The sequence below is a fragment of the Arachis hypogaea genome, chromosome 9 (assembly GCF_003086295.3).
Source record: "Arachis hypogaea cultivar Tifrunner chromosome 9, arahy.Tifrunner.gnm2.J5K5, whole genome shotgun sequence".
Classification (NCBI taxonomy): domain Eukaryota; kingdom Viridiplantae; phylum Streptophyta; class Magnoliopsida; order Fabales; family Fabaceae; genus Arachis; species Arachis hypogaea.
The window spans coordinates 27,618,320-27,690,408 of NC_092044.1; the positions used below are offsets into that span (position 1 = coordinate 27,618,320).

Consider the following 72,089-nt stretch of genomic DNA (forward strand, 5'->3'; position numbering starts at 1 on the left):
TACTAGCAAAAATCCTAACGTCAAACGTCTCGAGGGTTGTCTCGACAAAAAGGAAAAACCTAGCCCCGTCACCTAATAAGACCAGGAGCTCAAGCAAGTCCTCAACTCCAAAGTCATTTACACCCCGAATAGGCAAGGTCTCAACATATACGCCCCTGGTGGCATTATTATCAGAGGTGTATCAGCAAGTATCACACTGGGATATCCTTCCAAAAGCGACCAAATTCGACTTTAAATAAGTCACGATACTGTGACTATCATAATTCTTATGGTAATAGGATTGAAGATTGTATTGATTTGAAGGATGCGTCGGAGCAGGCGATTCAATATGGAAAGCTCCTTGAGTTTGTTCAACATGTCGACTGCCCAGACAGCATAATGACAATAAAGATTGGGAGACCAGGAATCCCATAAATACTAAGACTATAGAAGTCCAGGATGATACTGCTCAAGCCATTGTGAACGTAGTTGTAGGCAAAAATGGATTTCCAAAGTCTAGGAATGCCATTAAGAAAGACGTTAAAGCTACAAATTCGGAACTTGTAAACGTAACCAACATCCCAACTATGTAGTTCACAGTTGATGATTTCCAATACGCCACATCGGAAGATGATGAGCCACTAGTAATCACACCATGTTGAAAAATGGGATTGTAAAGAGAATCTTGGTTGACACTGGAGCATATTCATATCTGCGTTCCAGAAATGCTTTTGGTGCACTAGGATTAAAAGATCAGCAACTAAAACCACATCTTTCTGGTGTCGTGGGCTTGGGAGATCGCCATATTAAGCCTGATGGAGCTGTTGAGCTCCTATTTACAGTTGGAGAAGGTAACGACGTACGGGTGTTACAAGCTGAGTTTGTCGTCCCAAAGGATACAACGGCTTATAATGTGATCCTTAGAAGGAAGACGATAAACGATCTCTATGCGTTCATCTCAACCAAATTTTTAGTTATGAAATTTCTTACCTTTAAAGGTCGGGTTGCTACTATCTGAGGAGATCGGATAGCTGTCGTAAAGCACAACAAAGCAAGTTTAACTTTAAGGGATAAAGTCAAAGATTCTACCGGCATATTTTTGGTCGACTTGGACTTTCGAGTTCAAGAAAATCTAAGGTCGAAACCTAATGAAAATTTGGAAAAATTTTAAATTGGTGACAATGCAGAAAAGTACACTATAATTAACAAAGATTTGCCTTATTCCCTAAAGTTGGAACTCCAGGACTTCTTAAAAGGTAACAAGGATTTTTTTTTCTTTGAAACCCTCCGTTATGCTCGGAATTGACCCCACATTCATGTCTCACCAACTTGCTAATGATCCTACCTCTAAGCCGGTTACGCAGCAATATTGGAAGATGTTCTCTGACCGAATTGCCGAAGTCAAGAAGCAAGTACAAGGGTTATTGGATGTTGGGTTCATTAGGGAACTAACATATTCGACATGGTTATCTAATGTCGTGATGGCAAAAAAATCTAATGGGAAGTGGCGTATGTATGTGAATTACACAGATTTAAATAAAGTCTACTCAAAAGATTGATTTTCCTTACCCAACATTGATAACATGATTGATTCAGCCTCGAAATATCGGATTCTATATTCTTTAGATGCTTATAGTGGGTATAGCCAAATACCCATGCATAAGCCCGATGAGGATAAAACTGCTTTTTTTATCCTTGAAGGGATTTATTATTATATTGTAATATCTTTTGGTTTGAAAAATGCAAGGGCCACTTACCAAAAATTGATGGCCAAAGTATTTAAGCAACGAATTAGAAAGAATATGAAAGTCTACATTGATGATATGTTGATAAAGACTAAAAGAGACTCTGACTTGAATGCTAATCTAAAGGAGATCTTGAACTACCTCTGACTTCACAAGATGATGTTAAATCCAGCAAAATATGCTTTTGGAGTCTGGAGAGGTAAATTTCTAGGCTTTATGGTAACCCAAAGGGGTATAGAAGCTAATATTGAAAAATGTCAAGTTATACTAGACATGTCAAGTCCTCAAAACTTTAAAAAGGTGCAGAGGCTCACAGGTCAGTTAGTTGCGTTGTAGAACTTTTTGGTAGCTTCAGTTGAAAAAGCGAGGCCGTTTTTAATTTTATGAGAAAAAGTGTGGATTTTGTATGGATAGAGAAGTGTGAGATGACTTTTAAACATTTTAAAAAATTTTTGTCATCACCTCTTATACTAGTAAAACCAGAACTTGAAAAGACCTACTTATATTTGTTTGTAAGTGAAGGAATTGTAGCTTCAGCTTCAATTCTGGAGGACGAATGTAAACGTCAATGACCTGTCTATTTTGTTAATAAGGTCCTTCAAGGTAGGGCTGTCAAATGGGCTAGTCCAGCCCATTTAGGCCCAGACCGTTTAGCCCACGGGTTACACAAACTAGCCCATTTAAATCCACTTTGTTTGCAGGCCAAGATTTTATAGTCCGGACTGTTTATGGCTAGGCCGATGGATTAAATAGACTAGCCCGTTTATTTGTTGTTTTTTTTTTTGAAAAAAAAAATAAAAAAAGTCTAATTTTGAAGAGAAAAATTGTTGTATATTTTTGGACAAAAAAAGTTTGTTTGGCAAAAAAAAAGTTAAAGTTCCAGCAAACAACTAAACACATTTGCAGTAGTTTTTTTTTTACACATTGCACATTTTATTTGACTAACTGTTATGTTCTAATTTTTTCTTTTTAACTCAAAACAGAAATTCATTCGCATCCAATTAGTAATTTCATATTTCTAATTCTAATATTTCTAATTAAAGGAGTATTCCTAATTTTCCTCACACAGTTAACAAAGTATTATAAACCAACATAGAAACATCACAATTCTATCAAAAAGTCACACAAAAGTGAAAAAAAGTGCTTAACAGATTACATGGCATGCAAATATATCACAAAAATAGCAAATAATGTAATCCCAAAATCTTTTATCTAATCCACCAAATTAGTCAACACCTGCAATGAAAAGAAGAATAAATTATCAAATAAAAGTTAGTGACTTAGTGATAGAAAAAGAATTTCAATAGAATTGAATTAAAAAAGTGCATAGTTTGAAACAATTAGACAATACTAATAAAATATCAGGCATTATATTAATTGAATCTACTTTATCTTTATAATATTCTTTGTCACTCTCATTTTCACACTCAAATTTACCATCTACAATTTAAAATTAGTTAGTAGAAAACTAAACAAATGTAATATGCAAGTCACTCATTATTTATTGCTAATAAAAGTTAACAAAATAAATTTAAAAAGTGAATTATCATCGTCTTCAAATCCACGTATCCAAGTACGAGCACAAATAAGATCGTGCACATTCTTATCTAAAATAGAATTTCTATACTTATTTAGGATATGCACACCTGTAGAAAGGACCGATTTCGAGGCTACTATAATTATTGGAATACTAAGCACATCACAAGCCATGAAAGCTGAATCAGAAAAGCGATGGACTTGAGATCTTGAATATTGCAAGACATCTATTTTAGAATTCATATCAAGAATTAACTCATCCAAATAGATATCTAAAGAAGACTTTCTTTGTGAAGCATTAGTTTGAAATTTTATATTTCTCAACTCCTACAATATTCAAGAAAATAATAAAATAGTTAAAAAAATAACATATTGACAGAAACATATAAAAAAATTATATTAACATAATACACAACAGAAATAAAACTTACATCAGGCACATCAAATAAAAGTGGATCATCTTTTTTAGAAGTTGTAATTCTTATTTGACCACTAGAGACATTAGAAGAGGCATTAGGTGACAAAATTTCTGAATATGCTCCAAACAACAAATACAACTTCTTCTTGATGGTGGTCATTTTCTCAATAGCAGTACATGGATCCACTTTATTTAAATAATATCCCAAAATATAAAATTTCATTCGAGGATCGAGAATAGCTCCTAAAGAGAGAATCATGGAATAATCGCTCCAATACTTATCAAATTTTGCTTTCATTGGTTGCACCATTTTTCTTATGACCTCATCTTCACTAATGGAATATTCTTTCAGCAAGCATTCAATCCTCTAAATTTACATAAAATATAAGTTTGAAGTAAGATAAGATTGACCATACTTCAAGGTAGTAATTTTGTAAAATGGATTCAGGAATTTACAGATTTCTCTTCCTCTTTTCCACTCTTCTTTGGATAGACAATATTTGAAATTGTTATCCTTCAAAGAGAGTCTAACAAAATCACGCTCACATCTCAAAGCACTCTCCAACATTAAAAAAAATAGAATTTCATCTAGTAGGTATATCTAAGTCCACTCTAATGTCAGAAATTTCAAGTGACTTAAGAACATCTCTAAATTAGATAGCTCATGCCTCCGATGCTCTCATATACTTGATATTCTCTTTGATATTATGAAAAGTAGAAATAGAAACTTCAACCCATCTTAAACTATCAAGTCTAAAATATGAGCACAACACCTTACATTAAAATAGTTCCCATTACACAATAACCTATCACTTAAAAGGAGGTTTTGCTTGAATAAAGTTTGCATGCTATCATTAGATGAAGCATTGTATAAGGCTATGAAAAATATTTTTTTCTCTATTCTCCATCAAATAACCACTCAATCACTTTATTTGCTAATTGATGTCCCATATGTGGAGTGGGCATGTGAGAAAATGAGAGTATCTTAGAATTTAATTTTCACCTAAAATCAACATAATGTGCAGTCAAAGTCATACAACCCTTTATTATGCATGAAGTCTAAAGATCAGTAATTAAACATATCCTACTTCAATTTTTTTCTAATTGGCAGTTTAACTTTTCTTTTTTAGCAATATAAAATTTTCAAATATCAGCTACATAAATGTTTTGAGAAAACATCTTAACATCAAGATTCAAGTACTCAAAAACATCCCTAATTCTTCTATAGTCAACAAATGAGAAAGAAAAATCATGTTCTATGATTGCTATTATAATTAATTCAGGAAAAAATCACAGGATCAACTTGCCTAGCCCTTAACCTCTTAGCTTTATCAAGTATCATTTTTCTCAAATTATGAAATTTGGAGAGTTCACGACACACAGGAATATATCATTTCAATGTAGAGGTGCCATGAGTACTATCCTAATCTTTGTATTTTTTTTCACACCTTTTACATTTGCACTTTACTTTGTCGTCTTCCACAATTATTTTTTTAAAACTATCCCAGACACTAGATATAGTTAACCTTTTTCTCTTTTTAGAATTTGACCCACTAATAGCAGCAATAGAAGTAGGTAGAATACTTACAAAAGGCGTCACTTAGTTACTTCCGATGAGATTTTGTCGTCAACAAGATCATCAAAGTCATCATCAGAGTCTGAGTCCAAGAAAATGTGTTCTACCTCAGCATTTTGATTAACAAGATCTCTTGCACAGTCATCCATAATTCCAAAATAAATCACTAACCAAAAATAAAAACACATAATTAGATTACTCTTTACCATTTATAAAAAATATTATTACAAAATAACCCAGAACAAAATAGAATAGATAAATAATAGATGTTAGTGTCATACTGTTCATCTAAACATTGAGAACCTAAGATTTATGAGAAAAGAAATAACATGTATATTTTATTGTTAAGACAAGAAAGTAATCTTACAATAATTGGCTGAAGACTGATGAGTGATGACCGAAGACTACGAAAACTGAAAAAGAGTAGAAGCTAAACCAAGAACGAATGAAGTAAAAAAGACTAAGGGACTAACAGTGATGAGAGCCACGCAAGGCTCTAATGGTGGGGACACTCATCGATGATACCGACGAAGAAGTTACCATCACCGGAAGAGGGGTAGACACACGCATAAATTTGTGCGGCTGCGGCGTTGTGCAGAAGAATTAGGGATTTAAGGCTACTCCAGTCTCCGGAGAGCTTTTTTTTTTCCTTTTTAAGTTCAAATTTTTAGTGAGTGGCTGAGAAAGAGAGAGTTTTCAGTTTTATACTTTTGTATTGTATTTGGGTTGGGTTATTTTTTTGGTCGAGTTTTTTTTCAGCTTGCATAGTATTGGTCAATTGGGCTTATGGTCCATGGCTTATTGGCTTAACAATTCTCTAAATCTGTTATTTTTGTACGGGTCGAGTCAGATTTTTTTTATTCTGTCTTTGACCAATCTGCTGCTTGAAAAGAGGCTGCACATGAAAGAGAGGTAGCATCATGATATCATTAATACGATTTTCTTCCAAGGGATTTAGGCCTTCGAAGATAATGGACAATTTACTCTTTCTAATCTAATGGCATAAGTATCAAAGGAAAAATTGATTGACCTATTACTAGGTTATGTTTTTTCATGCAGTGCAAGTTAGGTTGAATTTATCCTTGAGATTGGACGCAAGAAGGAATAGAACTCCGAAGCTTTGGTAGCGAAAGAATATTTTAGTGCGGAGCTTTACCTTTTTGGCCAAAATATGAAATTCCAGTTAAAAACAAACCAAAATTTGTGCAGGTTCCTGTTTAGCCCGAAATTTAAATGGGTCTAAATTAGAGGCAAAAATCTATCCATTTAAACGGGTAAACAGGCCGGGCCGATGGGCTTAGTCCATTTTGACATCTCTACTTCAAGCCCTAAACTAAGATATTTGAAATTAGAGAAGTTGGCTTTTGCTTTGCTCACGTCGGTACATTAGTATTTTTAAAGCTATTTAATTATTATACGAATCGACTAGCTGATTAAAAATGCTTTGCAAAAGCCTGACCTAACAGATCGAATGGTAAGTCAGTCCATATAACTATCTCAATTCGATATACAGTATGAACCGGCCATTATGGCTCCAGCAATGATTGATTTTCTAACTGAAATGACCCATATGATTTCTGAAATATTCGAGATGGAAAATTCATGTAAATGGAGCTTCTAATGTAAAAAATGGAGGAGTTGGTCTCATCTTAACTAAAGAAGATGACATGGTGATTGACGCCTCCATTAAATTCAATTTTTCATTTCCAATAATCAAGTTAAATATGAAACTTTGCTTGCAGGATTAGTGTTAGCCTGGGATGTCCGAATTATGACAATCACTGTACTTAGTGATTCACAGATTATAATATCCTATGTCAATGGCAAATATCAAGCAAAAGATCCGTTTTTACAAAAGTACTTGAAAAAAGTACAACAGGAGGTGCAGTTCTTTGATTCATTTAATATTAAACCTAAAAATGGGAATCGTAGCTTAATACAAGAAGTGCTTTTCAGAACCTTCTGTAGGCAGGTCCGATGTTACGATTTCACATTTCAGAGACGTTACTACTTGAAAGGATCCCATATGCATGTATTTGGAACATGTAATTTTGCCTAATGATGCTAAAGAATCTAGGAATTTGTGATTAAAATAACTAAATATATCATATTAAAGGGTTAATATATAAAAGAGGAGTGTCACAGCCATTACTAAAGTGTTTAAATCCTCAACAAACAAAGTATGTTTTGTAGAAAATTCATGAAGGGTGTTGTGGACATCACTTGGGTGAGAAGTCCCTAGCTCAGAAGGTCATCAGAGATGAGTGCTATTGGCCCACTGATGAGCGGATAATTTGTACGCTTTTTGGCATTGTTTTTAGTATGTTTTTAGTATGATTTAGTTAGTTTTTAGTATATTTTTATTAGTTTTTAGTTAAAATTCACTTTTCTGGACTTTACTATGAGTTTGTGTGTTTTTCTGTGATTTCAGGTATTTTCTGGCTGAAATTGAGGGACCTGAGCAAAAATCTGATTCAGAGACTGAAAAGGACTGCAGATGCTGTTGGATTCTGACCTCCCTGCACTCGAAGCGGATTTTCTGGAGCTACAGAAGCCCAATTGGCGCGCTCTCAACGGCGTTGGAAAGTAGACATCCTGGGCTTTCCAGCAATATATGATAGTCCATACTTTGCCCAAGATTTGATGGCCCAAACCGGCGTTCAAAGTCACCCTCAGAAATCCCAGCGTTAAACGCCGGAACTGGCACCAAAATGGGAGTTAAACGCCCAAACTGGCATAAAAGCTGGCGTTTAACTCCAAGAGGAGTCTCTACACGAAAATGTTTTATTGCTCAGCCCAAGCACACACCAAGTGGGCCCGGAAGTGGATTTTTATGTCATTTACTCATCTTTGTACACCCTAGGCTAATAGTTTTCTATAAGTAGGACATTATACTATTGTATTTTCATCTTGGTTCTTCTGGTTCCCTCTCTGGGGCCGAAACTAATGATCACTTTTGTTCTTATGTATTTTCAACGGTGGAGTTTCTACACACCATAGATTAAGGTGTAGAGCTCTGCTGTACCTCGAGTATTAATGCAATTACTATTGTTCTTCCATTCAATTCCGCTTGTTCTTGTTCTAAGATATCACTTGTTCTTCAACTTGATGAATGTGATGATCCGTGACACTCATCATCATTCTCACCTATGAACGTGTGACTGACAACCACCTCCGTTCTACCTTCGATTGGGTGAATATCTCTTGGATTCCTGATTGCACGATGCATGGTTGATCGCCTGACAACCGAGTGCTCGCCTGACAACCGAGCCAACCATTCCGTGAGATCAGAGTCTTCGTGGTATAGGCTAGAACTGATGGCGGCATTCAAGAGAATCCGGAAGGTCTAACCTTGTCTGTGGTATTCTGAGTAGGATTCAATGATTGAATGACTGTGACGTGCTTCAAACTCCTAGCAGGCGGGGCGTTAGTGACAGACGCAAAAGAATCGCTGGATTCTATTCCGGCCTAACCGAGAACCGACAGATGATTAGCCATGCTGTGACAGAGCATAGGAACATTTTCACTGAGAGGATGGGAGGTAGCCACTGACAACGGTGAAACCCTACATAAGCTTGCCATGGAAAGGAGTAAGAAGGATTGGATGAAGACAGTAGGAAAGCAGAGAGACGGAAGGGAAGGCATCTTCATGCGCTTATCTGAAGTTCCTACCAATGAACTACATAAGTATCTCTATCTTTATCTTTATGTTTTTATGCGTTCATCACCATATCCATTTGAGTTTGCCTGACTAAGATTTACAAGATGACCATAGCTTGCTTCATACTAACAATCTCTGTGGGATCGACCCTTACTCGCGTAAGGTTTATTACTTGGACGACCCAGTACACTTGCTGGTTAGTTGTGCGAAGTTGTGTTTGTGCCATGGTAGTGAGCACCAAGTCTTTGGCGCCATTACTAGGGATTATTAGAGTTTTGAAAAGTATTAATCACAATTTCGTGCACCAAGTTTTTGGCGCCGTTGCCGGGGATTGTTTAGTTTGGACAACTGACGGTTCATCTTGTTGCTTAGATTAGGTGTTTATTTTTTCGAAATTCTTGAAGATGAATTCTAGAGTTTCATGATGATTTGTTGAAGTCTGGCTGGCTGAGAAGCCATGTCTAATCTCATTGGACCGAGGTTTCAACTTATCATCACAAGAGCTTGTTGATTTCTATCAATCTTGGTTTTGGAGCAGTGATCTGCTAAGGCTTGGCTGGCCATTGGCCATGTCTAGTGTTTTGGACCGAAGCTTTCTTTGAAAGCTTGGCTGGCTGTGAAGCCATGTCTAATTCCTGGACCGGAGTCTTAGACTAGCATTGCACTGATTCCTGGAATTCTCATTAAGAATTTTGATATCTTTTTCCATCTAATTTTCGAAAAACACAAAAAAATAAAAAAAATCATAAAATCCAAAAATTTCTTGCTGAGTCTAGTGTCTCATCTTAAGTTTGGTGTCAATTGCATGCATTCATTCATGTGTCTTAAGAATCTTCAAGTAATTCTTGATGATTTTCGTCCTCTAATCTTTAAATTCAATTGACTTGAGTGTTTTGTGTGTCTCATATGCATTCTCATTTTGTTAGTGTCAGTGGTATACAAACTGCTAAGTTTGGTGTCTTGCATGCATTGTTATTTGATTCTTGTTGCATTTTAATTTATCCTTATTATTAAAAATCCAAAAATATTTTTAATTTGTGTCTTCTGAAGTCAATAATACAGAGAATTGAAGATTCAGAACATACAGCAGAGGAATTACACAGAAAAAGCTGGGCGTTCAAAACGCCCAGTGAAGAAGGACAGACTGGCGTTTAAACGCCAGCCAGGGTACCTGGTTGGGCGTTTAACGCCCAAAAGGGTATAGTTTTGGGTGTTAAACGCCAGAATGTGCACCATTCTGGGCGTTTAACGCCAGGATGGCTAAAGGGGGAAGATTTTGTTTTCAAATCAAATTTTTTTTCAAGTTTTCAAAGTTTTTCAAAATCAAATCTTTTTCAAATCATATCTTTTCAATCATATGCTTTCAAAATTGATTTCTTTCTATTTTCAAAGATACTTGCTATCAATTAATGATTTGATTCAACATTTCAAATATGTTGCCTTTTCTGTTGAGGAAGGTTTAATGTTTGAATCATATCTTTTCTTGTTAGCCAAGTTTTTAATTTTCAAAATCAAATCTTTTTAAAATGTTTTTCAAATCATATCTTCTCAATCACATCTTTTTAAAACTAATCATATCTTCTTAACCACATCTTTTTCAAAATAGTTTTCAATCAAATCTTTTTGATTTCTAATTTCAAAATCTTTTTCAAAAATCACTTGATTTCTTTTCCACTTTCATTTTCAAAAATCAATTAGTGTTTTTCAAAAATGTTTTCAAAATTTCTTGCTTAATTTTCGAAAACCACTTCCCTTCTTCTCACATCCTTCTATTTATGGACTAACACTATCCCTTAATGCAAAATTCAAACTCCATCTTCTTTGATAAGTTCGAATTTTTCTACTTCTGTCTTCTACTTTTCTTTTCCTCTGACACCTAAAGGAATCTCTATACTGTGACATAGAGGATTCCACATTTTCTTGTTCTCTTCTCTTTCATATGAGTAGGAGCAAAGACAAAGGCATTCTTGTTGAGGCTGATCCTGAACCTGAAAGGACCTTGAAGAGAAAGCTAAGAGAAGCCAAAGCACAACTCTCTTTAGAGGACCTGACCGAATTCTTCAAAGAGGAAGAACACATGGCAGCCGAAAACAACAATGCCAACAATGCAAGGAAGGTGCTGGGTGACTTTACTGCACCTACTCCCGATTTCTATGGGAGAAGCATCTCTATCCCTGCCATTGGAGCAAACAACTTTGAGCTTAAGCCTCAATTAGTTTCTCTAATGCAACAGAATTGCAAGTTCCATGGACTTCCATTGGAAGATCCTCATCAGTTTTTAGCTAAATTCTTGCAAATCTGTGACACAGTCAAGACTAATGGGGTTGACCCTGAGGTCTACAGACTTATGCTATTCCCTTTTGCTGTAAGAGACAGAGCTAGGACATGGTTGGACTCTCAACCTAAAGAAAGCCTGGACTCTTGGGAAAAGCTAGTCAATGCCTTCTTGGCAAAGTTCTTTCCACCTCAAAAATTGAGTAAGCTTAGAGTGGAAGTCCAAACCTTCAGACAGAAGGAAGGAGAATCCCTCTATGAAGCCTGGGAAAGATACAAACAATTAATCAGAAAGTGTCCCTCTGACATGCTTTCTGAATGGAGCATCATAGGTATTTTCTATGATGGTCTCTCTGAACTATCCAAGATGTCTTTGGATAGCTCTGCAGGAGGATCTCTTCATCTGAAGAAGACGCCTACTGAAGCTCAAGATCTGATTGAAATGGTTGCAAATAACCAATTCATGTACACTTCTGAAAGAAATCCTGTGAACAATGGGACTAGTCAGAAGAAAGGAGTTCTTGAGATTGACACTCTGAATGCCATATTGGCTCAGAACAAAATATTGACTCAACAAGTCAATATAATCTCTCAAAGTCTGTCTGGAATGTAAAATGCACCAAGCAGTACTAAAGAGGCTTCATCTGAGGAAGAAGCCTATGATCCTGAGAACCCTTCAATGGAAGAGGTGAATTACATGGGAGAACCCTATGGAAACACCTATAATCCTTCATGGAGAAATCATCCAAATTTTTCATGGAAGGATCAACAGAGACCCCAACAAGGTTTCAACAATAATAATGGTGGAAGAAACAGGTTTAGCAATAGCAAGCCTTTTCCATCATCTTCTCAGCAACAGACAGAGAGTTCTAAGCAGAATACCTCTGACTTAGCAACCATGGTCTCTGATCTGATCAAAACCACTCAAAGTTTCATGACTGAAACAAGGTCCTCCATTAGAAAATTGGAGGCACAAGTGGGTCAGCTGAGCAAGAAAATTACTGAACTCCCTCATAGTACTCTCCCAAGCAATACAGAAGAAAATCCAAAAGGAGAGTGCAAGGCCATCAACATGGCCGAATTTTGGGAGGAATAAGAGGCAGTGAACGCCACTGAGGAAGGCCTCACTGGACGTCCACTGGCCTCCAATGAGTTCCCCAATGAGGAACCATGGGAATCTGAGACTCAAACTGAGACCATAGAGATTCCACTGGACTTACTTCTGCCATTCATGAGCTCTGATGAGTATTCCTCCTCTGAAGAGGATGAGTATGTCACTGAAGAGCAAGTTGCTAAATACCTTGGAGCAATCATGAAGCTAAATGACAAGTTATTTGGAAATGAGACTTGGGAGGATGAAGCCCCTTTGCTCACCAAAGAACTGGATAACTTGTCTTGGCAGAAACTGCCTCAAAAGAGACAGGACCCTGGGAAGTTTTCAATACCTTGTACCATAGACACCATGACCTTCAAGAAGGCCATGTGTGACTTAGGGTCAAGTGTAAACCTCATGCCTCTCTCTGTAATGGAGAAGTTAGGGATCTCTGAGGTGCAAGCTGCAAAAATCTCACTAGAGATGGCAGACAATTCAAGAAAACAAGCCCATGGACTTGTAGAGGATGTTCTGGTTAAAGTTGAAGACCATTACATCCCTACTGATTTCATAGTCCTAGAGACTGGGAAGTGCATGGATGAATCCATTATCCTTGGCAGACCCTTCCTAGCCACAGCAAGGGCTGTGATTGATGTTGATAGAGGAGAGTTGATCATTCAAGTGAATGAAGAATCCTTGGTGTTTAAGGCCCAAGGATATCCCTCTGTCATCATGGAGAGGAAGCATGAAGAGCTTCTCTCAAAAACAGAGCCCCCACAGTCAAACTCTAAGTTTGGTGTTGGGAGGCCACAACCAACTTCTAAGTTTGGTGTTGAACCCCCACATTCAAACTCTAAGTTTGGTGTTGGGAGGTTCCAACATAACTCTGAGCATTTCTGAGGCTCCATGAGAGTCCTCTGTCAAGCTAATGACATTAAAGAAGCGCTTGTTGGGAGGCAATCCAATGTTTTATAATTAACTATTTTCTTTGTTATTTTATATTTTTTGTAGGTTGATGATCATAAGAAGTCACAAAATCAATGAAAAAAGCGAAAATAGAATGAAAAACAGGAAGAAAAACAGCACACCCTGGAGGACGCACCTACTGGCGTTTAAACGCCAGTAAGGTTAGCAGATGGGCGTTTAACGCCCAGTCTGGCACCATTCTGGGCGTTTAACGCCAGAAAGGGGCACCAGACTGGCGTTAAACGCCAGAAAAGGGCAAGAAGCTGGCATTAAACGCCAGAAATGGGCACCAGCCCGGCGTTTAACGCCAGAATTGGCACAAAACGAGATTTTGCTTGCCATTTGGTGCAGGGATGACTTTTCCTTGACACCTCAGGATCTGTGGACCCCACAAGATCCCCACCTACCCCACCACTCTCTCTCTTCTTCTTCGCCCATTCACCAATCACCTCAACACCTCTTCCCCAAAAACCCTTCACCTATCAAATCCCATCTTTCTCTTCACCACTCACATCCATCCTTCATAAAACCCCACCTACCTCACCATTCAAATTCAAACCACTTTCCCACCCAAACCCACCCTCAAATGACCGAACCCTACCCTTCCCCCTCTCCTATATAAACCCTCCTTCACTCCTTCATTTTCACACAACATACACACCACTTCTCCCCTTCTTGGCTGAAAACAAAAGCCATTCCCTTTCCCCTCACTTCTTCTTCTTCTACTCTCTTCTTTCTTCTTTTGCTCGAGGACGAGCAAACATTTTAAGTTTGGTGTGGTAAAAGCATTGCTTTTTGTTTTTCCATAACCATTTATGGCATCCAAGGCCGGAGAAACCTCTAGAAAGTGGAAAGGGAAGGCAAAAGCTTCCACCTCCGAGTCATGGGAGATGGAGAGATTCATCTCAAGGGTGCATCAAGACCACTTCTATGAAGTTGTGGCCTTGAAAAAGGTGATCCCCGAGGTCCCTTTTTCACTCAAAAAGAGTGAATATCCGGAGATCCAACATGAGATCCGAAGAAGAGGTTGGGAAGTTCTTACTAACCCCATTCAACAAGTCGGAATCTTGATGGTTCAAGAGTTCTATGCCAATGCATGGATCACCAAGAACCATGATCAAAGTGTGAACCCGGATCCAAAGAATTATCTTACTATGGTTCGGGGGAAATACTTGGATTTTAGTCCGGAAAGTGTAAGGTTGGCATTCAATTTGCCCATGATGCAAGGAGATGAGCACCCTTACACTAGAAGGGTCAACTTTGATCAAAGGTTGGACCAAGTCCTCACAGTCATATGTGAAGAGGGCGCCCAATGGAAGAGAGATTCAAGAGGGAAGCCGGTTCAATTGAGAAGGCATGACCTCAAACCCGTGGCTAGAGGATGGTTAGAGTTTATCCAACGCTCAATCATTCCTACTAGCAACCGGTCCGAAGTTACTATAGACCGGGCTATCATGATTCATAGCATCATGATTGGAGAAGGAATAGAAGTTCATGAGGTTATAGCTCAAGAACTTTATAAGGTGGCGGACAAGTCCTCTACCTTGGCAAGGTTAGCCTTTCCTCATCTCATTTGTCACCTCTGTTATTCAGTTGGAGTTGACATAGAGGGAGACATCCCTATTGATGAGGACAAGCCCATCACTAAGAAGAGGATGGAGCACACAAGAGACCCCACTCATCATGAGATCCCTGAGATTCCTCAAGGGATGCACTTTCCTCCACAAAACTATTGGGAGCAACTAAACACCTCCCTAGGAGAATTGAGTTCCAACATGGGACAACTAAGGGTGGAGCATCAAGAACACTCCATCATCCTCCATGAAATTAGAGAAGATCAAAGAATCATGAGGGAGGAGCAACAAAGACAAGGAAGAGACATTGAGGAGCTCAAGCACTCCATAGGATCTTCAAGAGGAAGAAAGAGCCGCCATCACTAAGGTGGACCCGTTCTTTGATTTCCTTGTTCTTTATTCTTCTGTTTTTCAAATTTTAGTGCTTATGTTTGTCTATGTTTGTGTCTTGTGATCATTAGTGTCTTAGTGTCTATGCCTTAAAGTTATGAATGTCCTATGAATCCATCACCTCTCTTAAATGAAAAATGTTCTTAATTGAAAAAGAGTAGAATTGCATGAATTTTAAATTTTATAACAGTTTAATTATTTTGATGTGGTGGCAATACTTTTGTTTTCTGAATGTATGCTTAAACAGTGCATATGTATCTTGAATTTGTGGTTCATGAATGTTGGCTCTTGAAAGAATGATGAAAAAGGAGACATGTTACTGAGGATCTGAAAAATCATAAAAATGATTCTTGAAGCAAGAAAAAGCAATGAAAAAAAAATCGAAAAAAAAGAGAGAGAGAAAACAAAAAAAAAAGAAGAAAGAAAAGAAAGAAATAAAGTTGTGATCCAAGGCAATAAGAGTGTGCTTAAGAACCCTGGACACCTCTAGTTGGGGACTCTAGCAAAGCTGAGTCACAATCTGAAAAGGTTCACCCAATTATGTGTCTGTGGCATGTATGTATCCGGTGGTAATACTGGAAGACAGAGTGCTTTGGGCCACAGCCAAGACTCAATAAGTAGCTATGTTCAAGAATCATCATACTCTACTAGGAGAATCAATAACACTATCTGGATTCTAAGTTCCTAAAGAAGCCAATCATTCTGAATTTCAAAGGATAGAGTGAGATGCCAAAACTGTTCAGAGGCAAAAAGCTAAAAGCCCCGCTCATCTAATTAATACTGATCTTCATAGATGTTTTTGGAATTCATTGCATATTCTCTTCTTTTTATCTTATTTGATTTTCAGTTGCTTGAGGACAAGCAACAATTTAAGTTTGGTGTTGTGATGAGCGGATAATTTGTACGCTTTTTGGCATTGTTTTTAGTATGTTTTTAGTATGATTTAGTTAGTTTTTAGTATATTTTTATTAGTTTTTAGTTAAAATTCACTTTTCTGGACTTTACTATGAGTTTGTGTGTTTTTCTGTGATTTCAGGTATTTTCTGGCTGAAATTGAGGGACCTGAGCAAAAATCTGATTCAGAGACTGAAAAGGAGTGCAGATGCTGTTGGATTCTGACCTCCCTGCACTCGAAGCGGATTTTCTGGAGCTTCAGAAGCCCAATTTGCGCGCTCTCAACGGCGTTGGAAAGTAGACATCCTGGGCTTTCCAGCAATATATGATAGTCCATACTTTGCCCAAGATTTGATGGCCCAAACTGGCGTTCAAAGTCACCCTCAGAAATCCCAGCGTTAAACGCCGGAACTGGCACCAAAATGGGAGTTAAACGCCCAAACTGGCATAAAAGCTGGCGTTTAACTCCAAAAGGAGTCTCTACAAGAAAATGCTTCATTGCTCAGCCCAAGCACACACCAAGTGGGCCCGGAAGTGGATTTTTATGTCATTTACTCATCTCTGTACACCCTAGGCTAATAGTTTTCTATAAGTAGGACATTATACTCTTGTATTTTCATCTTGGTTCTTCTGGTTCCCTCTCTGGGGCCGAAACTAATGATCACTTTTGTTCTTATGTATTTTCAACGGTGGAGTTTCTACACACCATAGATTAAGGTGTGGAGCTCTGCTGTACCTCGAGTATTAATGCAATTACTATTGTTCTTCCATTCAATTCCGCTTGTTCTTGTTCTAAGATATCACTTGTTCTTCAACTTGATGAATGTGATGATCCGTGACACTCATCATCATTCTCACCTATGAACGTGTGACTGACAACCACCTCCGTTCTACCTTCGATTGGGTGAATATCTCTTGGATTCCTGATTGCACGATGCATGGTTGATCGCCTGACAACCGAGTGCTCGCCTGACAACCGAGCCAACCATTCCGTGAGATCAGAGTCTTCGTGGTATAGGCTAGAACTGATGGCGGCATTCAAGAGAATCCGGAAGGTCTAACCTTGTCTGTGGTATTCTGAGTAGGATTCAATGATTGAATGACTGTGACGTGCTTCAAACTCCTAGCAGGCGGGGCGTTAGTGACAGACGCAAAAGAATCGCTGGATTCTATTCCGGCCTGACCGAGAACCGACAGATGATTAGCCATGCTGTGACAGAGCATAGGAACATTTTCACTGAGAGGATGGGAGGTAGCCACTGACAACGGTGAAACCCTACATAAGCTTGCCATGGAAAGGAGTAAGAAGGATTGGATGAAGACAGTAGGAAAGCAGAGAGACGGAAGGGAAGGCATCTTCATGCGCTTATCTGAAGTTCCTACCAATGAACTACATAAGTATCTCTATCTTTATCTTTATGTTTTTATGCGTTCATCACCATATCCATTTGAGTTTGCCTGACTAAGATTTACAAGATGACCATAGCTTGCTTCATACTAATAATCTCTGTGGGATCGACCCTTACTCGCGTAAGGTTTATTACTTGGACGACCCAGTACACTTGCTGGTTAGTTGTGCGAAGTTGTGTTTGTGCCATGGTAGTGAGCACCAAGTCTTTGGCGCCATTACTAGGGATTATTAGAGTTTTGAAAAGTATTAATCACAATTTCGTGCACCACCCACCATTATTAAAGATGCCTTGAAATATGTGAAGAAGTGTCAAAAGTGTCAACTCCATGGTAATATTCATCTGGTCCCGCCTCATGAACTCGTCTCCGTCATACCGACAAGACCATTTTCAAAGTGGGAGTTAGAGTCCATTCCCTCAAGGGCCTAGTCAAGTAAAGTACTTAATAGTGGCCATAAATTATTTCACAAAATAGATTGAAGCTATGCCACTAGCAAGCATTACCTCAGCCCAATGTTAGAAGTTCACATGGAGAAAGGTTCTCACGAGATTTGGAATTCCCGAAGCAATTGTCACAGATAACGAAACGTAATTCACAGATTCCAAGTTCTGGGAGCTACTAAGTGGATTGGATGTTCAACAAATATTTGAAGCTACGAACAAGGTAATTTTGATGGGGTTGAATAAGCGATTAGATGATGCTTCGGGGTCATAGGCTGACAAGTTATGGTTTGTACTATGGTCCTATCGCATTATGACTCAGTCATTTACTGGAGAAACACCATTCAGACTTACCTATAAAGAAGAAGCAGTGATCCCAGTAGAAGCTAGAGAGCCCATTCCAAGAATGCTTCTCGGGAGTTTGGAGCATCATGAAGGTCTTGACCTAAATGATGAGGTGACGGCAGCAACTAATCTAGCAAAACATGCGTTAAAGCAAAGACTTGCCAACAGGTATAACACTGAAGTTAGACTAAGGAGCTTCCAAACAAGAGACCTAGTATTGAAGCAGGCTAATGCTAAAATCTTGTAGTCTCAAGGGAATTCGGCCCCAACTTAAAAAGTGCCCTTCAGGGTTCGAGAGAATCTAGGCAAAAAAGGCATACAAACTAAAAAATTTAGTTCTGAAATACCAAGAACATAGAATGCAGTTCATCTAAAAATGTATTATTCTTAGGAGTTCCCATGTTAGAATAAAGACACTCTTTTCCTATGAACTTAGGTTTTTAATGATGCCTATTTATTTCTAAAATCTTGTATTTAAATTTTATCAATAATACAACATCTTTTAATATTTGGCTAATTGTTATTTAACTACATACATTATTTATTGCTTATTTCTCGAGCATAAATGCTGAGTCTTGGTATGATTAAGTGATGAAGCCGAAAACAATGGCTAAATAAGCTATAAATGCTAAGTCTTGTTGTGATTGAGTGCTGAAGCCGAAATAATGGCTAAGTAAGCAATAAAACACATTAATGTTAAAACAGTTGAGCGATAATAAAGCATATTAAATATTGATATCAGAAAAATGGTAACATATAAAACATGCAATTACGAAATTTAAAAGACAATAAAAGTTGCAATGACTTAGCTAAAATTTAAATTTTGCTTGAAAGTTCACAACGACCTAGCTACATCCCAAGAAAACGGGAAAATAATTGTCCATAAAAGGTAGTACGAATTGCTTAGTTTAAAACACTTAGAAATTTCAGAAAGAAATTATAAATTTTCTACAATCTTCCCATCCACCACTTTCTTGAAAGAACTAACTTCGAAGACGTCTAAGTCAGGTGATAAGAGTCTGATTCGGTTAAGAATGTTCTATTCGACGTCGAACGCCCTATCCATAGCAGCGCGTTTAGCTCGCTTAACTGATGTGTCAAGGGTTTCAATCTGAGTCATGAGCTCAAAAACTTGCTTCTTTAGATTCTCCACCTTTATATCTGAAGAAGATTTTGCCTCCTTTAAGTTTGTCATTTCAACTTGAAAGGTGGTTTGCTCCTCTTGAAGGGCAGCAAGAGAGGCATTCAAGTTTTTAACTTGGGAGTTGACTTTGTCAATTTCTTTATCCTTCGCTATGAACTCGGAGTGAAGATTTGAGATCTCCATATCGACATCACAAATGTAAGTAACTGACTGAAGGATCATTCTCTGAATACAGGTCGAGTTGTCCTCTAAAGGCATCTTAGCGAGTCCCAACTTGGTATCTTTTGTCAGAAGGTATGAATCCACGAAACCAGAAGCTCAAAATTCTTTCTCCAGAACACAATCAAAGGAGGTTGAGGAAGGAGCGTCGTGTGGTTCAGAAGGCTCTTTTTTCTTGTTCTTTGATTTCTTTCTTTTTGGAGAGTTAGAAGGAGAGTCTTTATCTAAGTTGTGGACTTCATGAACTTGTCCCTCTCCGCTTTCGTCGAACCTGGGAGGTGGTGATAGATTACTCAATGTGGCCGACGAAGACACTCTATTGCCACTAGGGTTGATTAAGAAGTTGGATTGAGATTGCCGCATTTTCTTTGTAGTAGCAATGAACAAGGATAGTATTTATGATTGCAAATAAATAAATATACCACATTACTAGTTAACGAACATATAACGTTAATGCTAATCAAAGTCATTATCTCACGAAATTACCTCATGGTATTAAAAGCATATATTAAAGGTAGTAAATGCTTGAAAAATGGTTACTCTAGAAAAAGGGAATCAAAGAAAAAGGAAAACTCAGCAGGTAGACACACTGTTCACTCTATCACCTAAAATACTACTAACTTAAGTATCGGAGTTTTTTTACAGGTTGCTCTCCCGGCTTGGTTCTGACATTGCTCAAGTTAGAATCTCCGATATCCAAATCTCATTAGCTCTCCACAAAAGGTACTGTTCTTGCCTGGTTTAGCCGAACTATAACTCGTTTCCTGGCGAAAGTTGGCCGACCTATTATCCGAGTCAGGACGTGCTTTGGTCACCAAATGAAACAGGAGGAGGAGCACCTGCAAAAATCACTCCAACGCTCAAGTCAGTCAATGAGAATTATGAGAAGATTTATTATCTTGGGAAAATGACTTACCTTTCGAATTCTGATAGTTTCTTTTTATAATTAGGGGACGAGGATATCCGTTTTCCGACATTTAAGAGGATTTAATATTCTTTCTGATGTTACTGAACAAAAATCATTTATAATCATAATTCGATGAAGTTAATATATCGGTTACAAGAAAATTAGCCGAGCTATAACTTTCAAGTGATGTATAACGGTCATATCACAGCCCCCAAGCTTAGCCTGCTCTAAAATGAGGCAGGTTGAGCTTTTGAATCCAAATTATATCTTGGCATGGGGGAGCCCCCAGATCAACGTGTCTCATTGGCTATTAAAGGAAGTTAAACTTTTTTTATAAGAAATTGAAAAAGCCGTGATAATTGCAATTTAATGTTAACTGTAATCAAAAAAGGTGCAATTTCCTAAGCAGGCTTGTATCCGTTGAAGTGGGTTTATAATGAAGGGATGGGATTTATTGTGGAACTGAATGGTTTATTGAATGAATGGCCTAGAATTAATTCAAGTTTCACTTACTGAAACAAAGGGTTGTGGTTTTAACTATTGCTGATTCCAGAGACACGATGAGAATGACTCAAAAAGGTTAGTAAAAACACTCTCCAACCTTTTAGTTGCTTTCTGGTTTTTCAAAAAGGAAAATAGTTGAGAAAAAAGTGAAGGTTTTGCCTAAGGTTGATGAGTCTTGTGAATGGGTAGATGAGGATGTTAAGATAAGGACCTCTCTTTTTGTTGACAAGGGGAGTGTTAGTGAGGTGAATTTATCAAGGATTGTTAGGCCTGGTTTTCAAATTGAGTTGTTGCCATGCAATCGCATGGATCGTGTGTTTCATAGGAAAAAATATTTTGAAAACTTCTTTATGTATAGCTGCGTTCTTGAGGAACTCTTCGTTAAACTGCCTTTCACAAAGTTTAAGTGTGATGTACTAAAACAAATAAACTGCGCACCTTCCCAAATTTATCCAAATGGATGGGCATTTTTAAAATGTTTTCAAGTTTTGATGCAGTTTCTTGAAATTGAACCAGAAATAGAACTTTTCTTTAGCCTTTTTCAAGCCAAAGGGGTCTGGAAGGGGCTCTAGGTTAACCTGAACAGCACCCCTGGATTTTCTATTTTCAAGTTATGCAAATCCTCTTTCAAAGATTTTTAGGAAATATTTCTTAAAGTAAAAACAGTTGACGAAGAGTTTCCATTTTATTTGGATGAACACCTAGGTGAGAAATTTTCGGTTTATTGGTGCTGTCAGCCCCAGCACATATTAGGCCCTGAGCTTATAACTCCTCGGAATGAGTGTATATTAGCTTTCCTTATGGAAATGGTCAGCAATGGTGGTTTAATATCTATTTCACATTTGCTTCCCTGGGATGAAAATAGAGCGTCAGTCAAGAATTATTTTGGTGAGGGATCGTAAGTTGTCTCAACAGATTTTGATGATATACTTATTTATCGTACTAACTGTACTTTTGTTTTTGCAGCTGGGAAGTATCCCAGAGTTTCAGCATCAAGTCTGAGGGCCCGCTTTAAAGCGAAAAATTTCGAAGAGTCTTCATCAAACCTGGAAAAAATGGAAGGTGGGGCCGAGGTTAACCAGCCGCCACCAAAAAAGAAAGGCATTGTTTTCAAAAAGAGGAAGTCTGAGGTAGTTAACGTGGATGGAGAAGAAAAGGGTAAGGCAATTCAACTTGATGAACTATCGAGCTTTACTATGAAGCAAGAAAGGCTTCATTTTTTTGAAGACGGGGGAGGGGGTGGGGGGACGGCTCGTCCTTATGGGATAGGAATTTTTCCTTTTAATGTTGTGGCAGACGAAGTTGTTCAAGCTGCCTCTGATGTGTCTCATATTGATGAGGTTGGGGATGTGGGTATTGATCAATTCATGCAGGTGAGGCTTGCTTTCTGCACATTTTACTTAGGAATATGTAGTAGCTATGATATTTATTATGTGAGTTGTGTTTGTGCACCAGGTATAGGGTTTTGGCTAGTCAGCATAGGCCGGAGTCAGGAGAAAAAGCATAGAAAAATGCTACAGACTGCTACAGATAGTGCTGTGCTTAAAGGGCAGTTGGAATCAAAAGAGTCTGTCCTAAGTAAGCTTGAAAAAGAACTTGACGTAGTTAAGGAAGAATTAAGGTTGGAGAAAGAAAACCATGAGAGAGATGCTAAAACTCTGAGAAAAAAGGAAAACGATTTATCCAATATGAGTGAACAGATGATTAAGGTTACATTAAAGATGAAGAAGATGGAAACTAGCCGAGAGGCAGAGATCTTGGATGGATTTGCCAAGGGTTTCGCGCGTGCTGTTACTTAGGCAAAATTCATGGTGCCAAATGGGGATTTTACTGCCATGGATCCGAGTAAGGTAGTTCGGGAAGGCCATTTGGTTGATGATGAGGAGGTCACCGAGGAAGGCGACGATAACTTAGCTGACTGAAAAAGATGTTTTTATTTTAAGTATTTTGATTGCGTTTTGTTTTTAGAAGGCTTCTTCTGACACATGATATGTGAAAGCCTTGTAAGAACTGATGTTTTAGACTGTTTTGAGTATGGAATTTTTTGCTGACTACATTTATCTGTCAAATTAGGTCTTGTCTGTTCCTAATTGTTGTTCATACCTCTGATAAAAGAGGATTTGATTATCAGGCTGTATTGCTTAAGCGATGTTTAACATAGTTTTTGCGCATTCGTCATCTAATGCGACTTTTAGTTTGAAGAAATAGCTCTTTTTTGCTGAGTTAACAACGTTGTTATAATAGATTAAGAAATGAGCGTAGTCTTGTATAGCAAGGGCATTATTGTATAAGAATTTGATAAAAATAGAAAAATAATCATTTATTGAATGCAGTACCTGTACAAATTCAAACCATATAAGCTAGCCTCATTAAAACCTCCTCGAGCAAAACCTCTCTTTGGAAAAAATCTCGGGGTAGGAAAAAGAGAACTAGCATGCTGCTATGTTTAACTGTAATATTATTTTAAGGAACTGATATTCCAAGTATTGGGTAGTTTTGTGCTGTCCAATCTTTCTAATTGATAAGCTCCTCTACCAAGGACTTCATGTATTCTGTAAGGTCCGTCCCATGCTGCTGCGAGCTTTCCATGGGAGGAAGGTCTTCGGGCTTCTTTAGTCTTTCTTAGTACCAAGTCGCTTATATTATAAGATCTTGGTTGTACTCTTCGGTCATGTTGTCGACCTAGCCGTTGTTGTAGTGCTTGATGACGTACTACCGCCATGCTTCGCACTTCTTCAATTAAATCAAGCTCCGCTTCCCGAGCTTGTTCATGCTCGATGGCTTCTATTCGGAAGGAACCATGTGAGACTTCAATTGGTATTATTGCTTCGAAACCAAATACCAAACAAAATGGCGTTTCTTTAGTTGTTGAATGCACTGTAGTGTTATATCCCCACAATATTTCGGGAATAAGCTCGGCCCATAAGCCTTTGTTATCGTCAACCTTTTTTCTTAATGCCTGTAGGAGAACTTTATTTTCTGCCTCTGCTAATCCGTTCGACTGTGGATGCTCTACTGACGAAAAGTGTTGTTTTACTTGCGAATTCTGCAAAAAAGCTTTGAAATTATGGTCGGTAAACTGGCAACCATTATCAGTGATGATATGTCGAGGTAAACCAAATCTACAAATTATGTTCTTCCAAACAAAGGAGATCATTTGGCTTGAAGTAATTCTTGCTAAAGGTTGAGCTTCAATCCATTTAGAAAAGTAATCAATTGCAACAACTAAATATTTCACCTGTCTCGGAGCAGTGGGGAAAGGTCCGAGGATGTCAATTTCCCGCTGATTAAATGGCCAGCTTACCACTGAGTGATGCAGGTTTTCAGCTGGTATGTTAATGATCGAAGCATGCTTCTGGCAACGATCACAAGTTCTGACCTTTTTCCTGTTGTCTTCTCATATTGTCGGCCAATAAAAACTAGCTCGGAGAATCTTTTGTGCTAGGCTTCTCGCTCCAGAATGTATTCCGCAAATGCCTTCATGAGCTTCATCAATAACAAGGTCGGCCTCCGATCTGTCTAAACATTTCAATAGAGGTCGAGAATAACCCCGCCTATACAAATCATTATTCAATAGTGTAAAGAAGGATGCCTGTCTTTTAAATTTTTTCTGATCTTTGACTCCCTCTGGAATATCCCCATTTCTGAGGAAGTGTATATAGGGCTTTTGCCAACTATTTTCATGGACGATGTTAAAAGTGCCGATTATATTTATACTCGGCTTATCCAGGGTAGACTGTAAAAGTGTGGCAGTGTGTGATTGAGTAGTTGCTAGTTTAGAGAGTAAATCTGCTCTGTGATTTTGTTCCTAGCTATATGACTAATTTCAATCTTTGAAAAACTGCCCACAAGGTGGCTGACAATATCTAGGTATTTTAATAAGATCGGATCCTTCGTTTGAAAATACTGATTTACTTGTTGGACAACTAATAAGGAATCACAGTAAACTTTTAAATCAGTAACGTGCAATTCAATTGCTAACCTGAGCCCAGCAATTAATGCTTCATATCCGGCCTGATTATTGCTGGCCTTAAAGGAAAATCAAAGAGAATGCTCGATGACAACTCCTTCAGGATTTTCCAAGAGTATTCCCGCTCCTGATCCTTGGAGATTTGATGCTCCGTCAACAAATAATACCCACTACTTACTCCCTGCTTCTGGGTTTGGTCCGGTGAACTCGGCAACAAAGTCAGCCAAGTACTGGGATTTTATAGATCCTCTAGGTTGATAGTGAATATCAAATTTCGAGAGTTCGATAGACCACTTGATTAACCTTCTAGCTAGTTCGGGTTTAGCGAGTATTTGGCGTAGTGGTTGTGCAGTTCTGACGTTGATTGTGTGGCTCTGAAAGTAAGGACGGAGCCTCCTTGCAGAGAAGACCAGTGCATAGGCAAGCTTTTCCAACCTCGGGTAGCGAAGCTCGGCGTTCTGCAATGACTTGCTTACAAAATAAACTAGCTGTTGTATTTTCTGATTTTCTGCAACAAGAACAGAACTAATTGCCATATCAGTAATCGATAAATACAAATATAATGGCTCGCCGACCTTAGGTTTTTGTAAAACAGGTGGTTTAGAAAGAATTTGTTTTAAACTTGTAAACACAGCTTCACAGTTTTCATCCCATTGAAAAGTTGTATTTTTTCGCAAACACTGAAAAAAGTTATAGGATTTAGATGCCAAGCACGGCAGAAATCTGGACAACGCGGCTAATCTCCCTGTTAATCGCTGAACCTCTTTGATTGTTGTTGGACTATTCATATCGAGGATTGCTTGACATTTTTCGGGGTTTGTCTCAATTCCTCGGCTGGTAAGTATGAAACCGAAGAATTTTCCTCCTCGTACATCGAAGGCGCACTTTTCAGGATTAAGCCGCATGTTATAAGCTCAGATTTGGCCGAATATTTCAGCAAGATCATCGATGTGGGAGTGGTTGGCTTTTGTCTTGGCGACCATATCATCGATGTATACCTCAATGTTCCGACCTATTTTCCGGTCGAAGTTCTTGTTCATCAGTCGTTGGTACATCGCACCTGCATTCTTTAAACCAAAAGGCATCACATTATAACAATAATTACCATATTCTGTTATAAAGGCTGTTTTCTCTTGGTTTGATGGATGCATAAGAATCTGGTTATAACCAGAGTATGTGTCCATAAAACTCAAGGTACCATAACCACAGGAGTTATCTACTAAAGTATCAATGCACGATAATGGATAAGCGTCTTTAGGACAAGCTTTGTTTAGATCAGTAAAGTCGACGTACATGCGCCATTTACCATTACTTTTTTTTACCATGACAACATTGGCTAACCATGTTGTGAATCTGATTTCTTAGATGAAATTTGCGTCGATGAGCTTCTTGGCTTCAGCCATGGATGCAAGCCTCTTCTCGGTTCCGAGGTTTCATTTTTTCTGAGATACTGGTCGGACGACCGGACTTATTGCCAGTTTATGTGTGATCACAGATGGGTCTATGCCTGGCATGTCTCCTGAGGTCCAAGCAAATGTCTCGGCGTTCTGTTGTAAAAATTGGATGAGTTTTTCCTTTTTCCCATCTTTAGTGGATGTTCCCACAAAATTAAACTTCATCGGGTCGTCGGTTAATGTCACCTTTATTAGCTCTTCATTTGGTAGAGGACGGTCTTGAAAGTCGGCTCTGGGATCTAACTCGGCAAGGGTTGGCTGTTCAGCATGTATAGAATTAATCCGCCGCTCGCTGGTTCTTTTGATAGGCTTTAAGCTTGTGTTATAACAGTGCCAAGCTTCTTGAAGGTCACCATGAACCGTAGCCACTATATTGTCCTGCACAGAAAACTTTACACAAAGATGAATTGTGGAGACAATTGCAGCAAATCTATTTAAAAAAGGTCTTCCTAAGATGAGATTATAAGGACTAAAACAATCGACTACAAGATATTGGATATCTTGTGTCTTAGATAGTGGCTGCTCACTGAGTGTGGTTTGCAACCACACTGAATCCATAACAGGGACCCGTTCTCCTGAAAATCCAACTAAATCTCCAACAGATGGCAGCACAATATTAGTACTCAGTTTCATCTTTTCAAAAATAGCAAAAAAAATACATCGTCGCTGCTACCCGGGTCTAGCAGAACTTTTCGAACTATTAGGTCTCCCAACTAGATGGAGATGACCACAGGGTCATCCAAATTGCTGTCATTGCAACTAAATTCGGATGGGCAAAAGGTCAGCTCTGGCATGTCTTAGACTGGTTGAGGGTTATTAGTGGTATCTCCAAGGGCCAACATGGCCCTGTAAGTACGTTTTCTGGCTAAACTTGTGTGTCCGCCTCTGGCATAACCTCCCGAGATGCAATTGATGATGCCTCTGGGTTGAGTAGGGGCCTTGTCCTTTTCTCTTGATGATGTACCTACGGCGGATGGATCAGTGGTTGGACCAGTTCTTTTCTGGATATGACCTGCAACAAATTTGTCGAGATATCCTTGTCTTGCTAGGTGTTCCAGGAGATCTTTTGCTATCACACATTCATCAGTTGTATGGCCGTACTTCTGATGAAATGTGCAATATTTAGATTTGTCAGTGTTCTTTGGCTCAGGATAATTCCCAGCTTTGCGAGGAGGTTTAATCAGCTTAGAATTCAATATTTTCGTAATAATATCATCCCTCTTCGCGTTAAACTGGGTATATGACTCGTAACGCGGCATAGGTCTGAAGCTCTCTTGTTATCCTGAGATTTATCGTCATCTTTGTTGACTACCAACTTTTCAGCCCTCCGTGCCTGGCGGAGCTCTTCAATGTCAATCTGTCCCTTTGCCTTCTCCTAAAACTCTGGTAGGGTTTTTGATTTGGCCACTGCGATGGCTTCCTAGAATTTGCTTGGGCGAAGGCCATTTTTAATGGCATGCAAGTGGACTTCAGGGTGAAGGTCGCGGATCCTCATCGCTATCTTCGTGAATCGGGTAATGTAGTCCTTCAGACTTCCTTGCGAACCTTGCTTAATGGTAGTTAAATGATCGGAATCATGCAAATATATTGCCGATGCTGCAAAGTGATCTTCGAATTGCTTCGCCAGTTCTTGGAAACGTGAGATAGAATCTACAGGCAAAGAGCAAAACTAGTCAAGTGCAGGACCATCTAGAAAAGACGGAAAACAACGGCATAAAATAGGGTCATATGCACCATTAACGATCATAATAGATTAGAATTTTTTGATGTGCTGCTTAGGATCTCCTAGCCCATTGTACGGAGTTAGAGTCGTCGGCAAGGTGAATTGTCTGGGAAGTTGGTAATTCATGATGTCGACTGTGAACGGCCCTGTAAAATTATCAGGCTCATCATCCTTGCCCTCAGGTGAAGCGTTGTCATTCCGAGGATCTCCATCATCATCATTCTGAGGCGTTTCCGAGATATGGGTCGGCTCGGATTGACGCTCATCATTTGTCTGCCGATTATTGTTGTGTTCAAGGCGAGCATTGGCTAATTGCTAAATTTGTTGCTGCATCCTTTGATTCTCGTCTGCCATACGCTGATTTGCCTCAGCCATACGCTGGTTTGCTTGCTGAAACTCGGTTACCATCCGAAGGAGCCCGGACGGGGTGGGAGGAGGTGCATCAACCATTGACGGATGTTGGGGTATTTGGGGCTTATAAAGGGAGATATTCTAAATTTTTGTCCCCATAGTGGGCGCCAAATGTTCTTGTCTGGTTTAGCCGAGCTATAACTCGTTTCCTGGCGAGAGTTGGCCGACCTATTCGAGTCAGGACGTGCTTTGGTCACCAAATGAAATAGGAGGAGGAACACCTGCAAAAAGCACTCTGACGCTCAAGTCAGTCAATGAGAATTATGAGAAGATTTATTATCTTGGGAAAATGACTTACCTTTTGAATTCTGATAGTTCCCTTTTATAATTAGGGGACGAGGATAACCGTTTTCCGACATTTAAGAGGATTTAATATTCTTTCCGACGTTACTAAACAAAAATAATTTATAATCATAATTCGACGAAATTAATATATATATCGGTTATAAGAAAATTAGCCGAGCTATAACTTTCAAGTGATGTATAACGGTCATATCAGGTACGAATAAAGAGATAAAACATTTGTGTAATTAATTTGATTTCAGGTGATTCAAGTAATTTGGTTTTTTATTTTATTTAGAAAAAATCCTAATGAAGTGTTAGTTTCGGCGATTTAAAATTATGGATTCATGTTTGTTTATTTTGGTATCCAGCAAAAGTTTCAACAATTCAAAATTATGGGTTCAAATTGATTAAAGTTCTAAAATGATCCTTAAGATTGACCTCGTATATTAAAATCGTCCCTGACATTCTAATTATACAAAATAACATTCATGAGATTGGCTAATGTCATTCACTTTAATCCGTAATTTTTTTCTATTAACGACTGACTAATGTGGCTTGATGACATGGATCGCTAATAAATATGTATCACATCATGGTTTGGCCTCATGTAATGATGTGATAATGGGTTAATCAGTAACATGTGGCATGGTGACGTGAATATAATGCTACATGTCGTAATACTATTGTCCACGTATAATTCAATATGCTATAACTGTCGTGTATCAAATTGGTCATTGACTTTGTACTAAGTAGCTCATTTTAATTTGTGATATTGATCGTTGTCAACCAAATTAGTCATTGCACCAAATTTTTTCATTTTTTATAAATTAAATATTCTTAATTTTTTTAAACGTACTAATTTATCTTTTATTTTTTAAATATTGTTTAAATACAAGTATTTTTATAGATATTTTTAAGATTTTAATTTTACTCTTACAAATTTTGTTTACAATGATTTATTGATAAATTTTGCAAAGTATAAGTATATATTTTAATAAAATAATTATATAATTGATTAAGTAAAAGAATGCATATATAAGAACCAAAAAAAAATATTTATACCAATAAATAAAAATATTTTTATTGTAATTTCATGTACTTTACTAATTTAAAAGCTTAGCTAAAATTTTCAATAATTTCAACAAAATTCACTACTTAGCTAACTTTCCAATAAACTTATTTAGAAAAGTATAATAGTTTTATGTTTCTATATTAGTTATACATTATACTTGTAGCTATTTTTCTAATTTTATTGAAATTAGAATAAAAATTATTGTGTTATTTTATTCTTTTTTATGAAGGTAAAAGAAATAAGATTTAAATAAGTTTTACAAAATACGTGTTTTTCATATTAAAATAAAAAATATATTTTAATTAATTATATAATTTTTTTATTAAACTAATATTTTTATATATTACAAAATTATTAATATTAAATTATTAAAAACGATTCTATGATTAAAACTAAAAACTTAAAACAAAAAATACTTGTATTTAAACAATATGTAATTGGAAGGAAAATTAATGCGATTAAAAAATATTGAGAATTTGGATCTCTTTGTTTAGTAGTATTTTTTTTATTATTTTTTCTATCAATAATAGAATAGTTACTATGTACGTAATTCATTTTGAGCATTTTATTCAATTATTAATAAAAAAAAAACTTATGCATGTAAAATTTTAATTCTCAAAGTTTTAATAATATTTATTTTTCGTAGAGAGATATTATTTAATTTTATTAATATTTCTTTATTGCAATTATTATTTGACATTCCGGTAAGTTTAACTTAGTTAATTACTATAAATAATTTATTTTGACCATTTAGAGAAAACCTTTTCTCTTCTGTAACCATTTAGCATAAAATGCATGAAATTGAGTCTAGACTTCAGATCATGTGTGAAAAACAAGGTTGGCCAAATCAAGTTGACTATAGAATGGTAGCAAACACATTCCTTTCTCAATGATCTTGAGTTTTAATTGTAAGAATGAGAAGGAGAAAAGGTGAGGGACAAGCTTTTTTAAAGTGAGGAATCAAACCTTTTAAAGTAATAGAATAATCTTTTAATTATTTTAAAATTAAAATAGTAAAATTTATATATAATAAAATTATAATTTAGTCAGAAACTATTTTTTCTATATAGTTAGCTTCACTTACGTAGCGATTAGTTACTTATATTAGTTGTTTTTTCTTGGTTAAAAATTTGTAATAGAGGAAGAATGCACATGGAAAAATGTGTTTTTTATTTTTTATGAGCCAGTTGCTCAAGTCTTGATTGGACTAAAATGGTTACCCTTCTTTCCTATCCTATGCAAAAACTTCAATAGCACATAAATGCCGCTTTACTACCCACTCATATTCTTTCTTTTTTCTTGGGTTCGGACGGGGAAAAAAGAAAGAACTGGGAAGAGACTCAGCTTTCGATGTTTACAGATTAGTATCTTCTTTCAATACTATTAATTGAATATGATTTTCTTTTCAGAATGATGCCATTATTTAACTAATACTACTACTAGCATTTAGCTGCCGAGGGATCCTATGAACATAATTAAGCATTTCTGTTATATTCTCGGCATTCTCCCTCTCTCCTCATGTGCACCTATGGGGTAGAATAGTTAGAAGCTTTGAATAGCTTATTAATTAAGGGTCTATGATAAAGAGGTTGAATTTTATGGTGGTTATTATTTTGGTAGGTATAATAATTATAAAATTTTGATCATTCTTAATAAATTATATTCTTATTACGATCTTGTTAATATGTCTTTTAAAGATATATTTTAAAAATATTATAAAAAATATTTTAATAAAAATTGTTAAATTACAATTCGTTTAAAAGCGAGTTAATTTATCTTGATTAGTATAATTCACGAGTTAAATGAGTTGGGTTGAGCGAGCACTAGGTGGCTCATTTGACTTATTTTGGGTATATAAAATCTATTTTGGTATACAAAATTTTTTGTTTGTTATCTAGTTTTTTAGGTTTTAGATAATTTAAAGTAAACATATATGAATGTATGATAAATTATCTTTTATTTATATGGATAACAAATAAAAAATTGCTAAAATTATGAAGTAATTTAAAAAAATGAGTCAAACGAGTCAACTTGTTTAACTCGTTCACTCAAACAAGTGGAGTCGGATTGGCATTTTCTTGACTCGTTTAAGATATGAGCCATCCTATTTTTCTAATTTGGCTCGCTGCTCGTGCATGAAGCGTCGTTTTGAATTTGTCCACTCACTCATTTGACACCTCAACTCGAGTATCCTTAATCCAAGAACATTCAATGTACTTTATTATTGAAGCCGCGATCACAAGGGATTGCTTGACGACTCCGGAAACCTCTGAGATCTCAAACACTAAAAAGGTAATTACAAGAGGCGAATGACTGTGTAGAGCTTTGGACATTGTCTCGATGTAGAGCCATTGATATTGCTTTCTCCTAGCAATGGATGCTTGGTTTCCATCATCCAAGAAGCTTCCGAAAATCATTATGATATCTTTCTTATTAGTTTATACCTTTGACTCTTCTTCGCCTCTAGAGTAGGAGGAGTCCTTCGACTTGTTATTATTTTGTATCGCTTCTCCTTTTGCGCTTTACCACATATTTATTGAATTTTTTATTTTTCAGCCATTGTTTGACCCAGTTCCATAAGTTCTTACAGTCTTTGATATCATTTCTGTTGTCCCTATGATACTTGTAATAAAATCGTTTATCTTAAAAGTTTTTAGGTGTCAACTAAGGGAGTATCTTAAGTGTCCAATTTGGATGCATTCAGTATTAAAGCAATCTAAGTAATCTTGCAATGATTCTTCAAGCTTCTAGACAATGGAATATAGGTTGAGGCAAGTTTTTGATAGGCTTTTCTAAATTCTTGGACAAATCATGGATTGTGAATATGCATTTGGGTGAGAGAGAATTGAACCAGGTCAAGGCAGATTTCTTTAATATCACGGAAAAAAGTTTGCACTGTAGGGCATCAGAGGAGACTTCTACGACCATGCAGTTTTCAAAAGCATCTTCGTGATGTTATAGATTTAAAGTACCATTGTAAGTGTCCATATCTGTGGGCTGCTAGAACTTCTTTGGAATGGCTTTGTCAAGATTTTTCATGGATAATAGGTGTGAGTCTCTTCCTCTTTTCTGCGAATTTTTCCGTATAATCTTACTGGTAACCATGTTCATCTGATCTGAGATGAAAGTGACTTAGAGCTTTGGTTCAAGTTAGCTTTTGGCTATGACGGTTGCTGCAGGTGTTCTTGTTGTTTCCTTTCTTTTTTTTCCCCTGCATCGGCCAGGGTTTAGACTTGCTTCCAGGTGTTTTAATCCACTCTTTGGCAGGTTTTGACTGGATTTACTACTCATGTTGTTTTTGGAGAAAGGTGAAAAAGACTTCTTCCAAACTGGGGACCTTTCTTCTACCTCTTTCATTAGAGTATTTTCCGTAGGGTGCGAGTTTTTTCTGTGCCTTCCAAAAGATCTGAGACTTGGTTCTAAGGGTTTGTCACTCGTACTTGGTGAAAAGGGAAGGTGATGGATGGTTTTATAAATTTTACATAATAAAAATCTATACACAAGACGCTATTCAACAATATTTGCATGGGTGAAATTTTGAGAGATGGTAGACTTTCAATCAGTTATAATCTACGAACTAAATGAGAAATAATATTTAGGGTAAATACCCTTTTTGGCCCTTGAACATTTTAAAGTGGGACATATCGCACCTTTATCATCCAAAAATCTCTACCCGATCCTCAACCAACGACATAAGTGAACGAATCGACCCCTGTGACCGGTTGCTAACAGGTTACCTGGTTGACGTGTCAGGTGGATGCTGAGGTGTCAACTGAATGTGCCACGTGTAAGTAAAATATGTTGCAGGGACTCAAAACCCCTCCCTGCAACTCAAACGGCGTCGTTGTGTTGGGTTAATATTCCCCCATTCTTGAATGATTGAAAAAGTTTAGGGTTTGCATCTTCTGGCTATTTGAGAGGACATGCAATGATGGCATGGCAAGTGCAAATTCTGGTGCTTCATGGAGTCGTGAGAGAAGATGCGGTGGGGGTGACGAGAGTTGGGGTAGTGGAATGAGTGCCGATGGAAGCATTTTGGAAGGAGCGTTGAGAAGGATGAAGAAGAAATTTGTTTCTCCAGTGTGCAACTGCGGATCATACGCCATTTTGTTCGAATCTGGAACTTCAAAAAACCCTAGGAGGCTTTTCTTTGGTTGTTCCTATTTTAAGGTAAATTTTTTGGAAATAATTTTTGTTTGGGTTGCTGCGTTATTTTGGTAACTTGTTGGAGCTGAACCGTATGCATGTTTGATATAGAACAACAGAGGATATTGCAAATACTTTGTCTGACTAGATGAGTATGTTGCCTCTGTTTGTATTGATGAGGTAGTACAAGAGGCAGTATCGGACCCAACGAAAAAGATGGAAGAAAGAATTGCAGAGATAGAGAAGAAGATGGATGAGGTCAAAAGCGATGAGATTAACAGTGGTGCTCTTAGCAGATGGGAAGTGTTTGTGTTGATCTTGTTGGGCATTGTAATAGGAAAGGGATGTAGTATAGTAACAACTGCATAATGTTAATATACCTTTGACATTGTAAATTTAGTGTTTTATAATGGATTCAATGTTTGGATGTAGTAAAAGAAAAGAATGTGAAATTACAATGAACTATGTTTCTGGATTAATAGAGTTTGATTAGTCAGTTATGAGTATTTTCTGCATTTCATGATTTGTGTGTAATTGATTGACAGAATCATAGTAAACCAAATTGAAACCATAGTAAAAATGCAACCTTTTCACAAGGGTGAAGTATTGTCATTTCACAAATCCAAGTCATGTGAGACAAAGTTTCCATCTTGATAACACAGAAAGTACACCAGACAAAGTTTATAAAATAAAACTCACACACTATGTGAGTCCAAGTAGTTTTCTAAAAAAATATGTCCCTAAAACATATGTAGTTTTCAGAATTCTGGTGCAGCAGCAAAAAAAATCAATGATCATCTAAAAAAAATATATAAGAATTAAAAAATAACATCTTTTAATAGATATTTCGCTTTATATTTATCGGGTGTAAAAATAAAAAATGATTTATGCTAAATTTTTGCCGACTTTAATCTAATACGATCTAAAATGAGTATCCTATAATCTAATTATGCTCCAAAAGAGTGCACTTGGGTTGTACAAATGAATGCCTTAGGTTTAGGTGGGTATGCTGGGTCATAACACCACCCCTTCCCCCAAAAAGTGATTGCCTCTTGTTTTCAATAACTTCCAAGTGAGATAGAACAAGACAATTAATAGTCACGTACTTTTTTCGTTAAGAAGGAATCGTATGTGATTAACAAAACAACTATCTTCTTGAAATGTTGCTTTTATGATAATTTTAGCGAAGCACCTATTAGTAATTAAGTGTTTTTACATTTTAGTAGCTAATATGTTGAGCCCGCACCCCGCAATGTTTACTGAAGTTAATATGTTACAGCTTAACTCTTATTTTTCTCATAAGAAAAGTAACCTTTTTAAGGTGAGCTCTCATCATTTATTCTTTCACCCATCAATCCAACCTCTAGTTCGGTTTTCCACAAGGATGCACGATACCGGCCTTTCACAATTTTAATCGCTTCTTAAATTTTCTGGTTTCTCCATAAATGGAAGTGAAGCATGGGATTAGGGAGTAGGGACCATGGGGAGTCAGGGAGACAATAATGAAAACAATGGCAACTCACGATAATAAAAGGACAGAAACAAGGGCAAAACCATAACCCACATGGCACCCCCATCATAATAATACTAATTTAACATTATTATTACACATTATTTTGTGTGCATTGCCGTCAGGTCAGTTTTCACAGACCTTACAAAGGTCATCCACCACTCTCCCCTTCCCTCCCTTTCTTCTTTCTTCTCCTTCTTCTCTCTCCCTCTCCATCCTTCTTTCACACTCCAACGCTGTCACCATTAACAATGGAACTCCCCAAACCAACCCCAACCAAAGATGTTCTAGAACCTTCCAACCCAACAAGCAGCAGCAACAATAACGCTGAAGAATCCTTCACTTCCGTCTTCGACGACGCCTACGACAGCAACTGCTCAACCCCATACGTCAGCGCACCCTCAAGCCCGGGCCGAGGACCACCAGTCTCCGGCTTCTTCTACAGCGCACCCGCCAGCCCGTTACACTTCGCGATAACCGCCGCTTCCTCCTCCTACCAAGCAAACCACTCCTCCTCCTCGTCTTCGGTTCCAATGGGCTACGAGTTCGAGTTCTCCGCCCATTTCGGGTCCTCCGGTCCAACCGGGCCCGGTTCGATGAGCTCGGCAGACGAGCTCTTCCTGAACGGCCAGATCCGGCCTATGAAACTCTCCTGCCACCTGGAACGCCCTCAGGTCCTCGCTCCCTTGCTGGATCTGGACGAAGAAGAAGAGAACGAAGAAAATAGCGATGAAGTTGCAGAAGCTAAACTTGTTGTTGTTCGAGGAAGGGATCTGAGGCTTCGCGATAAGTCCCTTCGGAGAAGGACCAGATCCATGTCACCTCTTAGAAGCAACGCGCACATGGAGTGGGCCGAGATCGAGGAGGATAACGGCCCATCAGAGCCCGAGAAGAGCCCAAGGAGAAACCAGAACAACAATGAAAATATTAACCAAGATAGTAACGGTTCGTTAGAAACAGAGAGCAACAACATGGAGGGTTCCGGTTCGGGTTCTGGTTTGGAGGCGACACCTTCGGTTTCAGGGTCGGGTTTAGGTTCGGGATCGTCTTCAAGATCGTCGTCTGCGGGAAGGAGCTCGAAGCGGTGGGTTTTCCTGAAGGACTTTCTGAGGAGCAAGAGTGAGGGAAGGAGTAACAATAAGTTCTGGTCTACCATAACATTCTCTCCTACAAAGGAAAAGAAACCGAACCTCTCCAACAACGGTAATAATAGTAGTAGTAGCGAGACGCAGAGGTCTTGGGCCAAGAGAGTGACTGGGAAGCCCACGAACGGCGTCGTTGGGAAGAGGCGGGTGCCGCCTTCGCCGCACGAGTTGCACTATAAAGCCAACAGAGCCCAGGCTGAAGAGTTGAGGAAAAAGACCTTTTTGCCCTACCGCCAGGGCCTTCTTGGGTGCTTGGGTTTTAGTTCTAAGGGGTATGGAGCCATGAATGGCTTCGCTAGAGCCTTAAACCCTGTTTCCTCCCGGTAAAATTTAGAAACCTAAACAAACCTCCATGTTTGTTGGCTTGGGTTTTTTCCCCATAAATTGTACAGATTATTATTACTACTATTATTATTATTACTATCTTTATTATTATTATTATTATTATTATTATTATGAAGATCATTTTGGAATAGAATAGCTCAGATTTGTTGGGCTATGCTGTCTGTATCATAGGGTAGGAACCTATCCAGGGAGTTGGTGAAAAAGAAGAAACTGAAGCATGGAGGTTTCTTGATTCGCCATCTTTACTTGTAGATGAGGGTGACGCTGATTAAATTATGTATAATATACTGTGTATTGTATTTACTATATACACAGTTTCTATGCAGTGACTCAAGTTTATATATTATTCACACACTTACCTTTCTGTCCTGATCTTTTGGGGGAAAAATAGTAAAAGCTCCAAGTTCATAATATGCGAGATTAAATTAAGTTAAACTCAATTAGGCCTTGTCAAAGTCGTTATCCTAGTGACGCCTATGCTAATTTTGTATTGGATTAATATTGTTGTTATCATATTATAATGTTACAATAATATCATCGAAAAGGGTATCTAAGAATCAATCTAATAAGGTGGGGGGGGGGGGGGGGGGATTACAGAATACACGTGGTGTGGGGGATCCCTATTAGTTGTGATTACTGATTAGGCCCCATCCCATGGAAATTGTTGAAGTGCGCGCTACAGCTACGTTTGCACTTGCAAGAACGAACGAACCCACACCGTATTACACCACACAAATATAACACAATCTGAAAGATGCTTCTTTCTTGTGGTGTTTTTTAGCATTTTGGCATGTCCCCCAAAATTGTTGGTTGTATATGGGTTAATTGCATGAGATTGAAGATGGTTGTGTCGGGATCTTGGCGGTAGATGAGATTACTATACGGCTATACCTGAGTTCCACTTCCACCTTTATTTCTTTTGGGACCCCAATGGTGTTAGATGCAAGCGTTATAATTATACCATGATCGAGCATTATAGGAAAATGATTTTCTCAAAATCTATGAGCTCGCGAAATCTATGAGCGATGTGATGTGGACATAAAGTTAGATTGAGATTACATGATATTGACTTGCTTATAAGTTAGCTGGTAGCAGCATAAGTTGAAAAGTTGCAATGGAACCCATTAAATCTCAAAAGCATGGTCCATTTTCTTAAGAGTTATGTCTCCCTTCAATTGAAAATTCTTCTCTATCATCCAGTTGTGAGAAATATTTCATATATTTGGAGTATATTTAATTCTTATTTATGAGATATTCACGATCATTAAGAATATTTAAAAGTTATGTAAAATCTCATGAATAAATAACTGAAAGTACTTTTAGAGTATGTTTTATTGTTTTAAATATATTTTAGCAACATGTAATTATTTGTCTCCCGATCATTGCTCATCAGAAATACTTAACGATCTTATAATTATATAATATTTAACGTGTTCTAAAAATAACTACAATTACGTTATATATAAAAGTACACATTAAATATATCTCTATAGTTTTTTCTTTTTATTTTTGCATTATGTTCCGTTGATTATTAAAAAAAAATTAATTTTAATACTGATAATAAAACATTTTACATTGTCGTATAATTATATTCGTTTTTTTAGATGACCATTTACATAATAATACAAAAGATAATTATTTTTACTATATAACATTAAATAATTGAATACCCATGTAAAATTACATTTGACACTGCACCAAAATTAGATGGCATTCTCGGAGAAAAACTTTCAAAAAATGCAGCGAGTGAAAACTGAGTTAATGAATATGGGAGGACCCAAGTGGCCAAGTCCTTTTCATATGCTGATGCTATACGGACACTAATAACTTAGCTTGGATTTTGGCTAATTAAATAAAAAAATATTCTTTGTTCCCGTAAAAGAAAGACATGCTTCTTTGGTCATCCTAAAGAGAAAGATCTATCTTTTCTGTTCATGTTATTCCTCCACCAACGTCGTTTGTTATCGTTTGTTTGTTTCTTTTTTAACTTGGATTCTGCTTTTATTGGGGAATAGGGAGGGTGTAATTGTACTTCCATTTCTTTGCCCTCACTTTTCATTTTTTCACTTTCTTGTTATAGTTTTGCTCCATCCTATATATTGGTTGGTTCAGTCCTTTACCTATTAGTGATTCCAAATGAAAAAATAAAGTTCACCCCAAGCACACTTCAGCCGTATGAATAGGTGTATTCGTTGGGGGTGTTTATGGGTAAGATGAAACTGAATTTATCCTGATTTAGATTTGTCTCTAAATATATATTGACTCTATTTGTTAGACTCTAACTCGACTTTAGACTCAATAAAATCTAAATATTTTTGGGTTATAATTATACCGGATCTAAACTAGGTGAAAATCAGATCTTTAAAATTTTAAGAATAATTTATAATGAAACTTATTTATAAAGAAACTTATTTATGATGCACTTATTTATAAAAAAAAAATTGTTACTAAAATTAATATAACATAATACTAAAATTAATTTAAGACATACCATTTTTAGTATTCTTAGAGTACACACGAGACAGATGAAGCTGGATTCGCCTTAACTCGGATCCGACCCGAAATAATAATTGGGTCTATTTTTGAGACCTTTACTCGACCCTAAATCCAGTAAAATCACACAAAATTAGCCTTTAAAAATGTTCGGGGCCGAACCAAATCTTTGAACTGGGACATGTGCACCCTAGTATTCACAATGCAATGTGAATTATTTTTTTAAAGAAAAATCAATTCAATTTATTTGAATATAATCACATAACAGATTAATAAATGTAAAGTATATTCAATTTATATATGAAAAAAATGAATTAAAAAAATTTAAATAAAGGTTTATAATGGAAAAACAATATTAATAGGATAAAGTATATTTTTTAGAGAAAGTCTAGGGCCAGCACTTTTATTAAAATTTGGCCAGTACTTAACCATTAAAAAAAAGTAATTCTACACTATTAAATGTCATCTCCCACCATTAAAAACATTGATGATGGTTAATTGATGGCTACACATCACAAATTCTGCTGACCCCTTAGCACTCTTTTATTTTTTATTCTTGAAATTTGTTAAAAGTTTTAAAAATATGCCTAAGTTTTATTTTGTTTCAATTTTGTCTTAGAAATTTTCGATTTGTATCAAATATACTTTTGGCGGCTAATTTTTCAAAAAAATTAGGATGAATTTAGTAACAATTTCACAAGAACAACCTTTAACACAAGCAAATCAGACATAGGTGTCATGTATTATTGTTGAATTGATCATAAACTTTTTAAAAATTAAGCCGTCAAGGATATATTTTGTAACACCCTACCACATAAAGCCTTACGCTATAGTCGTAAATAAGAGGTGGTGAGGCATTACGACGCCTAAAAATAAAATATACATATAGATATAGAAGAATAACATCATAAATAGGATACCGTAAAGAAATTAAAATATCGAATGACCGATACTTACATATGAAAAATGTTAAAACAAGCAAACGTCGTATATCAAAGTAGAATATGTATATATACATAGATTTCAGAATAAGATACATAATAATCACTATTCTCGACCATCGAAAACAAGGCCGGCTAGAATATATTACAAAATCAGAAGTACAAAAATACAATTATGTTTCTCCAAAACAAAACCTCTAAGAGAAAAGTATATAAATACATGTTCAATAGTGAAAAAATATGCTAAGTACAGATTAATTTTCAAATATAAAATATATTTCACTTTACCAACGAGTCTCACACTCTCAACGAGATATGTTACATCTTGTTATTTGAAAAATCAACAATTTCCTCAACGATGAGAAGCCGAAAGTTTCTAGTAGGATAATAGTTCAAAGTAGAGACTATGTAAAACTACATGAACCCACTAGATAATTGGTGCACGAAATTGTGATCATCAACAATGGCGCCAAAAAGTTGGTAGCGCTCTCAAACGTGAATCACACTTAGTCACAACTCCGCACAACTAACCAGCAAGTGCATTGGGTCGTCCAAGTAATACCTTACGTGAGTAAGGGTCGATCCCACGGAGGTTGTTGGTATGAAGCAAGCTATAGTCATCTTGTAAATCTCAGTTAGGCGGATAGTAAATGTTATGGAGTTTTCAAATAATAAATAAAACAGAAAATAAAGATAGAGTTACTCATGTAATTCAATGGTGGAAATTTCAGATAAGTGTGTGGAGGTGCTTGTCCCTGTTGGATCTCTGCTTTCCTACTGTCTTTCTTTAATTCTTCTTATTCCTTTCCATGGCAAGCTGTATGTAGGGCATCACTGTTGTCAATGGCTACATCCCATCCTCTCAGTGAAAAAGGTCGAAATGCTCTGTCACGGCACGGCTAATCATCTGTCGGTTCTCTATCATGTTGGAATAGAATCCCTTGATTCTTTTGCATTTGTCATCACGCCCAACAATCGCGAGTTTGAAGCTCGTCACAGTCATTCAATCCAGGAATCCTACTCGGAATACCACAGACAAGGTTTAGACTTTCCGGATTCTCATGAATGCCGCCATCAATCTAGCTTATACCACGAAGATTCTGATTAAGGAATCCAAGAGATATGCGCCCGGTCTACGGTAGAACGGAAGTGGTTGTCAGTCACGCGTTCATAGATGAGAATGATGATGAGTGTCACGGATCATCACATTCATCATGTTGAAGTGCAACGAATATCTTAGAATAAGAACAAGCGGAATTAAATAGAAAATAGTAGTAATTGCATTGAAACTTGAGGTACAACAGAGCTCCACACCCTTAATCTATGGTGTGTAGAAACTCCACCGTTAAAAATATATAAGTGATGAAGGTCCAAGAATGGCCTAATGGCCAGCCCCCAAACGTGATCAAAAGATCAAAAAATACAATCAAAGACACTGAATACAATAGTAAAAAGTCCTATTTATACTAGACTAGCTACTAGGGTTTACAGAAGTAAGTAATTGATGTAGAAATCCACTTCTGGGGCCCACTTGGTGTGTGCTTGGGCTGAGCTTGAGCTTTACACGTGCAGAGACTTCTTTTCGAGTTGAACGCCAAGTTGTAACGTGTTTCTGGCGTTCAACTCTGGTTCGTGATGTGTTTCTGGCGTTTGACTCCAGAATACAACATGGAACTGGCGTTGAGCGCCAGTTTACATCGTCTAATCACGAATAAAGTATAAACTATTATATATTGGTGGAAAGATCTGGATGTCTACTTTTCAATGCCATTGAGAGCGTGCGATTTGGAGTTCTGTAGCTCCAGAAAATCTATTTTGAGTGCAGGAAGGTCAGATTCCAACAGCATCAACAGTCCTTTGTCAGCCTCCTTATCAGAGTTTTGCTCAGGTCCCTCAATTTCAGCCAGAAATTACCTGAAATCATAGAAAAATACACAAATTCATAGTAAAGTCCAGAAATGTGAATTTAGCATAAAAACTAATGAAAACATCCCTAAAAGTAGCTAGATTATACTAAAAACTATCTAAAAACAATGCCAAAAAGCGTATAAATTATCCGCTCATCACAACACCAAACTTAAATTGTTGCTTGTCCCCAAGCAACTGAAAATCAATTAGGATAAAAAGAATAGAATATACTATAAATTCCAGAATATCAATGAATATTAGTCCTAATTAGATGAGCGAGACTTGTAGCTTTTTGCCTCTGAACAGTTTTGGCATCTCACTTTTTCCTTTGAAGTTTAGAATGATTGGCATCTATAGGAACTTAGAATTTCAGATAGTGTTATTGATTCTCCTAGTTAAGTATGTTGATTCTTGAACACAGCTACTTTTATGAGTCTTGGCTGTGGCCCTAAGCATTTTGTTTTCCAGTATTACCACCAGATACATAAATGCCACAGAAACATAACTGGGTGAACCTTTTCAGATTGTGACTCAGCTTTGCTAAAGTCCCCAGTTAGAGGTATCCAGAGCTCTTAAGCACACTCTTTTTGCTTTGGATGATGACTTTAACCACTCAGTCTCAAGCTTTTCACTTGGACCTGCATGCCACAAGCACATGGTTAGGGACAGCTTGATTTAGCCACTTAGGCCTGGATTTTATTTTCTTGGGCCCTCCTATCCATTGATGCTCAAAGCCTTGGATCCTTTTTACCCTTGCCTTTTGGTTTTAAGGGCTATTAGCTTTTTCTGCTTGCTTTTTCTTTTTCTTTCTAATTTTTTTCGCCAAAATTTTTTTTCGCAAGCTTTTGCTTTTTCACTGCTTTTTCTTGCTTCAAGAATCAATTTCATGATTTTTTAGATTGTCAATAACATTATCTTTGTTCATCATTCTTTCAAGAGCCAACAATTTTAACATTCATAAACAACAAGATCAAAATTATGCACTGTTCAAGCATTCATTCAGAAAACAAAAAGTATTGTCAGCACATCAATATAATTAAACTAAATTCAAGGATAATTTCACAATTCATGTACTTCTTGTTCTTTTGTTTTAAAAACATTTTTCATTTAAGAGAGGTGAAGGATTTATGGAATTATTTATAGCCTTAAGACATAGTTACTAAATACTAATGATCATGTAATAAAGACACAACATAGATGACATAATAAGCATAAAAAAACCGAAAAACATAAAAATAAGAACAAGGAATGAATCCACCTTAGTGATGGTGGCGCTTTCTTCTTGAAGAACCAATGATATCCTTGAGTTCTTCTATGTCTCTTCCTTGCCTTTGTTGCTCCTCCCTCATTGCTCTTTGATCTTCTCTAATTTCATGGAGAATGATGGAGTGCTCTTGATGTTCCACCCTTAATAGATCCATATTGTAACTCAAATCTTCTGGAGAAGTGTTGAGTTGTTCCCAATAGTTATTGGGAGGAAAGTGCATCCATTGAGGCATCTCCAGGATTTCTTGGTGATAAGCTTCCTCATGCGTCTCTTGGGTTCCATGAGCGGGCTCTCTTGTTTGCTCCATCCTTTTCTTAGTGATGGGCTTGTCCTCCTTAATGGGGATGTCTCCTTCTATGATGACTCTAGCTGAGTAACATAGATGGCAAATAAGATGAGGAAAAGCTAGCCTTGCCAAAGTAGAGAGCTTTTCGGCTATTTTGTAGAATTCAAGGGAGATGACTTCATAAACTTCTACTTCCTCTCCATTCATGATGCTATGAATCATGATGGCCCGATCCACAGTAACTTCAGATCGGTTGCTAGTGGGGATGATGGAGCGTTGGATGAACTCCAACCATCCTCTAGCCACAGGCTTGAGGTCCAGTCTTCTTAATTGAACCGGCTTGCCTTTGGAGTCTCTTTTCCATTAGGCTCCTTCAACATATATGTCCCTAAGGACTTGGTCCAACCTTTGATCAAAGTTGACCCTTCTTGTGTAGGGGTGTGCATCTCCTTACATCATGGGCAAGTTGAATGCCAACCTCACATTTTCCGGACTAAAATCTAAGTATTTCCCCCGAACCATTGTAAGATAGTTCTTTGGATTTGGGTTCATACTTTGATCATGGTTCCTAGTGATCCATGCATTGGCATAGAACTCTTGAACCATCAAGATTCCGACTTGTTGAATGGGGTTGGTCAGAACTTCCCAACTTCTTCTTTGAATCTCATGTCAGATTTCTAGAAACTCATTTTTCTTGAGCTTGAAAGGGACCTCAGGGATCACCTTCTTCTTAGCCACAACATCATAGAAGTGGTCTTGATGGGCTTTGGAGATGAATTTCTCCATCTCCCATGACTCAGAGGTGGAAGCTTTTGTCTTCCCTTTCCCTTTTCTAGAGGTTTCTCCGGCCTTAGGTGCCATCAATGGTAATGGAAAAACAAAAAGCTTATTCTTTTACCACACCAAACTTAGAATATTGCTTGCCCTCGAGCAAGAGAAGAAAGAAAAAAAAAGAAGAAGAGAAAATATGGAGGAGAGTAGAAAAAGGTGTATTCGGCCAAGGTATAGGAGAGGGATTTGTGTTGTGTGAAAATTAAGGAGAATAGAGGGGTTTATATAGTGAGGGGAGAGGGAGTAGGTTCGGCTATTTAGGGTGGGTTTGGGTGGGAAAGAAATTTTGAATTTTGAAGGTAGGTGGGGTTTGTGGGAAAAAGTGGATGGATGTGAATGGTGAAGGGGGTAATTGGGAAGAGAGATTGAGGTGATTGGTGAAGGGTTTTGGGGAAGAGTGTTTATCGAAAAGAGAGGATGAATGTTGAGAAGAGGGGAGAATATGGTAGGTGGGGATCCTGTGGGGTCCATAGATCCTGAGATGATCTTGTGGGGTCCACAGATCCTGAGGTGTCAAGGATTTACATCCCTGCACCAATTAGGCATGTACAATGGCTTTGCATGCAATTCTGGCGTTTAAACGCCGAGGCGATGCATGTTCTGGGCGTTCAATGCCCAACTGCAGCATGTTTCTGGCATTGATCGCCAGTTCCATGCTTGTTTCTGGCGTTCAGCGCCAGCTCTCCTCAGGGTATATTCCTGGCGTTTAAACGCCATGATGCTACTTGTTTCTGGCGTTCAATGCCAGATCCATGCTCTGTTCTGGCATTTAACGCCAGCTAGATGCTCCTTACTGGCGTTTAAACGCCAGTAAGTCCTTCCTCCAGGGTGTGGTTTTTCTTCTGCTATTTTTTATTCTGTTTTTAATTTTAATATTTTTTTTGTGACTCCACATGATCATGAACCTAATAAAACATAAAAGAACAATGAAAATAAAATAAAATTAGATAAACAAAAAATTGGGTTGCCTCCCAATAAGCGCTTCTTTAATGTCAATAGCTTGACAGTGGGCTCTCATGGAGCCTCACAGGTGATCAGGTCAATGTTGTAGACTCCCAACACCAAACTTAGAGTTTGACTGTGGCCTCTCAACACCAAACTTAGAGTTTAATTGTGGGGGCTTTGTTTGACTCTGTACTGAGAGAAGCTTTTCATGCTTTCTCTCCATTGTTAAAGAAGAAGATCCTTGAGCCTTAAACACAAGGTAGTCCCCATTCAATTGAAGGACTAATTCTCCTCTGTTAACATCTATCACAGCTCCTACTGTGGCTAGGAAAGGTCTTTCAAGGATGATGCATTCATCCTTCTCCTTCCTAGTGTCTAAGATTATGAAATCAGCAGGGATGTAAAGGCCTTCAACCTTTACCAACACGTCCTCTACCAATCCATAAGCTTGTCTTACTGACTTGTCTGCCAATTGTAATGAAAATATGGCAGGCTGTACCTCAATGATCCCCAACTTCTCCATTACAGAGAGTGGCATAAGATTTATGCTTGACCCCAGGTCACACAGAGCCTTTTCAAAGGTCATGGTGCCTATGGTATAGGATATTAAGAATTTGCCAAGATCTTGTCTTTTTTGAGGTAAGGTTTGCTGAACCCATGTATCTAGTTCACTGATGAGCAAGGGAGGTTCACCTTCCCAAGTCTCATTACCAAATAACTTGGCATTCAACTTCATGATAGCTCCTAGATATTGAGCAACTTGCTCTCCAGTTACATCTTCATCTTCTTCAGAGGAAGAATAGTCTTCAGAGCTCATGAATGCAGAAGGAGGTTTAATGGGATCTCTATGGTCTCTATATGAGCCTCAGATTCCCTTGGATTCTCAATAGGGAACTCCTTCTTGCTTGAGAGACGTCCCATGAGGTATTCCTCATTGGGATTCACGTCCTTTCCTTCCTCTCTAGGTTCGGCCATGTTGATTATATCTATGGCCTTGCACTCTCTTTTTGGATTCTCTTCAGTATTGCTTGGGAGAGTACTAAGAGGAGTTTCAGTGATTTTCTTACTCAGCTGGCCTACTTGTTCCTCCAGATTTCTGATGGAGGACCTTGTTTCACTCATGAAACTTAAAGTGACCTTAGACAGATCAGAGACTAAATTTGCTAAGTTAGAGGTACTTTGTTCATAATTCTCTGTCTATTGCTGAGAAGATGATGGATAAGGCTTGATATTACTGAGCCTATTTCTTCCACCATTATTAAAGCCTTGTTGAAGATTTTGTTGATCCTTCCATGAGAAATTTGGATGATTTTTCCATGATGAATTATAGGTGTTTCCATAAGGTTCACCCATATAATTTACCTCTGCTATTGCAGGGTTCTCAGGATCATAAGCTTCTTCTTCAGAAGATGCCTCTTTAGTACTGTTGGATGCATTTTGCCATCCATTCAGACTTTGAGAAATCATGTTGACTTGCTGAGTTAACATTTTGTTCTGAGCCAATATGGCATTCAGAGCATCAATTTCAAGAACTCCCTTCCTTTGAGGCATCCCATTCTTCACGAATTTCCTCTCAGAAGTGTACATCAACTGGTTATTTGCAACCACGTCAATAAGTTCTTGAGCTTCTGCAGGCATTTTCTTTAGGTGAATGGATCCACCTGCAGAATGGTCCAGTGACATCTTAGAGAACTCAGATAGACCATAATAGAATATATCTATCATGGTCCATTCTAAAAACATGTCAGAAGGACATCTTTTGGTCATCTGCTTGTATCTTTCCCAAGCTTCATAGAGGGATTCACCATCTTTTTATTTGAAGGTCTGAACATCCACTCTAAGCTTGCTCAGCTTTTGAGGAGGAAAGAACTTAGCCAAGAAGGCCGTGACCAGCTTATCCCAGGAGTCCAGGCTATCTTTAGGTTGAGAGTCTAACCATGCTCTAGCTCTGTCTCTTACAGCAAAAGGGAAAAGCATGAGCCTGTAGACTTCAGGATCTACTCCATTAGTCTTAACAGTCTCACAGATCTGCAAGAACTCAGTTAAGAACTGGTAGGGATCTTCGGATGGAAGTCCATGAAACTTGCAGTTTTGTTGCATTAGAGTAACTAATTGAGGTTTCAGCTCAAAATTGTTTGCTCGAATGGCAAGAATTGAGATGCTTCTTCCATCAAACTTGGACGTAGGTGTAGTATAATCACCAAGCATCCTTCTTGCATTATTGTTGTTGGGTTCGGCTGCCATCTCCTTTTTTTGTTCAAAAATTTCAGCAAGGTTATCTCTGGATTGTTATAATTTAGTTTCTCTTAGTTTCCTCTTCAGAGTCCTTTCAGGTTCAGGGTCAGCTTCAACAAGAATGCCTTTTTCCTTATTCCTGCTCATATGAAAGAGAAAAGAACAAGAAAAGAAGAGAAGAGGAATCCTCTATGTCATAGTAAAGAGGTTCCTTATTGTTAGTAGAAGATGAAAGGGAATAAAGAAAGGAGAATCCAAACAGAAGGGTGAGGATAGGGGTAGTAATTTGAGATGAAGAGAGGTGAAGAGAAGTGTTAGTAAATAAATAAATAAATAGAAGAAGAGGAGAGGGAAAGAATTTCGAAAATAATTTTTGAAAAGGAGTTAATAATTTTTGAGAATTAAGATAAGAAATAAAATTAAAATTAAAAATTGAAACAATTAATTAATTTAAGAATAATTTTGAAAAAGGGGGAGATATTTTCGAAAATTAGAGAGGGAGAAGTAGTTAAGTTGTTTTGAAAAAGATAAGAAACAAACAAAAAGTTAGTTAGTTAATTGAAAAAAAAAGATTTGAAAATCAATTTTGAAAAGATAAGATAAGAAGATAGAAAAGATAATTTGAAATCAAATTTTTGAAAAAGATAAAATTTTGAAAAAGATATGATATAAAAGATATGATAAAAAGATATGATTAAAAAGATTTGGTTAGAAAAGATTTAATTTTTAAAATTAAAATTAATTACTTAACTAACAAGAAACTAAAAGATAAGATTCTAGAATTTAAAGATTGAACCTTTCTTAACAAGAAAGTAACAAACTTCAAATTTTTGAACCAATCACATTACTTGTTAGTTAAGTTTCGAAAATTTTGAAATAAAATTAAGAAAAAGATTTTGAAAAATAATTTTTAAAATTTTTGAAAATCATGAAAGAAAAATGAAAAAAGATTTGAATTTTGAAAAAGTTTTAAAAAGATAAGATTTTTAAAATTTGAAAATTTGACTTGACTTACAAGAAACAACTAATTTTAAAAATTTTTTGACTAAGTCAACCCAAATTTTCGAAATTTTGAGAGAAAAAAGGAAAAGATATTTTTTGATTTTTGAATTTTAATTATGAGAGAGAAAAACATAAAAAATGACTCAGAACATGAAAATTATGAATCAAAACACATGATGCATGCAAGAACACTATGAATGTCAAGATTAACACCAAGAACACTTTGAAGATCATGATGAACATTAAGAACATATTTTTGAAAAAAAATTTTATGCAAAGAAAACATGCAAGATACCAAACTTAGAAATTTGCAATGCTTAGACACTATGAATGCAAAAATGCATATAAAAAACAACAAAGAACACAAAACAAGAAATTATCAAGATCAAAACAAGAAGTCTTACCAAGAACAACTTGAAGATCATGAAGAACACTATGAATGGATGAATTTTCGAAAATTGCAAGAACAAAATGAATATGCAATAGACACCAAACTTAAAACATGACATAAGACTCAAACAAGAAACACAAAAATATTTTTTATTTTTATAATTTTATTATTTTTTTGGATTTTACTTTATATTTTTCGAAAAACATATAGGACAAAGGAAGTAATGAATCCAAAGTCCTCAATCAAAATCTTGTGAATTAGACATGGCTTAATAGCCAGCCAAAATAAAACGTGTTATATGAAACTCTAGAATTCATTCTTGAAAACTTTTGAAATCATAGAATAATTTAAATAATTTTTTTCGAAAATAATTTTTGGAAAAAATGAAAACAAAGAAAAGAAAAATTTTGAAAGATTTTTGAAAACTTTTTCAAAATAAAATAAGAAGAAAATTACCTAATCTGAGCAACATGATGAACCGTTAGTTGTCCAAACTCGAAAATCCCCAGCAACGGTGCCAAAAACTTGGTGCACGAAATTGCGATCATCAACAATGGCTCCAAAAAGTTGGTAGCGCTCTCAAACGTGAATCACACTTAGTCACAACTCCGCACAACTAACCAGCAAGTGCACTGGGTCGTCCAAGTAATATCTTACGTGAGTAAGGGTCGATCCCACGGAGATTGTTGGTATGAAGCAAGCTATAGTCATCTTGTAAATCTCAGTTGGGCGGATAGTAAATGTTATGGAGTTTTCGAATAATAAATAAAACAGAAAATAAAGATAGAGTTACTCATGTAATTCAATGTTGGGAATTTCAGATAAGTGTGTGGAGGTGCTTGTCCCTATTGGATCTCTACTTTCCTACTGTCTTCCTTCAATCCTTCTTATTCCTTTCCATGGCAAGCTGTATGTAGGACATCACCGTTGTCAATGGCTACATCCCATCCTCTCAGTGAAAAAGGCCCAAATGCTCTGTCACGGCACGGCTAATCATCTGTCGGTTCTCTATCATGTTGGAATAGAATCCCTTGATTCTTTTGCGTTTGTCATCACGCCCAACAATCGCGAGTTTGAAGCTCGTCACAGTCATTCAATCCCGGAATCCTACTCGGAATACCACAGACAAGGTTTAGACTTTCCAGATTCTCATGAATGCTGCCATTAATCTAGCTTATACCACGAAGATTCTGATTAAGGAATCCAAGAGTTATGTGCCTGGTCTAAGGTAGAACGAAAGTAGTTGTCAGTCACGCATTCATAGGTGAGAATAATGATGAGTGTCACGGATCATCACAATCATCATGTTGAAGTGCAACGAATATCTTAGAATAAGAACAAGCGGAATTGAATAGAAAATAGTAGTAATTGCATTGAAACTTGAGGTACAACAGAGCTCCACACCCTTAATCTATGGTGTGTAGAAACTCCACCGTTAAAAATACATAAGTGATAAAGGTCCAGGCATGGCCGAATGGCCAGCCACCAAACATGATCAAAAGATAAAAAAATACAATCAAAGACACTGAATACAATAGTAAAAAGTCCTATTTATACTAGACTAGCTACTAGGGTTTACAGAAGTAAGTAATTGATGCAGAAATCCACTTCCATGCAGAGGCTTCTTTTGGAGTTGAACGCCAAGTTGTAACGTGTTTCTGGCGTTCAACTCTGGTTCGTGACGTGTTTCTGGCGTTTGACTCCAGAATACAACATGGAACTGGCATTGAGCACCAGTTTACATCATCTAATCACGAATAAAATATGGACTATTATATATTGCTGGAAAGATCTGGATGTCTGCTTTCCAACGCCATTGAGAGTGCACCATTTGGAGTTCTGTAGCTCCAGAAAATCTATTTTGAGTGCAGGGAGGTCAGATTTCAACAACATCAGCAGTCCTTTGTCAGCCTCCTTATCAGAGTTTTGCTCAGGTCCCTCAATTTTAGCCAGAAATTACCTGAAGTCATAGAAAAACACACAAACTCATAGTAAAGTCTAGAAATGTTAATTTAGCATAAAAACTAATAAAAACATCCCTAAAAGTAGCTAGATTATACTAAAAACTATCTAAAAATAATGCCAAAAAGCGTATAAATTATCCGCTCATCAATAATCCTAATCTCCAAACTCATAAAGTTCAAGCCTAAAATTCTTTCTAGTCCAAACAGGGTCAATATGTTAAATTCTCAACTATACCAGTGATTTCTAATCTCAGTTCTTCTCAATACATCTTAGCATTTTTATATCCAATCTCACAGTTAATCAATCGTCATTACTCTCAATATCATGTTTGTTTAATTCATTAATTCAATATTTAGTTTGGTAATATTAGTCAAAATTAGTAATCAATACGAGGTTAATTCGCTGAGTTTAGCATATTCTAAACTACCACTGATTTCATTCATTCTTATAGTCATAAATCATCCTTAATCTCAAGTCTCATGTCTCTCAATGATAGCAAACACAAACAATAATCAAACACAAATAGAGAACAATTATAGCAGGTATTACAATTAGCAGTTACATAGAAATATACAGTTAGGCAAACCAAACAAATATGCACACTCAAATAACAACTGTTCCTGTAAGGCGTGGTCACTTACAGAGGTATGACATGAATACTCAGCCTCAGAGCTGTTCCTGTAAGAGAGTTGCTTACAGAGATATTGCCAACATGCTTAATTTGGTTTTGCTTTGGAAAAGCCTTACCCTGACCGGCTACTGGGTTATGTCGAGGGCAGGTAGAAACCGACACTTGAGCTCATGACCTGCACTAGGATCAGACATGCATCATACTTGTTTGTCACATATTTTTCTGTTATACTTTATGTATTTGTGTGTGTTTACTTGTTGTTTTCACTTCTACATTCCCTATTTATTTACTATTACTCTGTGTTTCTTGTTATCTGTTATTCTTATATCTTATGATCAAGCACTATCGACTAGTAATAATACAAAAATAATGAATTTAAATAACAACCCCGACCATTAAAAACTCTCAAATTCTTACCCCTTCTCACTCCCTTTAAAAGGAGATGAAAGTAATATTCTATGAGTTTGACCCTTTGTTTATTTACGAGGACCCGACATTTAAAAGATACCATGTTTTCCTTAAAGTTACTCCAACCACAGGAGTAAGTAGGGCAATCAAAGCGAAGAAGTTGAATCCTCGATACATCGGTCCATTCCAGATACTGGAGAGGGTTGGACCAGTGGCGTATCGGATGGCTCTACCACCCCACCTTTCGAACCTGCATGACGTGTTTCACGTGTCGCAGTTTTGGAAGTATACGCTTGATTCTAGCCATGTGCTAGAACCTAAATCTGTTCAGTTAAAAGAAGATTTGATGCTTCCAGTGGTTCCGGTCAGAATTGACGATACGAGTATCAAACGGTTGCGTGGAAAAGAGGTTTCGTTAGTCAAAGTGGCATGGAGTCGAGCCGGTGTTGAGATTTTTGGCTCTTTGATATTATAGGATCTAACTAGCTTGAAAGAGAGGCTTAATCTTGTCTCCTTGATCCTTGGGTGTGGTAAGATTCTCAACCCTAGTGGAATTTATGGGTTTATGATGTTTGGGTATTGAGTTATTGTGTTTGGATATGATAATTGTGGCTTAGGTAGTGTGTATATGAATACTGAAGCTTGATTGAGATTTTGGAAAGCTTGGAAAAGGACTTTGGTGTGCTAAAAATCTATTCTTGGAGGTGTTAAAGCCTTGAGAGCTTGTGCAAAAGTAATTTGGAAGTGCTCCGGGTTGAGCGAGGAAATCGGCTATGGTATGGTCTCGGTTTCCTATATCTAAAATGTAATGTGGTGTGAAAACTTAGGCTAGAGGTCCAAAGATAGGATTTGAATGGTTGGTGTTGTTGAATGGTTGAAATAAATTGTGTGGTTATGTATGTGAATATTGAAAAAATTGGTATTATGATGGTATGATGCATGAGAGGTATGCATGTTTTGAGATATGTTTAATGATTGGTTGAGGTTAAATTGTGGGTGAAACCATGTTGATGGTGAGAATGATATTGATTGTATGTAATGATGGTTGATTGGAAATAGTGTTGTTGGAAATTGGTATGAGGAAGGATGTATGATGTGATAATGTGTTTGAGTTATTAGATTGAGATTGGTTAAAATGATGGGTTGGTGATTTGTGGTTTTTGATAAAAATGTTAACATATGAGTTGAGGAGGCTTGAGGTTGATTTTTGGCATGTTTTGGTTGATTTTGAAAAGGGTTGGAATTGGTTTGTTTTGAAAATGGCACCTTGTGGTTTTGTATGAAAATGTGGTTTTTGGGCATACTTTGGCGGACCATAAATTAGACTTCGGATCCTTGAATTGTGCCAAACTTATTTAGAAATGAAATGGATCTGGGATGTTTATGCCGTTCGAAGATTGGGTGAAAAATGATTTGAAATGGAGAAGTTATGCCCGTCAGAAGATTGGGGTTTGAAACTGTGAATTCTACAGCGTTTTAACTTAGTAAAGTTTTTGGCAGAACGTACTCTGACGCATAGGCGTGGCCGACGAGCATGCGTAGTTTTCAAATGTTCACTACCCACACGTGCGACTGACCGGCGCGTACGCGTCGATGTGCTGAATTAATTGCCCAGCCAAATTTCCCAAGAGTTGTGTGGGAATTGCGCTGGTTTTGTGCGTGGGGAACAAAACGCACCTATGCGTACGCGCAGGCATGGACGATGCATACGCGTCACGATACTTTTTGGCTTTCCACGCTTGCGCGTGGGCGACGCGCATGCGAGACCCTATTTTCACTCCAAGGCTAATTTTTGAGTTTTCAAAACCAAATTTCATACTTCTAAGCCTCCGATCTCACCCCTTTATGTCTTAAAATCTTATGATATGCCTGGCAATGAGAAGAAGCTAGGAAATGTGGTAACTTGTGAATGAAGAAAGGGGAGAATTAATGATCAATGATGATCAACAATGATTGTATGAGATACGGAGGATGGTGGTGGAAGTGCTTTATATGCCATGAGCCGAAGGGCTGTGATTGTTAATGAATTGGCTGGTTATGGATTGAATTATGAGCCGAATGGCTGAGTTATTGTCAAATTATGGCTGAGCCATTATTGAATTATGGCTGAGTATGATTACATATATGCTTATTGAATGAAATGTGAATGTTGCACTTCCACTATCTAAGATACGAGTTTTCTTGGGAGAAAGTAGTGGCTAGCCACCATGTGCTCCAGGTGGAGACTCGATACTCCACTGACCCTTTGTCGTAAGTGTGGCCAAACACTGTGAAAGTTCCGGATGAGCTTTCCCCCGTGAATATACACCAGTGAGGGTGTTGGATATGAATTATGATTTATGTTGTGAATAACTCGAGTTGGAGATGCACGACAGAGGAACAGTCCAATGGTTAGCTACCTGGACTTTTCGGGTTGGCTTTATAACCGACAGATGAGACTCATCAGCCATTAGGACAGGCATACATCATATGGATATTATGTGAATTGTTTGGAATTGCCTAATTGATTGCATATTACTTGCTAATTGTCTAAATGTCGTATCTATTTCCTATTTGTATATCTCCTTGTCTGATATAATTGTGTTTGCCATATTATATTACTACTGGTGGTTGGGAGGTATGAAGGATTTGGAAAGGGAAGTATTAGTTATACTGAAGATCTTTAGTCAGTTGTCATTTATGGTTTAGTCTATTTATAAGCTTTGATTTATCTGTTGGCTGTTGGAAGTTCTAGGATTGCCTTCGGTTTTCCCAGGACATTACATGTTAGATATGTGGGTACTGTTACCATACTGAGAACCTCTGAGTCTCACCCATGTGGATTTTGTGCTTTTCAGATGCAGAACGTGAGGCTCCTCACTGAGGCATGCTGGAGACTCCTGGATTAGCAAAGATCCTTGGTTCTTGGGACTTTACTTTGGTTTTATGTTTTCACTTAGATACTTATTTCTCCACTAAATAATACATACTGTGTTGACACCTCTTAGGGGTTATTTTGGAGAACAGGTTATCTTTGCAAACCGGGTCTTGAATTTTGATATTCGTATCTTTGGCACTCTCTTGTTAAGGAATCACATTAGTCTATCTTTTATCTGTTTTGTTACGTTATCGATCGGGGTGTTGCACTTTTCATCTTAACGATTTTGTTTTTACCTCTTTTCTTCAAAGGCTCATAGTTATAAACATTTTTCACACTACTATATGTACTAAATTTTATTTTAGAGGTCGTAATACCTTGTCACCTCTGTTTTATGAATTAAGCATAAGACTCTGTATGGTAGGGTGTTACATTTTGGTATCAGAGTAGTTCGTTCCTATAGAGCCTGAGGGACAGATTGACTGTGCTTGTGTGTATTTTCTGTATGTGTGTTATGTGCTGTTAGGATATCTAATTGATGTAACTGGCATAAACATTCATGAGCATGCATTTGGGACTTTGAAGCACTAAACTTCCGATATTGAGACTTATTAACTTGATATCCATTGTTTGGTGTGTATAGGAACTATATGGCGCCTCGTGGACGTGGTCGAGGTTGTGGGAGAGGTCGTACTAGTGCTCGTGCGCCAGGGGTCGACCCAAATGACCCGGTAAACTTTATGGCAGCATTAGAGATCATGGCTGCTGCTATGCAGGCCACTGCTGCGGCTCTTGGACAATAGATGAACAATAATGGCAATGGCGATAGTGGAGCTTAGGGCCCGATGACATTAGCAACCTTCTTAAAGGTTAATCCACCCAAGTTCAAGGGAACTACCAACCCGACTGAAGCTGATACCTGGTTTTAGGCTATGGAGTGGGCACTGCAAGCACAGTTGGTAACTGAAGAGCAGTGTATTGAGTTTGCTACCTATCTGCTCACTGGGAAAGCATCGCATTGGTGGCAGGGAACCCGACATCTTCTGCAGCAGGGTGATGACTCTATCACTTGGGATGCCTTCCAAGTAGAATTCTATAAGAAGTACTTCCCGAATTCTGCCAGGACGGCCAAGGAACTGGAGTTACTGCAGCTAAAGTAGGGTGCTATGTCTGTATCTGAGTATACAAACAAGTTTGAGGAGCTATTCAGGTTTTTCCGCATGTGTCAGAGAGCTCCGAGAGACTTCGAGGAATGGAAGTGCATTAAGTATGAAGGAGGGCTCCGAAGCGATATCTTTAGCTCAGTGGGACCAATGGAGATCAAAACTTTTTCAGAGTTGGTGAATAAGAGTAGGGTTACTGAAGAGTGTGTGAAAAAGGCAGCTGCAGAGAGAGGAAGCCATAGGGAACCATTCTCACAGAAACGAGGGAAGAGCTTTGCTCTTAGAGGTCTACCTTTCAAGCGGGAAGGCTCTTTCAGGAGGCCCAACAATAACAACTCCCAAGGGAAAAAGGTTTGGGAAGCAGCCTCAGAATGAGCAAGCTTGTGCTAGGTGTGGGGGTCACCATCCAGGACCCCCGTGCAAAGCCGGATGGGGATTGTGCTAATCTTGTGGTAAGGTGAAGCATAGAGCCTCAAACTGTCCGGAGAAGCATAAGCAAGGTGCAGAGAGAGCACAGCAGCCTGGTCGGGTGTTCACCACCTCAGCTGTGGGTGCCGAGGGATCTGAGACACTTATTCGAGGTAACTGTGAAATGGCTGGTCAAATTTTAAATGCTTTATTTGATTCGAGAGCAACACATTCATTCATTGCCTTCGAAAAAGCTAGTGAGTTAGGATTGAAGATCGTAGTTTTAGGTTATGACCTAAAGGTGTATAATGCCACCCATGAAGCCATGGTAACTAGGTTAGGATGCCCACAAGTTTCATTTAGGGTCAAGCAATGTGATTTTGACCATAATTTAATCTGCTTGCCGATTATCGGTCTTGATCTTATGTTGGGACTGGATTGGTTATCTGAGAACCATGTCCTGCTCGACTGTTCTGCAAAATTGGTGTACTTTATGTTGGAAGACGTAGAAGGGCCGGTTGTGGTGAATGGTTATTAATTGAATTCTATGATGGTGAATTGTTCTGGGACCGAATGTCAGGGTATTATGTTGTTAACCGTGGGTGTTTCGGGTGATGATCAAAGATTGGATCAAATTCTGGTTGTGTGTGAGTTTCTAGAGATATTTCCTGACGATATTGATGAATTTTCACCTAACCGAGAGGTTAAGTTTGCTATTGAGCTGGTGCCTGGGGCTAGACTAATCTCGAGTGCTCCTTATAGGATGCCACCACTAGAAATGGCCGAGCTAAAGTCTCAGTTAGAGGATCTGTTGGGTAAGAACTTTATCTGACCAAGTGTTTCTCCGTGGGAAATACCAGTGTTGCTGGTAAAGAAGAAAGACGGGAGTATGCAACTCTATGTAGATTACAGGCAGCTGAACAAGGTCACAATAAAGAATAAGTACTCACTGCCGAGGATTGACGATCTCATAGATCAGTTACAAAGAGCCGGGGTTTTCTCCAAGATCAATTTGTGATCAGGCTATCACCATATAAGGGTGAGGGGTGAGGACATCCCTAAGACCGCTTTCAGGACTCGTTATGGTCATTACGAGTACACCGTAATGTCTTTTGGGTTGACAAACTCTCCTGTAGTATTTATGGATTATATGAACAGAGTTTTCCGTCCGTTATTCATTGTTGTCTTTATTGATGACATACTAATTTATTCCAAGACTGAAGAAGAGCATGCAGAACACTTGAGGACTGTGTTGCAGATACTGAAGGAAAAGAAACTCTATGTGAAACTGTCTAAATGTGAATTCTGGAAGAGTGAGGTGAAGTTTTTGGATCATGTAGTGAGTAAACAGGGGACAGCTGTAGACCCATCTAAGGTGGAGGCGGTAATGGATTGGGGGCGACCGACCTCAGTTACTGAGATAAGGAGTTTTCTAGGCTTAGCTGGCTACTACCAAAGATTCATCAAGGACTTTTCACAAATAGCTTTGCCATTGACAAGGTTGACCTGCAAGGACGTGCCATTTATTTGGACTCCTGAGTGTGAAGAGAGCTTTCAGGCGTTAAAGCAAAAGTTGACCACTGCGCCTGTGTTGGTGTTACCTAACGCAAATGAATCATTTGAGGTGTATTGTGATGCCTCACTGAAGGGTCTATGGTGCGTGCTGATGCAGCATCATAATGTGGTGGCGTATGCCTCACGACAGTTGAGACCTCATGAAGTTAACTACCCTACGCATGAGCGATTGTGTTTGTGCTAAAAGTGTGGAGGCATTACCTCTATGGGGTTAAGTTCTGAGTTTTCTCTGATAACAAGAGCTTGAAATATCTCTTTGATCAAAAAGAACTTAATATGCGGCAGAGGAGGTGGATGGAATTACTGAAGCACTACGACTTTGAGTTGAATTACCATCCCGGGAAAGGCGAATGTAGTGGCGGATGCGTTAAGTCAAAAGTCATTGTATGTTGCTAGGATGATGCTTCGAGAAGAGGAATTGCTCAAAGAATTCGAGAGTCTGAAGATTGGTATTCAAGAAGTGTCTGGAATTCTGTATTTAAGTCGATTACAGATCTCAAATGATTTTAAATCTGAACACCTAAAGGCTCATCAAAATGATGACGTGTTATCAAAGATGCTTCTAGCTATTGAGGAAGGGAAGAAGTGGAGAGTGTCGGATGATCAAGATAGGTTATGGAGATTCAAGGGTAGGATCATTGTGCAGGGTGTTGGCACTTTGCGGCAAGATATCTTAAAGGAAGCACACAAAAGTGGATTCTCTATTCACCCGGGGAGTACTAAGATGTACCATGATCTAAAGGCGATATTTTGGTGGCCGGGTATGAAGAATGATGTGGCGGAATATGTTTCAAAGTGTTTATCCTGTCAGAAAGTAAAGATCAAACACCAGAGACCTTCCGGGATGTTGCAACCTTTAGAGGTTCCGCAATGGAAGTGGGAAAGCATTGCGATAGACTTTGTGTCGGGATTGCCAAGGACTACGGCCGGTTTTGATGCTGTCTGGGTGATCGTGGACTGACTAACGAAGTCAGCTCACTTTTTACCCATTTGGATGAATTACACCCTTGAGGAGCTAGCACGGTTATACATAAAGGAGATTGTGAGACTTCATGGTGTGCCTACTACTATAGTTTCTGATAGAGATTCTTGTTTCACTTCAAGGTACTGGGGTGCATTTCAGAAAGCTTTCAGAACCCGATTAAGCTTGAGTACGGCTTACCATCCTCAGACAGATGGTCAATCTGAGAGGACGATCCAAATACTAGAGGACATGTTGAGGGCTTGTGTTCTGGACCAGCCGGCGAGTTGGGATCGATATATGCCGCTAGTAGAGTTTGTATACAATAATAGCTACCATGCGAGAATCGGAATGGCTCCGTATAAGGATCTGTATGGGAGAAAATGCCAATCGCCGCTTTGTTGGTATGAAGTTGGGGAGAAAAGCTTGTTGGGGCCGAAGATGATAGCTGAGACCACTGAACAAGTCAAGAAAATCCGAGATAGGATGCTTACTGCGCAGAGTCGTCAAAAGAGTTACGCCGATCAAAGGCGGAGGCCCTTGGAATTTAAGGAAGGAGACCATGTTTTCCTTAAATTTACTCCAACCACAAGAGTAGGTAGAGCAATCAAAGCGAAGAAGTTGAATCCTTGATACATCAATTCGTTCCAAATACTAGAGAGGGTTGGACCAGTGGCGTATCAGATGGCTCTACCACCACACCTTTCGAACCTGCACGACGTGTTTCACGTGTTGTAGCTTCGGAAGTATACTCCTGATTCTAGCCATGTACTAGAACCTGAATCTGTTCAGTTAAAAGAAGATTTGACGCTTCCAGTGGCTCTGGTCAGAATTGACGATACGAGTATCAAATAGTTGCGTGGAAAAGAGGTTTTGTTAGTCAAAGTGGCATGGAGTCGAGCCGGTGTTGAGGAACACACTTGGGAACTTGAGTCGGAGATACGAACTGATTACCCGCACTTATTCTCAAGTAATTGAATTCGAATTTTGTGGGCAAAATTCCCAATTAGGTGGGTAGAATGTAAAATCCGGTTAATTAATGACTAATTAACCCATAAATTAGAACTTATTCTAGAAAGCAAAAAATGTGATTTTTATGGCTTAATATGATAGAAGAGATTGAAACGAGATACAAATTTTATAGAAATCGGCCCAAGATTGGACTGAACAGGCCAAATCGGACCAACCAGACCCATATTGGGCCCTTGACCCAACCAAACTAAACCTAAAACCCTTAAAACAGCACTCTCTCCTCTCTAAATGTCACTCACGCTGAAAAAGGAAAATGGAAACGGGAAGAACACTCTTCCAAAGTTCTACACTTGTTTGATCTTCAAACCACCATAACTTTTGATCCGGAGCTCCGATTGCCGCACAGTTTGTGGCCATGTGTTTATCGTGATGAGCTCTACAAAACCCACTACTTTATTCTTGAGGTAAGCCATGATTTTAGTTCAGTTCCTCAGCCCTTAAATTCAAATTTTATGGAGAAAAAAGTGTTGAGATTTTGGGCTCTTTGATGTTTTAGGATCGAACTAGCTTGAAGGAGAAGCTTAATCTTGTCTCTTTGATCCTTGGGTGTGGTAAGATTCTCAACCCTAGTAGAATTTGTGGGTTTATGATGTGATAATGTGTTTGAAATTAAGTTATTAAATTGAGATTGGTTAAAATGGTGGGTTGGTGATTTGTGATTTTTGATAAAAATGTTAACATATGAGTTGAGGAGGCTTGAGGTTGATTTTTGGCATGTTTTGGTTGATTTTGAAAAGGGTTGGAATTGGTTTGTTTTGAAAATGGCACCTTGTGGTCTTGTATGAAAATGTGGTATTTGGGCATACTTTGACGGAGTATAACCTGGACTCCAAATTCCCGAATTGTACCAAACTTGTTTAGAAATGAAATTGGATCCAGGATGTTTATGCCATTTGAAGAACGGGTGAAAAATGATTTGAAACGGATAAGTTATGCCCGTCAGAAGATTGGGGGTTGAAACTATAAATTCTGCAGCTTTTTAACTTAGTAAAATTTTTGGCAGAACGCACTTTCAGGCGTAGGCGTGGCCGACGCGCACGCATCATTTTCAAATCACTACCCACGCGTGCACCTGGCCGACGCGTACGCGTTGATGTGCTTAATTAGTTGCCCAACCAAATTTTCCGAGAGTTGTGCGGGAATTGCGCTGGTTTTGTGCGTGGGGCACAAAACGCACCCACGCGTACGCGTGGCTGACGCACAGGCATCACCTGACTTTTCTTCCATCCACGTGTGCACGTGGACGACGCATACACATCCTGATACTTTTTGGCGCATGACCCAGTTGTTGCCCCGAAGGTTGATTTTTGAGTTTTCAAAGCCAAATTTCATACTTCTAAGCCTCCGATCTCACCCCTTATGTCTTTAAACCTTATGATTTGCCTAGCAATAAGAAGGAGCTAGGAAATATGGTAAATTGTGAATGAAGAATGGGGAGAATTAATGATCAATGATGATCAACGATGATTGTATGAGATACGGAGGATGGTGGTGGAAGTGCTTTATATGCATGAGCCGAAGGACTGTGATTGTTAATGAATTGGCTGGTTATTGATTGAATTATGAGCCAGATGGCTGAGTTATTGCCAAATTATGGCCGAGCCATTATTGAATTATGGCTGAGTATGATTACATATATGCCTATTGAATGAAATGTGAATGTTGCACTTCCACTATCTGAGATACGAGTTTCCCTGAGTGAAAGCAGTAGCTAGCCACCATGTGCTCTAGGTGGAGACTCGATACTCTGTTGACCCTATGTCATAAGTGTGGCCGGATACTGTTAAAGTTCTGGATGAGCTCGCCCCCGTGAATATACACCAGTGAGGGTGTTGGATATGAATTGTGATTTATGTTGTGAATTGTTTCGAATTGCCTAATTGATTGCATATTACTTGCTAATTATCTAAATGTCGTATTTATTTCCTATTTGTATATCCCCTTATCTGATATAATTGTGTTTTCTATATTATATTACTACTGGTGGTTGGGAGATCTGAAGGATTTAGAAAGAAAAGTATTAGTTAGACTGAAGATCTATAGTCAGTTGCCATTTATGGTTTAGTCTATTTATAAGCTTTGATTTATCTGTTGGAAGTTCTAGGATTGCCTTCGGCTTTCCTAGGACATTACATATTAGATATGTGGGTACTATTACCATACTGAGAACATTTGGTTCTCACCCATGCGAATTTTGTGGTTTTCAGATGCAGGACGTGAGTCTCCTTGCCGAGGCATGCTGGAGACTGCTGGATTAGCGAAGATCCTTGGTTCTCGAGACTTTACTTTGGTTTTATGTTTTCACTTAGATACTTATTATCTCCACTAAATAATACATACTGTGTTGACACCTCAGAGGGGTTATTTTGGAGAATAGTTTTTGTAATTCGTCTTTTGGGTTTCTTTTGGGTTCCTTACTTTATATATATATATATATATATATATATATATATATATATATATATATATATATATATATATATATATACTTTTATGCTTGGACCGGTTATATTAACAAACCGGGTCTTGAGTTTTAATATTTATATCTTTGGCACTCTCTTGTTTATGGATTCGCGTTAGTCTATCCTTTATCTGTTTTGTTATGTTATCGATCGGAGTGTTGCGCTTTTCATCTTAATGATTTTGTTTTTACCTCTTTTCTTCAAAGGCTCCTAGTTATAAACATTTTTCACACTACTATATGTACTAAATTTTATTTTAGAGGTCATAATAGCTGGTCGTAATAGCTTGCCACCTCTGTTTTATGAGTTAAGCATAAGACTCTGTATAATAGGGTGTTACAGGTGCAGTGTCTATTTCAGAGGGGTCAGAGGAAGAAGATCTAGAGGAGGAGTTACGACCATCTGAAAGTGATGCATCTGTGGGCGGATCGTACGGAGGCCTACAGAATGAAGATATTTCAATTTAGTTTAGGGAACATCAATTAGTCTTCTTTTTGCGCAGCCCTACTTAATAATTTTCAGTTTTAGTCTCTCTTTTTGTTGGTATACAAAGAAAGTAGGAAGGTCTAGAAATGCTAGGCTGGCCTGGACACCAGTTAGGTAGCTTTTTGTGTGGGTCAGAGCCTGGGGATATCATATGTTCATATATGTATATATTTATCTTATGATGTGTACACTAACAAGGTCTTTGAATGCTATACTGATGTATGAAGATATGTGAGTATTTCTGTTCATATTTATGTTTGTGGTGTTATTTACTTCTGTATATTCGCGATGATAAATTGTTCAATGTTTTCAAAAAAAGTTTATCCGTAAAATGGCGACACGTTAACGACAAATTAGACTTATATAATAAATATTAGTTAATATGTAATAAGGTAAGTCAGTAGCGTCTAGTTTTTAGTATGATCGTGACATACTAGGAGTTGGGTCGTTACACCCTCTGTCGCTACCACCACCACCACCACCATCACCACCACAACCACAACTACAATCTAAGAGCCTCGTTGACCATCACCTAATTCCCAAAATGACATCGTTGAAAAGAAAAAAAGATAAAAAAGGAGATTAGGATTTTAGAAAATGATGATGATTTAGAAGAAGAGATGAGAGTTTCAGAAAAAAAGGATAAGAGTTTTTAAAAAATTAAAATTTGGGTGTTTTTAAAATTATAAAAATTAAAAGTAGGTAAATTTTGTAATTATGATAATTGTTAACTGACACATCACCTCTAAACCTTAATTCCATATAACTCAATTGATAGTTGGTTATTTTTGTCGAATTTTAAAATTTTTTGAAAATCATTTTGTCAATAACAAAAATTAGGTACCATTTTATTAGTAGTAGAAGCATTCAGGTACTGATTTAGTGTTTATCTCTTGGTTTATAGATACTCTCTTTGAATTAAGATAATATCATTACCATTAATTTTTGAACTATGTTTTTTTCGATAATATATATATATATATATATATTTTTTTTTATCGTGTGCTTTTATAATTTAGCATTTAAAGGTCTTTTATAGTAATTTTAATTTTGACAAAATATGTTATAAATAAGGTCACGCTAATATTAAAATGATAAAAAATACTTATCTAATAAATTTGAAGGGTAAAAAATATATTAAGAAAAGAAATAAAATTAATTTCTTAAAAATAATAAAAAAGTGGTTGAACAGAGTGCCTGTTGAGTCACTAATTTTTTTAATGAAAAATCAATTTAATTTATTTTTTGTTTTGAATTGAATAAATAATTTTTATCTGATCAGTTTAGATCAATGTTCTGAAAATCGGTTCAAACCGGCCGGTTGAACCGGTCGTCGAACCGTGAACCGACAAGAAAAACAGTTCGGACAAATAGTATAACCGCTCATTTTAAAAACTGGAATTTAATCGTCGGACCGGCCGGGAACCGGTCGATCGGACCGAACCAGGACCCGACCGGTTTTCACATTTCAACTCACCCTTTTGAATTTTAAATTAAAAAAAAAGAAAATTAAAAAAAAATAAAAAGAGCCTCACCATTCACCAACTCACCGTCTCCCTCTCTGTCTCCCACTCATCTTCCTTCTGCATCCCTCTCTCAAAAGAAAAAACCCTAGCCTCCATCGCTACTCTCTTCTTCAAGCTATCACTGCCGCCGTCCTACCGCCGCCGTCGAATCTGGTCTAGTCGTCGCCCCACTGCTTTAGCGTCGTCTCCGCTCATCTCAGCTGTCGCGTCGCATCGCATCGCATATGCTTGAAGCCGCCGTCCCACTGCAACTCGTCTCGTGTCGTTCCTCCGTGGAGCAGCCGCTGTTCCGCCGCGTCGGTTCTGGTCCACCGCGCTCCATCCCTCCTATGCTCCAGATCTGCCGCGCTCCATCCCTCCTCTGCTCCTGTTCTGCCGCGCTCCACCCTCCTCTGTTCCAGTTCCACCGCGTTCCACCCTCCACGGCTCCAGTTACGCGACGGTCCAGCCACCCCTTCTCCAGTTCCGCGACGGTCCAACCACTCCTTCTCCAGTTCCGCAACGGTCCCGCCACCTCTTCTCCAAGAACCCTATGTCTATACCTTCATCATATAACTGTTTCAGTTTAGAAGATTCATATGCTTCATCCTTTTACTTCTGTTATGTTGTTGCTCTGTTTACTTTAATATTTTTGGTTTTATTGTGATTTTTTGTTATTGAACTTATTAAGTTGATAATTTGCTAAATTATTGGGCTGCTGTTGTCTTAATTTGCTAAATTGTTGGGTTGCTGTGATTGAATTTGTTGGATTTTTCTATTCAAGTTTTTGTTGTTGTTTTTTGTTTCATATACCTATTATTGTTCTTCAGATTATTGGGTTGCTGTGTTTTTTTTAAATTGTTAATTTGTTAGATTTTTGAAATTGTTATTGTGATTCTTGGGATATAGATTGCTTTTGTTTTTTGTTATTAGGTTGTTGGTTTTTTTTATTCTAATCTTGCTCTTGTTAATTCATTAAATTATTGTTATTGTGATTCTTGCTGTTGAGATTGTTCTTGCTAGTGAGTATATTAATTTGGATTTGTTGAAATTTGTTAGACTATAACTATATTGGTGTGTTTATAATAGAGAAATAGAGAAAGGGGCAGCTAGCATTGTTTGATTTGTTTCATTATTGTTGTTTCAATTCTCCCTCTTTTCTGCTGCAAGAAGCTCACCCTCTCACTAATTCAATCTTCCTTCTTAATGATTGTGAATTTGCTTGTTTTATTGATGGTTGTATTATTCACACTATACCATATACTTTTCCTAATTCAATATAATTGTTGAGTTTTTTCGGTTCAACCACGGTCGAACCAGTTGAACCTATAAACTAATAAATCAGTAGCTAGAACGGTTCGATGATCGGTTCAGTTTTCAGAACCTTGGTTTAGATTTGAATTTTTTATTATTAAATAAATAGTTGATTGTCATATGTTAAACAGGCTTATTTTTATCTTTTTTTAATGTATAAATGTGATGTGTAAAATAGTATAGAATTCAAATAATATAAGTATACACTAAAAATAATTATTACTATAAAATATATATTAAATATTTTAAATACATATGTATTCTTAATCTTTTTTAGTAGAATTCACTAAAATTTTTACCTCATTTTTTGGATATCCCAACTGAACATATTCAATATATTTGCCTCCTTGTTCCACAAATTTTGTCATCACCATGATAATTTTTACTTTACTAATTTTATTTTTAGCCAACTTTAACCAGCATATAACCGATATTTATGTATTATTTTTTAAAAAAATAAGTGGAAAAGATGATAAAAAAAATAATGTTAGCCGAAGTAAAGGATTTTTTTAATATAAATAAAAAATTAATTAATTTCTAAAACAAAATTTTTTAATTTCATTTTTTGAAATAAAATTTTTTTTTGTAATTAAGGCAAGTTTGCCGCACTCCTGGCGAATTCTGTAATTTATATAGAGTTCGCCGCACCTCCGACAAATTCTAGGATAAATTTGGCACATTATATAAAGCTGGTAGAGCCATTTTCATTTGTCCTTTGTTTTTCCAATCTTTCTTCCAAATTTACTTTGTTCCTCCTTTCTGTCTTTTCGACGTCTGTGAAATTCGTTATCGACGACATTCTCAGTTTCAGGTCAGTAAATAATATGTTAGTTAGAATTACCATTAGTTTAGTTAGAGTTACTGTTTACATGTTAGATAAAGTTACTAGTTAGAGGTTGCATGTTAGTTAGAGTTACAGATTTATTGTTTACATGTTAGTTAAACTTATTGTTAACTGTTTACATGTTAGTTAGATTTTTTATGTTATTGTTTTCAAGTACAGTTGCTGCTGTTTATTGTTTATAACGTGTTAATTAGTATAACAAAGTCAATTGTTAGTTAGTTTAGTCAGAATAATTAGTTTAAGTTGTGAGTTACAATGTAATTAGTTGATAATTAATTAGGTTAAGTTAGATTAGAAAGAAACATGATTAGTAAAATTTAGGGTTTAGTTAGTTATTAATTAGGTTTGTTTAGGGTGTTAGTTGACGGCATCATGTAGTTAGGTTAAATTTAAATTCGTAAGTTTATAAACTGATTAAGAACGAAGATAAACAATTATAGATTTAAATATATTTTTTAATAATTTAGTTAATGTAAAAGGAACTGAGTTCAGTATATGTGATTTTATTTTACTAGAGTGTGTTTAGATGGAGCAGCAGTTATTGGACTACGAGGATACGATGTACAAATTAGATCAGGCTGAACACATTGCTGGGAGGCTTGATCGAGTGGTACAATTTTTCACTGTTGTTTATTTTATTGTAATTAATAAACAGTGAACTTGTTATTTTATGTGTTTGCCGTCCCCTTTTTTTTAGTTTTGTGTTTCCATTTGCTAGGCGCCTCGGATCTTGCGCACCAGGCAGAATTTGATGACACGACCGCCAGAGCAGATTAGGTCATATCTCAGACGAACCAGATTTGAGTATGTGGCATATATGGTTGAGTTCAAGCACGACTGGCCACTTGCCTTAGTGTTGATAGAGAGGTGGAGGCCTGAGTCCCACACGTTTCATCTACCATGCGGGAAGATGACTATCACCCTGCAGAATGTGGCCTATTAGCTGGGACTTAGGATCGACGGTGATCCTGTGAGTGGATGCATAAGTGGGTGGGAGCAGCACCATCAGGGACAAACTATTGAGGAGTTATGTCAGCAAAGGGAGAGTTAGACGCGGTGCAGGCCAAGGGAGGCAGGGTGCTGACGAGGTTCACCGCGACAGAGACTCTATCAACCCACCAGCTCACTGATGAAAGGAATTTGTCGTGTCGGTATAGAATTTTCAGAAATGTATGTAATTTCGTTGCAAGTATAGTTCTACACCAACAAATATTCCTCCCAATCAAAAATTTGGTTTTGTCACAAATACAAACTCTAATGAAAATTAACCGAAGTATTTAAACCTCGGGTTATCTCATAAGGAATTGCAATGAAGTGAATGATTATTGGCTATGAAGGAACAAGGGGTTTGATTGATAAAGGGGCAAGAAATTAAATGGACAAGAATTTAAATGACAAGAAAAGTAAATCAAGCGAGCAATTAAAGAAAGCAATTAATAAAGAGAGACATTCATGGCAAAGATTGAGAATGTAGGCTTTCTATCCTAGTCATACAATGATTAATTCATCCTATTTAGTCAACTTCGGTAAATGGAAGAAGGTATCATGTTATCTTCACATAGGGAGAACGTCAAACAAGACTAATCAATCATATAACAATGATAAACAAGAATTTATCTTATTACGTCATCCCCGACGATGGAGGAAGGTATCATGTTATCCTCATACTCGAAGAAAGTCTAATAAGACTAGCTAATCTCAATCCAAAAGTCCTAATTAACTCACTAATTGAATTAGCGAGAGATTAGAGTCAATAGAAATCATATTAACTAACAATTCTAGATCACCAACATAAGTTGGGTATTCATGACTCAAGATTACCTAATTACTCTTTCCAAGCCAAAAATGCTCAAAATCTACTCTAACATCCAACCGAACATTTTGTCAAATACTTGGAAGGCATAAAAAGAAAGCATGGTAAATGTGCAAGAAATAGTAAAATCTACCAACTACCAATTGCAAAGAAAGTAAAATCACAACTCAAATCAACAATAAAAGGGCATCAAACATCAAATTTCATTAAAGGAGATTCAAATCCAACATGAGTGCATGAGCATAAAAGAGACATAAAAGTAAAATTAACATCACAAACTAAGAGAATTAAAGTGTAGAAACAAGAAATTATAGAGGAAACAAGATGAAATCAAGAAATTAGACTTAGATCTAAGATGAAAAATAGCTTAGAACCCTAATTCTAAAGAGAAGAGGGAGCCTCTCTCTAGAAACTAAACTACATGATGTCAATTCTACAACTAAGTGCTCCCCTTTTGCTCAAGCTTGAATTCTGCATAAAATAACATCATAAATGAGTTGGATTGGGCCCAAAATGCATCAGAAATCGCTGGCCACGAGTTGCCTTTAGTGAGTCACGTGCAGCTTCCCACGCGTACACGTGATGCACGCGTACGCATTCTTAAACTCCTTGCAACTATGACAAATTTTATACCATTTTGAATCTCCAAATGTTAGCTTTCCAACGCAACTAGAACCGCCTCATTTGGATCTCTGTAGCTCAAGTTATGATCGATTAAGTGCGAAGAGGTCAGGATTGACAACTTTGCAATTCCTTCATTTCTTCATGAGTTCTCCCACTTTGCATGCTTTTCCTTCATTCCTTCAATCCAATCTTTGTCTTCTAAACCTGAAATCACTTAAAAAACATATCAAGGCATCGAATGGAATTAAAGTGAATTAAATTTAGCTATTTTAAGGCCTAAAAAGCATGTTTTCACACTTAAGTACAAATTTAGGGAGGATTACAAAACCCTGCTATTTCATTGAATAAATGTGAGAAAATTTGATAAAATCTCCTGAAATAAACACAAGATAAACCACAAAATTGGGGTTTATCACTCATCGGGCCGAGGATGCTGGCCAGACGGTTGGGTCCCTTTCTGGACCTGTACCCGGAGACTACTTGTCGCTGAGACCCCCTGGGTCACATCACTCAGAGGCTAGGACCAGTCATCAGGGGTAGAGACAGGAGGCTAGTCTTCATTTTGACATCAGAAGTTAGTTTTAGCTGCCATTCAACCCATCGGATCTCAGACCCTAGACCAACTACCAGCCCATATTGGATACGCAGGACTTGATTGATGTGACGATGATGGTGCCTGACTGGATGACGGGTTTGATGCAGGGAGGTGATGGCGGGTTGGCGGATGTGACGACGATCCACAGCAAACCCATCCATTTTCACAGATGCACACTACTCCACCTCGGTCTACATACTTGCCACGCCACATGGATGATCATTCTAGTGGGTCGTTGTCCACTGCAGATTATGTAACGTTGAAGGACCAGATGAGCACTCCAGTTCCTAGTCCGGATCCTCTGCTCAATCGAGGTCAGTGCGATGTCAAACCACCTGCGTGTGGCACAGGTAGGTGTCTCGATCCAAGGCTTCATGGACGACATGCTGGCCCACGTGGTGGTACGCGAGGTCGGGTGATGAGCGGATAATTTATACGCTTTTTGGCATTGTTTTTATATAGTTTTTAGTAAGTTTGAGCTACTTTTAGGGATGTTTTCATTAGTTTTTATGTTAAATTCACATTTCTGGACTTTTACTATGAGTTTGTGTGTTTTTCTGTGATTTCAGGTAAATTCTGGCTGAAATTGAGGGATTTGAGCAAATCTCTGAAGAAGGCTGACAAAAGGACTGCTGATGCTGTTGGAATCTGACCTCCCTGCACTCGAAATGGATTTTCTGGAGCTACAGAACTCCAATTGGCGCGCTCTCAACGGCGTTGGAAAGTAGACATCCAGGGCTTTCCAGCAATATATAATAGTCCATACTTTATTCGAAGATTAACGACGTAACATGGCATTGAACGCCAAGTTCATGCTGCTGTCTGAAGTTAAACGCCAGAAAAACGTCATGATCCGGAGTTGAACGCCCAAAACACGTCATAACTCGGAGTTCAACTCCAAGAGAAGCCTCAGCTCGTGGATTGATCAAGCTCAGCCCAAACATACACCAAGTGGGCCCCGGAAGTGAATTTATGCATCAATTACTTACTCATGTAAACCCTAGGAGCTAGTTTATTATAAATAGAACATTTATCTATTGTATTAAATAATCTTTTGATCACTTTAGATCTTAGGATCAGATCTTTGAACGCATAGTTCTTAGACCATGGGGGCTGGCCATTCGGCCATGCTTGAACCTCTTTTACTTATGTATTTTCAACGGTGGAGTTTCTGCACACCATAGATTAAGGGTGTGGAGCTCTGCTGTACCTCAAGTATTAATGCAATTCTATTTTCTTTTATTCAAATCTCTCTTATTCTTATTCCAAGATATTCATTCGTACCCAAGAACATGATGAATGTAATGATGAAAGTGATGATCATTATCATTCTCACTTATGAACGCACGTGATTGACAACCACTTCCGTTCTACATGCAACCGAGCTTGAATGTGTATCTCTTAGATTCCCCAACAGAATCTTCGTGGTATAAGCTAGATAGATGGCGGCATTTATGAGGATCCGGAAGGTCTCACCTTGTCTGTGGTATTCCGAGTAGGATCCTGGGAATCCAGAAAGTCTCACCTTGTCTGTGGTATTCCGAGTAGGATTCCGGTAATGAATGACTGTGACGTGCTTCAAACTTGCAAGTGCTGGGCGTTAGTGACAGACGCAAAAGAATCAAGGGATTCTATTCCAGTAGGCGCAGGAACCAACCAGTGATTAGCCGTGCTGTGACAGAGTGCGTGAGCGTAGTTTTCACTGCGAGGATGGGATGTAGCCATCAACCATGGGTGATGCCTCCAGACGATTAGCCGTGCGAGTGACAGCCGCATAGGATCATTTTCCCGAGAGGATTGAAAGTAGCCACCGCTGATGGTGAACCCCTATACACAGCTTGCCATGGAAAGGAGTAAGAAGGATTAAGTTGAAGCAGTAGGAGAGCAGGCGTCCTTGAGCCATACAGTATCTCCATATGCTTATCTGAAATTCCCACCAATGAATCTGCATAAGTATTCTATCCCTTTTAATATTTCTTCTTTTTATTATTAATTTTCGAAACCATAAACC

General features: G+C 37.7%; 1 protein-coding gene and 1 non-coding gene across 2 annotated transcripts; both read left to right on the forward strand.

The window, feature by feature from the left end:
• The first annotated feature begins 35,402 nt into the window (after positions 1 to 35,402).
• LOC112710761 (uncharacterized) lies at positions 35,403 to 37,500 on the forward strand. The gene has a single exon (XM_025763163.3). The coding sequence runs from the start codon at positions 35,898 to 35,900 to the stop codon at positions 37,116 to 37,118; it is 1,221 nt and encodes a 406-aa protein (XP_025618948.1). The 5' UTR covers positions 35,403 to 35,897; the 3' UTR covers positions 37,119 to 37,500.
• Positions 37,501 to 47,548: 10,048 nt separating this feature from the next.
• Positions 47,549 to 47,652, forward strand: LOC112713699 (small nucleolar RNA R71). Its single transcript, XR_003158670.1, has one exon. It is a non-coding gene; the product is annotated as a small nucleolar RNA R71 (small nucleolar RNA).
• The last annotated feature ends 24,437 nt before the right edge of the window (positions 47,653 to 72,089 follow it).

Coding starts and splice junctions, on each gene's coding strand:
- LOC112710761 (XM_025763163.3), top strand. CDS start 35,898: ATGGAACTCCCCAAACCAACCCCAACCAAAGATGTTCTAGAACCTTCC.